This window comes from Panulirus ornatus, chromosome 8, assembly GCF_036320965.1.
Source record: "Panulirus ornatus isolate Po-2019 chromosome 8, ASM3632096v1, whole genome shotgun sequence".
In the NCBI taxonomy this organism is placed as follows: Eukaryota; Metazoa; Arthropoda; class Malacostraca; order Decapoda; family Palinuridae; genus Panulirus; species Panulirus ornatus.
The window spans coordinates 44530598-44596969 of NC_092231.1; the positions used below are offsets into that span (position 1 = coordinate 44530598).

Consider the following 66372-nt stretch of genomic DNA (forward strand, 5'->3'; position numbering starts at 1 on the left):
ACCTCCTAAGCAATGCATCAGCCCTATCAGTGGAGATCCAAGAGCAGGATAATAAAGATATACCAGACTCTCCCTGAAAGTGGTTACATCAAATGCAAGAACTCGTCTCCAGTGAGGCTGTATCATCACAGGATGGAAAGGTATATAATCTTGTCAAGAACCTTCTTGTTCCCAAGGAGTCCATCACTTCCCTGCTCATGTGTGGAGACCAACCATGAAGCTGCAGGATCCCCACAAGAGGAGTCCTTGGATGTAACATTATAATAATGGGAAGAGATTATGGGATAAATAAAAATAAATTCATTTTTACATATTTACTTGTATCCTATAAAAAATACTGAAGTTTACCTTACACACAACCATTACAATATTTTTTCATTTGTATAGAGCAATATCTGGTATGAAAAAATCATGCTACATTCTATACAGTGATACAAAAGCCTAATAGGCAAGCACTGCAAGCTACTTCTGAGATGAGTAATACCTATTATATCATGGACTATCCCCAGGCAAATACTCATTGCACCCCTAAAAAATCATATATATACTGAGAAAAAAAGATCTTGGTAATCAATTGTATGATCAATTGTAAGTCCTGCCTTTACTATCAACTCATAGCATCTACAGAAACAACCTTTTTGTACATTTCATAAGGAAGCCTTATTTGAACATTAATGTTTTAGCTATCTTCAAAGTAAGTGTTCACTGTAACTTTCAATGCAACATTTTTCTTTGAAAACAATACCTCAGCCATAGTACAGAATAAAGGTGATTAATACAAATATCATTATCAGTATTATACTTAATTGTTGTTTCCTGCATCAGCGAGGTAACGCCAAGAAACAGACAAAGAATGGCCCATCCACTCATATACACATATATCAACATATACATATATATACATACACATGCACAGGGACATACATATATACACATGTACATATTCATACTTGCCTTCATCCATTCCTGTCACTACTCAGCCCCACAAGAAACAGCATCACTACCCCCTGCTTCAACGAGGTAGTGCCAGGAAAACAGACAAAAAGGACCACTTTCACTCACACTCAGTTTCCAGCTGTCATTTGTAATGTATATATATATATATATCAACAGACTGTTATATTTCTCTCATGTCTCCCCTGATGGGAACTTATCATGTTTCATTTTCCCCATGGACTCATAGGAATATACTTGATCACATGCAAAATTGTGATCCTTTCCAATATGCATATGTGCGTGTATGGGTGTTTATGTATACATATGTGTATATGAGTGGATGGGTCATTCTTCATCCATTTCCTAGCACTACCTCTCTGAAACAGGAAACAGTGATTGAATATAATAAATAAATAAATAAATATATATATATATATATATATATATATATATATATATATATATATATATATATATATATATATATATATATGGTCAGGACCATAGGTCATAAAGTGCAATAAAGTTGTGTGTCTATATGCAAAGGGTGCAGGGTAACTGAACAGTAAATGCTCGGTGATTTCTTTGTGCTAGTTGCATCATGGTCATGAGGGGTCTTGGGATATGCTGAAATGGTGTTAGTAACATTGCAGGATTGGGTGATGTTTGGATTGGTGATGGAAAAGTATGACTCATGTTTGTCTGGGGAGTGTTACTTTTGATGGGTATGTCTGGAGAGGTGGAGTTTTAGACTGAGTAAAGAGGGCGGTCGTTTAGAGCTTGGCGGGTTATATCTGCGAGTTTTGTCAGCATAATATTTGTTTGGGATGATCTCTGAGTGGAGGTTGCTGAAATGTGAGGCAGGGATAAGCTTTTCACTTTACTTACGGACTGGTGATTAGTTTTGGAGAGATTTGGGGGGCAGGGTCTAATGCTATTGTGTGGCATTGAACGCTGAGCAAAATGAGGTGGGATTGTATTGGGAGGATCTTTGTTTCATTGTGTGTTGTGTATTTACAGATGCTAGGTGGCCAAGGATTGTTCTGAGTGCACTATTTTGTATTACCTAGGACATCTTTTCAGGATCTAGGCTGAGCTGCTTCCAGTAAAAGAGAAATGTGTACTCCTTTGTACTGAGAAGTTCTTTGACAGGACTGTACTCCCAGTGACTTTATTCATGGTAACCTCATGCAAGCAGAATCTGGTAACATTGTGTGTGTGTGTGTGTATTTTTGATACATGCTCGCCATTTCCCGTATGAGCAGAGGTAGCATAAAGAGGAGATGACAGAGCTTTAGAGGGAAAATTCCTCGCTTGACTCTTGCTCTGTTCCTTCTTTTGGAAAGTAATACAAGAAGGGGGATTTCCAGCCATCTGCTCCCACCCCTTTTAGTTGCCTTATATGACAAGCAAGGATTACATGGGCAGTATTCTTTCTCCACTGGGAGCAATGAAGAATGTGTGGAGGGAGAGAACATTATCTCGGACAGCAAACATGGGTATGTTTGAAGGAATAGTAGTTCCAACAATATTATACGGTTGCGAGGCAAGGGCTATAAATAGGGTTGTACAGAGGAGGGTGGATGTGTTGGTAATGAAATGTTTGAGGACAATATGTGGTGTGACATGGTTTGACTAGGTAATGAAAGGTTAAGAGATGAGTGGAAATAAAAAGTGTGTGGTTGAAAGAGCAGAAGAGAGTGTGTTGAAATGGTTTGGACATATGGAGAAAAAGAGTGACAAAAGGTGGAGGGAACAAGAAGCAGGGGACCAAATTGGAGATGGAAGGATGGAGAGAAAAAGATTTTGAACGATTGGGGCCTGAACATACAGAAGGGTGAGAGGCATGCAAGGAATAGAGTGAATTGGAACGATGTAGTATATCAGGGTCAACATGCTGTCAGTGGACTGAACAAGGGCATATGAAATGTCTGGGGTAAACCATGGAATGGTCTGTGGGGCCTGGATGTGGATAGGGAGCTGTGGTTTCAGTACATTATGCATGACAGCTAGAAAATGAGTGTGAACAAATGTGGCCTTTACTGTCTGTTTTCTTGACACTACCTCCCTGAAGCTAGGGGTAGCGATGCTGTTTCCTGTAGAGCAGGAGAAAAGTCACCTCTAGAAAACCTGCATTACTGGGAGTACAGTCTCATCAGAAAACTTAACAATCCAAAGGAGTCCATTATTTCCCTACTACTGGAAGTATTGCAGCTCCTGAAAAGGATTCCTTGAGTAACTCCAGGACCCTTCCCAAAAAGAGGTTCAGGGTAATAAATCCATAAATATATACGTTCTACAAGTTGGTGACTGGAGCCTTGCAATGGCAGGGATGTTACAGATCTAATTCTTATAGGGCCATAATTGGCTCATAGTCAGTTAAAGATCCAATTCTTATGCGGCCATAACTGGTTCACTGCAGTCAATTAACTGTAAAGTCTGAAAGTTGCAACTTTATCTAAGAAACTGAAGTTAACCTATGGCTTTAAGTATAAGTGACAGTTTATGGTACATTAACAGTAGAGTTACTCCCTGAGGCCCTGGATGTTCAAATTTGGCTTTTTGTCACCTGAGTTAGTATGAGCATTTTATGACTCTAGTTCAAAATTAAAGAATGCTACAATACATGAGATTCACTAGGGCTCCATAGCATAATAAATTTGAGCCATGTGGTGTTATTTTCATCAGTCTACAGGACCATCTTCAAAGATCAGGTTCCAAAACGTTTTATCAAATAAGTCATCAAAAAATTCTTTTCAAGAATGCATATCTATGCATAAAACTATGCTGAGCATTGATATGCAGAATGCTGATAACACTGAATTTCTAATTACATACACTTAAGATTAATCTCAAAAGGCATTCCTAAAAAAATATGGATGAGTAAGAGAGAGTAAACAGTAATTTATGAGGAAAAGATCATCAAAAGAAGATTTATGAGAATCTGGAACACAAGGTACAAACTGATTTTACTCTAATCTTTTCAAGCAACTGGGTAGCAAGATACAATTCTGTATGAAAAGCACAACTTCATATCCAACATCCTGCACTCAAAAAATATATTTACCCAAGTATCTTTTTAATTTTGAAAACTTGCCCAAAGCACATTCACATACCTTAAGGCCTCAATACTACATACATCAATCATGAGGAAACCCTAAGAATATTATATAAAACCCCAAACTAGGCCATTCTGACTCTGCTTCAAACATGCCAACAACCTAACTTCAACTGTAACAAAACATGAGTCTGTTGGACATATGCTAAGTAGTGTTGTCCAATCACAGCAACTGAGACACAAAAAGTACGATCAAGTATTGTAATACGGTCTATTATCCCTACCATTGTACAACCAATTACTGCCACTGAAAAAGTTAAAATCATAATCAGGTTTTCTTCCTTAATTGAAGACACACAGCACAAAATTAGCATACAGGCAGACAGCAAGACAAGAACTGACAACAGAGGAAATAAAACTACTAGCACATGCACCAGAAGTGAGTGGAGGGATAATTGTTTCCTTTTTCATTAGTCCCTCTGCAATAATCAATATTTCTCTACATTATGGAACTGATTTCTTATACCTGATAGAGTTTGCAGGATATAATTAAAATCAGATAAGGGTAATACTTTCATAAACAGGATGGCATATGTTATTAATGCCTGAGCATATCAACTAATGTGAGAATAAGTAAATAATCTACAGGTCAGAAGAATCAAATATATTGATCTTTCTCTTGACACTAGTTTGTCAACTTGATACAAAAAATTTCCTATCATCAACACACTAAACCCAGAGTCAATTAAAATGCAGTTGTCCAATGACAAACCAGGACATTCTGTCAATATATCTGAAGGCCTGACACCACTATCTAGAAGATCTGCCGAGTGAGGTAGTCCTGCTTACAACGAATATGATGTTGCCAGTTTATAAAATTGGTTACAAGACAGCCAGTTGCTTGTCCTGAACAAACAAATGAAACCAAGTAAAAGGCACATCTATACATACACATGAATAGAATTGAAATGTATATCTAAGCAGAAGGAATATAAGGAAATTTCAAGAAGGATTTTGTTTCATTTATAGGGATAATTTCCAGTACAAATGTACAAACACTGATCTCTGGTTCCACTTCAAAAAACAATAAAAACTTCACAAACTCTTCTGAAAGACCATAAAAGAAGTAAACTTTAGATATTTTGTTCTAAATTTGCATATATCAAAGGATGAAACATTGACTCATAAATCTAACCAAACTTTTTCTAATGACCTAGTAGATAAAAAGGAAGGTAAAATACTCCTAAAAAATACTTCCAGGGAAACAGACCATCAATGAATCTCAAAAATAATTTCTCTCATGTCAAGGCTGCTTTGCACCTCACTAAAAGTATGGCATTTTCTCATGAAAGCACCATCATGAAAAATTGCAAAATACAATTAGTTGCAATGTACATTCCTTGTTCAATGTTCTGACTTAATGTGCATGTTATCAGTGTTTTTGAAGTTCTTTCAGTTAAGCAACAAGAAGTGTCCAAGTTATGTGCAAAAGTTTCTGTACCAAGGCAAAAACTATGATACATGTAAAAAGTGTAAAGTGATAAAAACTGAATCCTCCTTGAATAAATTTGCATGAAATGAAATACCTCTTCAAGCAGTTTTAATAAGTATGGCTTCATCATGGTAGAAAAAATGGAAGCTGCTACAGTTATGTGATACTGCTGTGATGTTACATGATATTCAACCAAATTACAAGCAGGCATACTTCACTACTGCATGGTCTTTCTTTCATTCTTTTCCTTACCAGCTCCTGTTGCTAGAGGGACTGGACCATAGGGAGAAAGCATTCTTACTGTTCTATCCTCACTTCATTCACTTGGATTTAAAACACAAATACACAGAAGTTATCAATATACAGCCTCATCATGGAGCAATGGGCCTTCTGCTGTCTGTCTTTCCTATGTAGTACCATGTACTATGCTATCTTTTCAACCTTAAATCCTTATAGAATTCAAACATAAAGCACGAGTCTCCTTTTACCTATCATGCACATCTAAATGGTGAGAGCACACTGCACCCTCAAATGTCAATTGACCTTGAACAGATGGGAAGGTTCAGGACAAACCATGAGACTGACTAAGCCATCGACATACCTCCTGTTGCTTTATGTGCCCGTCCATGGTAACCAATTAACAAACTGGACTATCAAATTAAGCTTGTAAATCAACTCCTCTAATATGAGCCTAAACCAGAGAAAAAATGCTCAGTACTTAATAATCCCTGAACTGCTGACTGAACAACTGCAGAGATAGAGTCTGTAACTCATTTTGTTTATGGGTGGTTAACCCCCTTCAGAAAAGAACCAGCTTTCAAATGCCTCATTCAATGCATAACTATCTAATTCAGAAATACTTTCTCAAGTTGAAGAAGAGAAATGACATTAAAGGACCAGACGGTATCTATGAGTTCCTCAACAGCCATTCCTCAGTCAAGAATGACAGTAGCTCTGCAGCCCACAGCTCTCTCTCTCTCTGCCTTGAAACTACCCCTTTATCCTCATATCTAATCTCCTCTGGGAAGCTATCTTTGTTAATCAAAGAAAGGACCTACTACTTTTGACAACATCCAAGTCTCATTATCAAACATGAACATATGAAGCATTAACCTGCTTAGAAAATTCAATCCATGGACTATGAGTACATGATAATTCTACATATTAAGAATCAGAATTTATGTTACTATCTGACTTCTGCTGCTAATCATCAAGCTGCAATTATCAAAACTAATACCCTACATCTTAATCAGTAAAAATTTGGGGATTAACATGCATGGCTTCATAAATTCTCCTTTAAAATATTAACATTCCAAACAATTACATGGACCAACATCCATGTACATATAACAAAAACAAGGTGTAACACCATTAGGAATAAATGAAGATACTACAGAAGCCCACTTCATTTTGATAAAAAGGGAATCCTTCATCACTTAATGTGATTCAACTGTGAAGTTGGCTCATCTTGGTGTTAGCTGGTGTGAACATTGTGTAGTAATGATTTACTGACAATGCCTAATTCATCAGGGGTTATGACTGACTAGCCATAGGTAAATAGCTGCTTGTGACTTTGCTGAGGAAGTCTGACTTTAGTTAATGATCTAGATGCTCTGACTGGGCAGAACTGCCTTGCATGTGTCCCTCAGGCTCCACTCATGCAGAAATCATTGTTTACATGTACTATCCTTAAACATCTAAATCATTTGATAATATCTGAAACCTAGTAACTGTAATCTTAAAAGTAAGATGGAAAACACCAATGTTATCAATATACAATACAAAAATACTCCATGTGGTAGATACTTCATCAAGTTTTTTCTTATCAGAAATGAATCACTGTTTAAATTTGTTTACGCCACTTTATGAAGAAGAATGGTATTCTAATGAATGTTTACACGGTACAGAAGTATACTACCAAAATTAAGTTTTTATGCGATAGTCTAGGTCAAATCTGTAAGAGGTCAAGACCAGAATGCTTATCAAAAACTTTAATGGAAATATCAGAGATTTCATTAACCATGATATAATAAAATGGCTATCTCCTTGTATCACAACACCAGAAGGCCACAGTTTATAAGAAGTATTATGGTTTGCTTAGAATTCAAAGTACATAAACAATACTTATCTATGTAAACTCTATCTATCTGCTAGCACAACAGCAATTATGATTACAATACTGGACTATTACATACAACCACATAGAATGTGTGTATTGTCATACCAAAATTTTGCCTTTCATTAAACAAGTTACAAGGGCTATAAGTTGCCATAAAAATGGTTCAGTTAATCATATCCTTCCCTACAAACAGTGGGAACATTCTAAAAGATCACTGTGGTTGTGGCCTACTTGGAGCAAACCATGTACATAATGTTTTTAATCAGCATCAGACTCCTATTTAATGACAGGTGTCCTGAGCTTATTAAGATGGCTGACTTTTACAGTCTTAAAGACACATACTCTACACCAAAGCACAAGTAGAATAGAAATAAAGTACATTCTGAACTATCATGCAGAGGAAAGCTGAAGTTTTATTAGTGTGCCAGGTAGTGTTATAGTCATATTTCAAATGTTCAAATGTTCAAGAATACATTAACATACTTAACTCATACAACTAATTTTTTTCAATGGACACCATCAAGCAAGAATTAGAATTTTATAGGTTTCTTAAGAAAATCTTGCGCATTTTCTGAAACAGAATAATATCCATATTCATACAAGTGCATATAACTATTACACATCTAAAGGGAAAGAGGGGAAAAAACATCATCCACAAAGATAAAAGCAAAGTTCTCAATATCAACTTGCTACAGCATTCAAATCTTATTTGTGGTCACCAATACTGCAGATCATAAATAATCAAGATAATAACACATAATTTCATGCAATATTTTTCATAAAACATCACAGCCACTTGCCTTTTGGCTGATATACGTTTATACAAATACAGTGTAATGAATAACTAACCTTATATCTAGGGATATTTAGATTTATCTTATTCACTTTCATATCATACATAAGGTATAAAGACAACTAACATCACACATAAGAAATTGCAGAATGAGTGCACTAAAAATCTATTCCAAACACTTATACACTTCGCTGCAAAACCTGTTTGAGGCACTTAACACCTTCAGAAGACATGAAAATACAGGAACTAGTATGGCTCTTGTTAATCAAAAGAATGAGACAGAAAACAATTGATGACAAGAATGTGTGTTATTGACCGACATTCTTAAACACAGGTTTTGTAAGATGAGGTCATATACCAAGTAAATATAGTAAAAAGTGTTAATGAGGTCTGGAGGACCAAACATCATATGGAAGAACATTATATAATTTTGATGTAAATTTGTCAATGACATTAATTAATATTACACTGCACATTTCTACAAACCACCCAGCATAGGTTGAATGTAAAAAGGTGAAAAATAAAACGAAACCAAATACTGGATAAAACAAGCTAGTTTACAGGATTGTGATAAGAAATAACATGAGCTGTGTAATTCAACTGTATCTAAAGAACAATATGTGACCTTTGCTTTCATGTAAGAAGCAGCTGATTGGATGCAAATAAAGTGAGGAGACTTAAGTGTAAATACAAATAAACAAACAGAATTCTTTTGAATTACAGGTGAATGACACAAAACAAAAAATAGAATGCCAAAAGATAAGAAATTTTCAAAAATAAACATAAAAATATGTTAAGTTTCGAATAAAGGCTTACAAAATGACCAACTCACATTTTCTACTCCCAGTCAACCATATTTTGAACAATGGATATTTTCAACACAAAAGATAATATAAGCCATTGAACTGACTAAGCTTTATCTGGTAAACCTCAACCTTACTGGAGGTGCAATAAACCTTTAAGTCACATTTACCCTCATAAACAATTCTTAATAGGATTCCCAGCTAGCTGTAAACATTTTCATTAAAATGTCAAAAAAAGGCAACTTTTCAGCCAATACAGTAACGACCAATATCTCCCATTCCCTAAGATCTTGAAAACGAGATGGGTTAAGAAATTTTTTACTTTCAAGTAAGTGAGTGAAGGGTTCTTCCTATATCATGCTGAGTATCATCTACTAACCCTACCTGGCATTCAGAACTATGAAGAGGTCTTTGGTTGATTACAGTGGTGTCCCTGAATGCAAGACAGAACACCTTTAATCAGATACATTGGATATTAGACATACAATGCACACTTATTTCCCTATATCTGGTGTGACCATCTGACCATGTCTTATTAGCAATAATAAGGCTTTGTAATGCACTGTTCTCATGGACTAAAGTCAATTTTAAAAAGTAAAAAGTAAATGGAATATAACTTTTCAGATGAGTGTAATGGCAGAAACCTACATATTTCTTGTAAAGTTTTTACATGCTAAGTTTATCAATAATGGTGATTCACAAAGAAGCAGGTATCGTAATTGAATTATTGCTATTAACATTATTATTATTTATTTTTCATATTTGATCGCCATTTCCAACATTAGCAAAGGAGCTCTAGGAACAGATGAAGAAAGGCCAAATCTTCTCACATCCATTCTCTAGCAGTCATGTGCACTAAAAACACAGCTCCCTATCCACATCCAGGCCCCACAGACCTTTCCAGTTTACTTCAGATACCTCACATGCCCTGGCTCAGTACACTGACAGTGTACCACATAATTCCAATTCACTCCATCCTTTACATGCCTTTCACCCCAGCATGTTCAGACCCCAATTGCTCAAAATCTTGTTCATGCCATTCTTTCACTTCCAGTTTGGTTTACCTGTTCTCCTTGTTCAAGTTATAATTCTAGTTGGAATGTGAGTTTGAATGGAGAAAAATTGGAAGAAGTGTTGTTTTAAATATCTGGGAGTGAACTTAGCAGCAAATGGAACCATGGAAGTGGAAGTGAGTCATAGGATGGGGGAGGGGGGCGAAGGTTCTGGGAGCGATGAATAATGTAGGAAAAAAGAGAACATTATCTCAGAGAGCAAAAATGGGAATGTTTGAGGGAATAGCAGTTCCAAAAATATCAAATGGTTGTGAGGCATGGGCTATAGATAATGGTGTACAGAGGTGGGTGAATGTGTTGGAAATGAAATGTTTGAAGACAATATGTAGTGTGAGGTGGTTTGATCAGGTAAGTAATGAAAGGGTAAGAGAGATGTGTAGTAATAAAAAGAATGTGGATGAGAGAGCAGAAAGGGTGTTGAAATGGTTTGGACATATGGAGACAATGAGTGAGGAAAGGTTGACAAAGAGGGTATATGTGTCAGAGGTGGAGGGATTAAGAAGTGGGTGACTCAATTGGAAGTATATGGATGGAGTGAAAAAGATTTTGAGCAATCAGGACCTGAACATGCAGAAAGGTGAGAGCCATGCAAGGAACAGAGTGAATTGGAATGGTGTGGTATATCAGGGGTCAACATGCTGTCAATGGACTGAACCAGGGCATGTAAAACATCTGGGGTAATCATGGAAAGGTCTGTGGGGCCTGAATGTGGATTGGGAGTTCTGGTTTTGGTGCATTACACATAACAGCTAGAGACTGAGTGTGAACGAATATGGCCTTTTTTTTTTGTCTGTTTTCCTGGCGCCACCTCAGTGACTCAAGGGGTGGCAATGCTGCTCCCTGTGGGGTGGGGTGACACCAGGAATGGATGAAGGCAAGTGAGTATGAATATGTACATGTGTATAAATGTATATGGCTGTGAATGTGTACCTATATATGTGTGTATATGAGTGGATGGTTCTTTCTTCATTGTTTCCTGGCACTACCTCGCTGACACAGGAAACGGCGATCAAGTATAATCATAATAAAAAACAATTATCATTATTACCTTTATCATTACTATCATCATTATCATCATCATCATCATTATGCAATCCCAGGCCTCCTTTACGCAGTTCCAGCAGCTTCAAGGATGCACTCCATGTGGGAACAGGTTAAGACTGGTTCCTTAGGGGCAGGAAAGTCCTTGATGATCCTGCACTTTTTTCATCCAATGACAATGATACAGCCTTCTCATTTGCTGTCAACATTTGCAGGTGAAGTCCAGGAACTTCCATCATACAGAAGTTAAAAAAATATAAAAAGAGTGCAATTTGCTTCATCTATTCTCAGTCAAAGAATAAAAAACTTCACCTTTCCTAGCTAATCTTACATGAAAAAAAAAAAGGTCATCAATTCCACCATCAGATATAACTGAGTCTCAAACACAAAATATTTCCTTTTGTAAATCTGATTAACGTCACATTATAAGATAATGCATGGGAAGGCAAAAATTAGCAAAGTCTGAAACAGTGTAGTAAATTAATTGGAGGGTGGTGTATCTAAGGTGAACTCAAACCAAACCTACTGTGACATCAAAATCATCCTCTCCAAAAAGTCTGGTGAACACAACTACAAATGGAACAGTCAACACATAACTTTGAGTGACTCTCCTTAAGCCACTCTCTCAGGAACTTGTACAAGTCTTCAAGATTACCAATGAGTTTTTTCAAATACAACCCCATCTATCAAGAGAAGCAAAATATTATTCTGAATGCCATTTAGATGAAAACTCTTCATCTGAGTGATTTAATGTTTTACATCACAAATTTCTGTTGCATATCTAACCAGGATGCCTTACATTTCTTTCCAGAAGATGCATTCTTAATTGTACTGTACAAGGAGTTTTACAATTGTGAAGCATAATGTAATTTGGGATGAAGCCAAACATTGAGAAGCCATTGTAAAAGTCACTAAATTGCTTGTTATTGTGGATTCATAAGAGGTACATAAGAGTTCACAAGGAAAATTTTGTTTATACAGGTTGATACCAAAAAGGAAGGGTATGAAATGTGAGGGTAGGTGATGGTTCTTTCATCAAATATCCAGAAACACTGTCATTGATTGGCTTTTGTGCCAAAACAATCTTTCTTTATAAATCATCATGAAATGCTTAACAGTGATGCAGAAATTTGAAATTATCTAATACATACAGAAATAGATAAAAAAAAAGTACAGAGAGAGTTACATTTACAGATAAAACCAATCACATCTATATGAGTGACCTAGGGCATTTCTAATCAAAGCATTTTACTGTGGTTACCAGATAACTACCTTCACTTAATGTTATGACATTTAATGGCAAACAAGAGCATAGAAGGTATGCAAATGGGAAAGTAGTAGTAATTATATCAAGCTAAATTCATGTGTTGCAAGAATGACATACAACTGAAAATTTTACCATCTGTAGTAATATGAAAATGAATTCCACTATTTTTTTCAAGAAAGACGTTTACTAGTAAATCATGCAGAGCTTTGTGAAAATCAGTATATACACAGTAACGCAAAGGTAAATCATCATACACTTTTGGTTTGGCTTACAAAAGACTGAAGTGTAACAAGAATAAAAATGAAAACTGGTAATCTGAAATTCCAACCAGAATATTCATTTGTCCTTCACATGTGGAGCTGCTACATTGTAACTTTCAATGAAATAAAATTTAACAAAAATATATGTAATAAACATCGGAAACAAAGGCTTGATAAATACTGAACAAATCAGGATCAAAGACATGTATCAGCAAAACCCATAATCTGGGGAAGAGCATCAATGCCAAATATCAAACCAAAATTATACCTTACAGGAAAGCTGTGAAAAATTATAGAGAAAAAAAAATGTAATACAGTATCATATATCAAATGATAAACAAAATAAAGGCTGTCACTTAAGTAAAGCCATTATTTTTCAGAGTATTCAACTTGGGGTAATTTATCTACACAGTAGGTCAATATCTTTCAAGTTGTACATAGTAAACAAATATACTACACAACATTTGGCTTCTGTAATAACATCTAATTAAATCTTTAATTAGATTTACATTTCTGAAATGAATACCAATAAGTATTAATCAAAAAACTACAAATCATTACAATTTCAAACCATGATTAAAATGTGAGTATCAATTCTTATAATTATAACTAATTCTACTGAAAAGTATGAACATTTCATGTAGAGAGCTGCAAGAAGACTTCATGGGAAGAAACAATTCAGGTTCATGCACATTCCCCCTAAGTGTAGCCCAGTTACCTGTTGACTGGAGATCATGTTCCTGCTAACGAACAAAATATGTCCCATTTCTTAATCCACTAGCATCTCCATAAGTGAGAAATTAGTTTACTCATTGCCAGAGCTGAAAGATACCATCCATTCACATCTTCTGTCCTGGATCACAAATCATCAGAGCATGACAAACTAATAATCACACTGTCAGTATTTGGGAAAGTAAATGTGACAATAGCATAAAGATAACAAGGTGAACATAATGAACATTTACATAAAAACAATGCATTAATGTGACTTTGAATATGCTATCACACAGAGTCTTTGCTTCTATGAAGTGACCTGCAAATACAGTACTTAATGAGTTTAGACTGTAAAAAATATGCATAAAAAACATGTAGCTTTCCATGGTTAGTAAGACAAATTTACACATGCAGTTATGTCAAACGAAACTCTGTAAGTACCTGTTACAACTTCCTTGAAGGGGGTTAAAAGACCATCATACTCTCCAAAATGTGAAATCAATCCCTTTGCCCATCATAATACATTAGGCTGGCACATACTTGCACTCACAAAAACAATCTACCCTGTCCTACCGGTGTGGAGGTGAGGTAATATCAAGTGATCATCCACTTCCATTCGTACACTGGCCGCTGGTGTTTATGCCTTAGATCTGTTGATGTGAAGAGTTAAGAAATGGTTTTTCCAAAAAGAAAGAAAGGAGGGAAGAGAACAGAAAATAACTGCTTGCTTATAGCATTCTGCCAACATTAATTAAATGATTTTTTTGTGGGGAGGGAAGATAGAAAATAACTGTTGGCTTATAGCATTCTGCCAACATTAAATGATTTTTCATCCTTCAACACTGTTTCTCACATACAAGCAGACCCTTATCAACAAATGCAAGAAAGCCCAAATGAGGGGAAGAAGCCTTAAAGAAAACTAAAACCAAAGACCCTAACATTTATGACAAAGACCAATCCTGGACCATCATCTTCTGATGGCAACATTCCCTGAGCCACATAAGGACAGTCAACCATAGACATACAGAGAAGTTTGTTGGTTGCCATAGATCCCTCTTGCTAATCTTAACCAATAAGTAATTCCTTATGAAAGCCATGGAAGAGGCCACTGTCTTTACATTATGGAATCTTGCAAAAAGCTTTACATGCATTTTGCCTATAAAGACTTAAAAAAGCCTGGAAGAACAAACAAATGTTCTAAGTAATATATTCTGTAAGACCAAGGATATCTTAAAAGCTTGACTGGACAAAAAGGATGATGTTCCAAAGAAATTTTCTAGGTGTGTACTGAATAACTTTATTCCTAAATATAAGCATCTCAATTTTAGTGAGAACTTTGAGTCTACATTAATCTTCACCCAAAAGAGATTATTTTCAAACTTCAGGAGATTCTAATGTTTCAAACAATTCACAAAATTCACTAACTCTTCCTGATAATAACAGGAAGAATTTTATAATGTTAAAAGACAGCAAAAGATCTAGAACATCCAAAGGCTCCCACTTAGGCTGAAATGTGGAATCTAAAGATTCTATAAGAAAAAAAAATCATCTCAGTATTCTACCTCACTATAATGTGGATGTTGTTCCTTTTCTCTTGAGCATAAACTTTTGAAACCTGAAAGTCTACTCCACACTGGTATTAGAGGCATTAATGTAAAATCACTGCCAAAGACTAGTAGGTAGACAGAAAATGACCAGGAAGGTATATTACAAGTACTACCCACCTGGGTATCAGAGGGGTTAGCGACATCTGCTTAGGGAGCCAACACTTTAGTGGTTGTCAAGTTGCACTCCTATGATCCAGGTAGGCGTCTTTTCTTTCTGCCTCAATAACATGAGCACTACTGGCACTCTGTCTACAAACACAGTCTCTCCTTGTCATTGTAACACCTGACAACACTTAACTTACAAATCATAGTTTCTCATTGTCATTGTAACACCTGACAACACTTAACTTACAAATCGTAACTCTACATTTTCCTATGGTGAGCACTATCTGCTAGCCCTGCCTTTTGGCAAAAAGGTAGGAACAGTAGATAAAGTAGTAGGTAGGAACATCTAGACAGGATCATTAGGTAAAAGTAGTAAGGAAGAGCATTAGACAGTAGTAGTCATCAGGAACAATAGGAGCCTCTGCAAACACTGAGCTAGACTTATCTACCAGTGGCCTGTTAAGGGTGAGGCACTAAAGGATAAGAAGCAGCACTAGAGTTCTTTAGTTATGGAAACTCTGTTGCCATGGCAACCCCTTTGAGGAAGTCCCAATTGGAACAGGCATCAGAGATATAGATAGAATAGTAAGCAGAGTCTCAACAGTATTTGTGAATTTCCCATTTAATTACAGTCACGATTACCTCAAGATGGCAGCACTCTGGATGAGGGTGGGCATTTCAAAGGCCACAAGTAAATGACTGTGCAGTAAAAGAAAATTTTTTGGATGTCATGGAAAAATTGGGATTTTCATCATAAACTTCTCTCAATACTCCTCTTATTACCATACCTCTGTCTTTCTTTTTCATTTCTTACTCAATCAACCACCTCACACCATATACTGTCTTCAAACATTTAATTTCCAACATATTCACCCTCTTCCATACATTCTCATCTTGAACCCACACCTCATATCCATACAATACTGTCAGTACTACAATACCTTCAAACATGCTCATCTCTGCCCTCCCTGGAAGTGATTTCTCTTTCCACACATTCCTCAATGCACCAAGGACCTTCACTCCCTCCCTCACCCTATGACTCACTTCAGCTACTATGGATCCAATCCCTATAAAGTCCAGTCCTAGTTATCTAAAATGCTTCACTTTTTCCAAGTTTTCTCCCTTCATACTCACACCTAAACTAACTAGTCCTTGCAATGTTAAGCCTTATAAAATTACTTAGATTTACATTTACTCTCAACTTTCTCCTTTCACACATTCTCCAAAACTCTAAAATCAACCTCTGCATTTTTCATTTGAATCAGCCACCAGCAACGTGTCATCACCAACAGTGACTGACTCACCTTCCATGCACCCCCCCCTACTCCTGACAAATGGCAGACTTACCCCTTTCCTCAAGGCCCTTGCATTCACCTTCCTCATTACCCCCATTCATAAACATATCAAATTGTCATCATGACTTCAAATACCCCTGCTGCAGATCCACATTCACTTGGAACCACTCACTTTTCTTTCTACCTACTCGCACAAAGCCTTGCTGCTTTTAGTAGCTTTTTTCCCCACATATATTCATGTGTAGCGGGGTGGCGACGGGAATGAATAAGGGCTGACAGTATGAATTATGTACATGTGTAGATATGTATATGTCTGTGTGTGTATATATATGTATACATAGAGATGTATAGGTATGTATATGTGTGTGTGTGGACGTGTATGTATATACATATGTATGTGTGTGGGTTGGGCCATTCTTTCATCTGTTTCCTTGCGCTACCTCGCTAACGCAGGAGACAGCGACAAAGCATAATAAAATATAAATATTCATAAATCCTTCCACAAGGCATCTCTATCTACCCTATCATATGCTTTTTCCAGATACATACATGCTACATACAAATTCTTCTGTTCTTTTAAGTATATGTAACACAAACTAATAAAAGCAGACACCTGACCCACACATCCTCTACCAATCCTGAAACCAAATTGTTCCTTTCTAATGTCAGTACAAGAAAAAAATAAAAAACAGAATACAGTTTTCACAGTACTGTAACAACTAACCTCAGTGTTGTCTCAATGTACATTAGTTCTCAAGATACAACATAATGGAATATGACAACTATCCAACACCTATGAAGGCAAAACATATAAGTGAAAACACCACAAACCAAAATCAAGTAACAGTTAGCAGGTCCACACATCACTAGCATGTACAGAAAAACTGAATGGAAGTAAACTAGGGATTTGGTGCTACCCCACCTACACACCAAGCTGTCGTACATTTGAGTGGGTTGCTGTATGATTCATCTTGCGTACCAGTAGCTACCACATTCATGTTTCTTAATAGCTAAAGGGGTGAATTCCCATGAATACAATGCATTCCTGGGGATAAAGTCTATTTCACCCACCAAGCAAGTGCTTTCTCGGGTACTCAGAGAGCTTTATAAAAAGACAAAAGGTTCTTGCTCTATACCTCAACAGCATCAAGGGAAGCATCTATTTCCTCTTTAGGAAAAAATCCTTGATTTTTCTTTTCATTTTCTAGAGGAAATCTACTTTGATCCTGATAAGATAGTTTTCACTTGCCAGGGTAACTCATTCCAAACATGGCCAAGCAAGTCTACTCTAAGGCTGTTTAAACTTCTTTTAAGTTGTAAGAATAAATGAAAATGGTCTCCTGAAACAAAAGGTAATGATTGGAAGACTGAAAGCTAAGCTTAACCTATGGTGCAGCTATGGAGATATCTTTTCCTTCAGGCATCCACTGCCATAAATAATGTTAATTTCATGAAGGCCATAAGAGTAGACAATATGTACTCTGGGGTAATCCCTTCACTTGAGTTTCCTAGTCAAGAAAAAAAAAAACACTCTGAATAATAGACTTTTTTCACACTATGTAACAAACTGAAAGGTTTATGTAAGTTGTACAGCAAGATGAGGAAGAAAGGAAGATTTATGTACATAAGGGTACATTCAATTTTCTTTTACATAAAATATAACTGAACAATATTAGTTGAAATTCAAAGTAGCACTCTGAGGAACCAACAAGGGAAAGAATTTCTCTTTTGATCTGCAGTTGAAGCTCAGATTTATCTCTTTAGTATATGGATTTGATACATGCCAGCAAGCATGGACTATACATGGAGCATTAGATAGTAGTAGTTGGTAGAAGCATTAGATACAAAGTACTCAGCAAGAACATTAGGTAGAAGCTTCAGTAAACATTGCACAAGAGTTGCCCTCTGCCAGTGGCTTGTTAAGGGTGAGGCAATAAAGGCTAAGAAGTGGCACTGGAGTTCAATTGTTATGGTGACCCTACTGCCATGGCCACCCCTTTGATAGAATTCCAACTAGTACAGGCATCAGAGATATAGACAGACAGATAGATAGAGAGTGATAGTAAAGCTGTCAGATCCTACAAATTCTGGAGTAAATATACATGCAAAACTATTGAACAGTGTTGGTAAAGGAATTACAAACCTGTCACTTTACCATCTTAACTACTATTTCCTATTCAGCTTCCTGAGAGGGCCTTTAGTACACAAGTTGGCCATTAAGAGGAACATATTTCATAAGTACTTTAGTATCTCTAACATTATGTGTATGCTTTGAGTGACATTTCTGTCTTCTAACTGACTTTAAATGGTCCAAGCAAACTCAGGGTGGCCTTACTGAATATATGTTAAGTGGTAATTTAATTTCTTAAGTTTGATGCCAAAGGACAAGTGACTGGAAAACCATCTGCTTTCGCTCTTCCTCTTCCAAACATTTTCCTAAACAACAAAATTGTCATTAATTACGAGTTACTTTCATTAGACAAGGCAATCAAGAAAGACATGAGAAGTTTTTCATTTACAAATCTCATACAATGATCACGGTCTACTATATCTCAAAATCACGTTTTACTCATCACACTGACTTAACCAACTGCCCCATGATGCGAACGACCCTCAAATGACTGGAGTAAATTGATCAGGCAATAACTTACCTCCTTAAAGTATGAATAACCACAAAATATGTTCAATTTAATTAAATTCATTGCACACGTAATTGTCTATGCAGGAGAGATAATGGATGAATGGTGAACACTACCTTTCGATAAGCTGCATTGTTTGTCAACAGAGCAAACAAAATAGCTGAAGTTCAATGTTTCTGGCTTGGTACGCATCATTTCTGGAAAATTTGACTACACCATAAAATAATTTCCAAGATGTTCTATTTATCACACTACACTTCCATTTGGGAATCTATAATAATGATAGGTTTTATAACCACAGCAATACCATTCAACATAGTTAAAAAATTTATTGTAGTTCTAGATCAATACCTCCAATATTACACCATCCACACAGATACCATTTGAACATAAACATAGGTTAAAAATTACATCTGAAAAACCAGGTTTACTGTATATCATTCGACCTAAATGTACACAGTAGAATAAATAAGTGACTACAAATTTTACATACATTTTTCTTAAAATTTAGATCATCACAACCAAATATACCAAAAGCTTTTCATTCAAATTAACAAACATAATTAGGATTTCTTTACTAGTCCCTGTGGCTTGGACGACTGAAGGTCAGTATAATAATTTCTCAAGGGGATAGAAATCCCTTCAGTCCTGGAAAAGTACTACTATAGTATTAGTAGCAGGATATCATTAACACTGAAAACCACCCAAGACTAGCAGCCTTATTTGTCATCTGCTAAATATGACTCCAAGAAGACTGAACATGGAGATGGAAGGAATATCTACCTCTGAGTATCTACCATGAGATTTTGTTTGTGGCACGTTTAATGCACACTGCTGAAAGCATATCTGGCATATTTTGCAAAACTTTTTTTTTCTACTGTCACAAACACTGTATTGTTGTTTATAATGGGTTCATCTGGAATAGCTTGAAGACATATCATGATCTATCTCTTACAAGCTTTCCTTGCTCCTTCTTTTTACAGTTTTCATCTCAGCGGGTTAAACGTTAGGGTCTTGTGAGTTTTCCTGTTCAACTCCTAAATAAGTTCTGGCAGGTGCCTTTAGACACATTTCAAGGAATTCTTCCAAATTCAACTATTTTGCTTCTTTCAGTTTTGTAAAATGTTTAACCTCAGAATGTTCTTAATTCCTTCTGTCTGTTGCCACATATGAACTATCATTCTTCATTCTAGGTTACATTAGGATGTTTTCCTTAATTCCTTATGTCTGATGCCACACATAATTTACCATATATCTTTTTCTTCATTCTAAACAACACTGTTCAAAGTCTTTTGATCTTTCATTATAGTTCATATGTTCCATTCCCAAAGTTTTACTACAGTGCTTGTGAAATCTCTCCAGCTTCATACTATAAGCTTGCTTAGCAGGTGACCATAAAATTAAACAGCGTTCAATTTAACTACTTATTAATACAGAAAGCATTTTTGTTAACACCTTCCAATCCACTGAAGTAAAATTCTCATTGTCACACTAATAATTACCTGATTTAATAACACAATTTCATCAATGTGGTTTTCAAATTACAGCCTCTCTCTTATGATAACCCAGTATCACTGACATTTTTCAGTTTCCTTTCCTGCATAAGCCCTCATAAAATGTCACCATTATACTGTTGACCAATCTATGAATTAGCCCCTCCCCTTCACATTTTATATTGGTGACTAATCCATGTTTTAGTTGCTCACATTTTTCACTGTTGATCATTTCATGACTTAACTGCTCATATTTTTCAATGGTGACCAATCCATGACTTAGCTGCTCACATTTTTCTTTAATGAATTCTATCAAGTCTATTCTGACTATTAGTGCATCATATTGAAACCTTTTTATATTTTCTTTTCTTCTGATTATCATTTTACTTATTCTGATGTCATCTTCAAAGCATCTACATATACTGTCTGTTACCTCCTTGTCTGCATCTGCTATTATAAACAGGAATGAAGCTAATACTGTTCCTTGTGGCACCTGACAATACATCATCATCATCCACAGACTTTTGCCACTGCAATGAATTTTCTGTTTGTTAGAAACATCTAAAACCATATTGCGCATGCACTTATGTTTTCTTTTGCTAATTTTCTAACAATATCTTAAATGTTTCAGTAAAATCATGAAAACAGTATCCATACTCATTCCTTATACAAGCATTTCAAGATGTGCTTTTACAGTAAGTTAAATGAGTCTGTGTATTCCTATGTCTTGAAGCTCCATGCAGGTTTTTGTTGGTATAGTTATTGTTATTCATGTGTTCCAACATGCATTTCTTAATAATTGTTTCAAAGATTTTCACTGCATGTCAATTTGAATTTAATGGTCTACGCTGGTTTAGATGAAGCATACATCACTCTGTGTACTGAAGATACACTGGCCATTCTCAGAGGCAGAACACTTATTTGAGAGTGCTTATACTGAGATTCTGCCAAAAGACAAGCTAGTGCACAGCACTCATCACATGAAATTATAGTTATGCAACACATTATGTCAGCAACATATTTTCAAGCTATGTATGAGATGGAAAGATTGTATGTTTGTGGAATGAAATCTTATAACCTACATGTGGGCAGACAAAGAGAAAAGTCAGCAACCTAGGTTAAAGGATCTATATTTGATAGCCATTACTAACCCATCCAATACCCAATTTGGGAAAAAAGAGAGATTTATGCAGCAATCCAATGAAATAGTGTCATCTCCAGCATGACAAGGTCTGCTTGACTCGGCTACCCAGGTCAGTAAGCACAGCTCATTATCCATCTCCCCATGACATTAAACAACTGTACAAAGCATTTTACATGAACAAACCATACTGCGGTCACTACTGTCTATAACAATTACATAGTACCTATGCCTCTTACATAAAACTATTAATGCTTTAAAAGTAAAAGCATAATAAATGTGAAAATTTCGCACTGCACCTCTTACCTCATGTAAATATGTAAAACCAATTCGTATTCAAAAATGAATGCCAAAATAACAGCATCCTAGATAGTTCATGGAGAAACAATAACTGAAAATCTAAACACTAATTCAAAAGGTTGAAGTTCATCTTCCACAAAAATAAATCCATCCTTAACCTCAGTTGTGATAATGATCAAATAATAAATAATGTTGACAATAATAATCTAAAAAGGAAAAGAAAAGTATACAAATTCACAAAACATATCATACTGCATGCTTTTGTTATGGGAAACAAACAACAAGAACATTTATTCAGGAGTTGCAAACATCCATAACCAAACACACCATCACAGCCAGGTTTTCTATGACTCAAGTGAGACCCAAATTTCTCCAGAGAAATACATCAGGTCTTCATATCTTAAAAAGTTGCCATCTTTACAGCGGCTGCCTTCAAATAAAATAAGCAAGCATATAGCCAGTAAAACATACCCATGGTCAATGTCTTTGACACTCTATTTATGAGATCATGTGCTGAACCAAAACATACTTGCTCGTGAGCTTCCTGATGGACTTCCCTTACTCTAAATAAGGCAGTAATAAGTGAAAAGTTATGTTCACAACTTTATCATCCATACTATATGCTAGCAAAACTCATCTCATAAGTAAATATAAGAACCCAAGAAATCTTACAAATAACTTTCAGCCTAAATCACAGTTTCAAGACCCCTTATATACAATATCAAAAGGTTTTGATGTAGAAATCCTCATCACTAGTATTTTCACAGATAAAACTCTGTAAGTCACTGATACCGTTGCTAATAAATATTAGTTTGCAGAGGCATGTGTTTCATCACTGTTTCAACTAGCAGGCTGTGGAGACAACCACCGTGCATGCCCCAGACGTACCAGCTTTTCATTCAGGTGTACATACTGAAAAGTAAAATTTGATTTACAGATTTATGAGACTACAGCAGTCTTATCAACTGAACATTAACTATGCTATACTACAGCTTATTCCTTTGGCGATTTGATGAAAAACCATCTGCATTCCCAAAGTATCAATTTTCCACTTAAAATATACATAATAATAATTTTCTTATGAAGGCAAATTCATATAGTTTCCATATCAATCATTTATATTTCTTAAAAACATCTGATGATGGTGGTGAAAGGGGTGGAAGGAGAAAAATTAAAATAAAGCACTCATGGATTATGCCTGCAGGAAGGGATAAACTTCCTCATGTGTAACAGATTTCTTACTCCTTACTATCATATTAACGAACAAAATAGTAAGTGGCATGAAAAAATTAAATAGCCAAATTTCACAAGATGCTAAGCAGCATAGCACTACAAATTCATGATCATTAAATAAAAACTGCATGATATCATACATATCTACACATTATAATACATAACACATGCTGATGATGATGAATGAACAGTAAAGTATGCAAGAAAAAAATATAAAAACATTAAATTTAATAGGATGTTCAGCAACCTAATGTTGCCAATACATAATCATCCATAAAAAAATCATATGGTATCATTAATCATACACTTTGATATATAGCACACATTTATGTATGGCATCCTCATACCATAACCTTCATAAAGTAACTAAATAATGTGAGAACAGAGTAAAAAGAAACAAAAGATATATGAATCAGTCAGTGGCTGGCAGCCATCAGCTGACCGAATCTTTGTTTATGTTTGAAGTTTCAGATAGCACCTACTGGACCCTGGTGCCATCTCCTGATTATATGAAGGTCAGTAAACTACGTAAAACCTTCTCCTCCAAATGTTTTCTGAAAATCCTTGCGAAACCCCTATTAATGGTGATACTGCAAGTTGCCATCTCAGGATTTTCCCTGTTATTGTGATTAAGAAATAGGAAATAGACCCCAAAGGAGAGATCCCCAAAGGAATATATCCCTGTAATAGAGGGATTAAAATTTTTGCCTAACACAGCTTAGCTAACCCTAACCTGAAAGCAAAAAGGTATTTGTAATTATAATAGGCTTTAGTTGCTCACTTTCACAACAATACTGGAATCTTCTCCAATGGGACTTTGCCTAACACTGCAAAACAGTGCAGAAACCTATAGCAATGACTGCAGTAGTTAATCCATATCCAACCAGTATCACTGTAAGCTTCTCTTCAAAAAAAAACTAGCTGGATGAAAAACATGATTTAAAAATGACAATACAAGAAAATAAAATAGGCATGGTTGTGCCTGAAGACTGTTCCTTCATTCAAAGGGAATGATGCTAAGGATGTATATGGCAACTGTGGAGAAATAAGTCTATTAAGAATACCAAGAAAAATCTATGCAAGAGCGATGATTGACAGTGATGGAAAAGACTGAATGTAGGATAAATGAGGAGCAATGGGGTTTTAGGAAAGGTAGGGGAAGCATGGATCAGATTCTTACAGCAAGAATAACTGTAGAAATGTGTCCAGCATTCTAGCATAAGTTTAGAAGCTATATGCAGCTTTTATGGAACTGGAGAAAGCATACGACAGAGTTGAGTTGAATGCTTTACGGGATGTGTTAAGGATATATGGGGTGTAGCCTTATATACAGTAGAAAATGCATGTATGGATGGAGAGTTAAGCAAAAATTTCGGTATACATGTGGGTGTGAGGCAGAGCTGTATGATATCACCATGGCTTTTTAACATATATGGATGGAGTGATAAGAGAATGAAAGCAAAACTTGGGAAAGGGGTGCAAAGATGGAGTGTGGTGTGAGGTATGAAGGCAAGTGACAAGCCTGTTTGTGGATGATACTATGTGATTTACAGAGACTGATGAGAAGTTACAGAAGATTGTAAGTGTATTGAATGAGGTGTAAGCATAGGCAACTGAAAGTAAGTGCAAGTAAAATTAAAGTAGTGCTATTTGATAGGAAACAGTTAAAGGAGAGATTTTGCAAATCCCTATAAACTGAGAGGAGAAAGTGTACTAAACTGTGTTGTAGATATGGGGGAGAAAGACTGGAAGAGGTTACAGAATTTACGTATCTGGGAGCTATCTTTGCTAAGTATGGTGATATGGAAGGAGAGGTAAGGGAAACAGCAGTATTGGGTAGAATAGCCATTGGGTCCCTAACAGAATAATGAAGGGTAGAGGCATAAGTATGGAAGAAAAGAAAAGTTAAGGGACAAAATAGTCTTCCTAACCCTGACCTATGCAGCTGAAACATGGACATGAAGTAAGAGGTCAAAAATCCAGGCTGTGGAAATGAGATATGTGAGAGGAGCATGTGGCATGACTAAATGGAACACAGAAAGAAATGAGGGGTGCATGAGAGGTTTGGTAAGGCAGGGAATACAAAGGGAATGAATTGTGGAATGGTATAGCAGGTGATATGTAATACTTAGCAGTGGTTTGAGCATGTGGAAAAAATGCAAGACAAGAAGTTTACAAGGATAGTGTATGATGGTATGATTAAAGGGTTTGATGTCAGAGGAAGACCAACTGTGAAATGGGTAAATAGAATGGAAGAGTACTAGAGTGAGCGATGTGGTGCAAGAATGTGTGGAGTGGTGTATGCAAGGGTGGAATTTAAGGACTGGGATAAGTGGAAACTCTTTTGCTGTGGCCACCTCCTTGATGAGAGTTCTTGGAGGGAACAGATGACAGATATAGATAGACAGATAGAAAATCAAAGTAATAATGATGGGAATTAGTAAAAAAAATAATGCATACATTCCCTTACTACTTTGGATGCCTTACAAACCATTTTCCTAACTATATCTATATTGTTTAGATTTATAATGTCATCCAAGTTAATTAAGTCTAGAGCAATGCAAAGAATGGTATGTACAAGTGATTTGAGAGGCTATCAGTACCTCATCCATCTCAAAGAACTGGGTATGGAATTGATGACAGATATAAGAATTCCGACAAAAATGGTGGTAGTTTGATATGTGAATTCTTATTACAATTTACAATCAGCAGAAAATCAACTAAAGTCTAAAAGATTATATTTCTTAAAATCAGAAAAAGTTTATAACACTCACTTCATCTTGATCACGTCGGTAAATATTGACTAGTGGGACACCATCTTCAGTGTAAGAAACCACAGTAGCAAAGAGAATGGTGTCACTAACAAACTCCTCCATCACTGCTGTAGATGCATCATCCCAAACATCACCTACATCATGGAAAAAATTTGTGTCAATACTAGTGCACATACTGACCTTAAGATACTCAAAACAGCATGCCAAATATAATGTTACAACTTATCTGAGACAAATATAGGTACAAATCAATACTGGCTTACATGAAACTGTTCTCTTTTCAGATAATATGAATAAAAGCACCACAGGTTTTGTTGAAGTTACAGCTTCACAATTTCCTTGAGAGACATGCCATATCGTCATATCAAATGCAAAAATGAGAACTTACATAAATACCAATCATTTTACATTCTACATTTACAGTTAATCATGAAGGAAACATATATAATGAAATCTTGTGATGTCTTACATAACTGCCTACTCTATCTTACCCAAAATAAAACATTAAAAAAGTGATGAAAATTTTATTAGATTAGAATAATGGAGCATTTACTGAAGTATTAGTGCTTACAATGTCAACTTTTCACTTATTCTTTTCCACAGACCCTTATATACTTCCCTTTTATTCAAATTTATCATTTCTTAAGTGCTCTATTCAGGACTTTGGTTCTACACTCTTTGTTCTCCATTTGTAGCTCTTTACTGGCATATTCAACCTCTAATAAGCTCACTTTCTCTCCTCACCAATTTTTTGTAGGTCTTTATTCCACAACACTGTACCTCTCTTTCCAAAATCTATAAATTCAATGCTACATACTTTCATGGCAGCCTCAAATAAAGCTGTCTTAAATTGCCTTCACATCACCTCAAACTCACCTTATACTGCCTCGGATCATCTTTTACATTCTATCTATTTTCACTCCAAAATCAAACTTCACACTTTCATATTTCAACTCTTCGGCTCTTACCTTCTTTTTCACTTATGTTTCTAGTTCCATAGCATGCAAAATATAAGGCTAACTTACAGATAACTAAGATACATCATTTGACAAAACATTCTTCTAGACTGCAAATCCGGCACACTACCAATCACATTCCTTCTAACCAGAAACTAATCAGTCATGCTTGTGTCAACCCTTTATTCCCTGTGCCTGTCCCAGTGTATTTATGAATCCTTTTCGTTTGAAGTACCTCTGCACAGCAATCATGCCTACTGATGCACACAATCCAAGTGCTCTTTTGCTAATGTCATTTGTATGCTGGACACAAAACCCACTTATTACTCCTTCCTCCAATCTGTTCCTCATCCATCCAACTGAATTACCTATCACATGCTTTTTCACATGGATCTACATCCTCAATTACTCTTTCATCCTTGAATTTCCATTTCCTTCAAATGGTACTGATCATTTGGCCAGCATGTACCCAGTTTAAGCTTAATCAGGGAAACAAATATCAAAATATTAGGACATAAACATCCCTAACAATAACGAAGTGTTAATCTAACCAGGCCCAAATTGAAACGCTTACCAGAGGTCAAAAACATATTACTATGATAGCTGAAAGAGCAAAATGTTATTCTTTGCTAACCCATATGAGTAGCCAAAGGCTTTCAATCAGCTCTTGGAAAGTCAGATAGCTACTCAGGATAGATTTACCAAATCAATTTCAACAAACCCTTTCAATCCTCTAAAATACAATACATTCCATCTACCTCACTAAATTTTAAATGTCTTTCCAACTTACAAAGTCTTCACCAAACATCTCAAGGCTGATTACCACATACCTTTAGCTGGTTGTACCCCATGCAGAAAACACTGAGTTGCTTGAAAAGGCAGCGTCATGTAATCATAACGAATCTGTCTGAGCAAAGATGTGGCAACAGAGACTGTTCCTCCTACATCAAGCAATACAACTGAGGAGACATCATCCTCTGTACTTTGTAATTGACATCTCAGCCAATGTTTTTTTATTTGTGCCACACATACAATCCCATCTGTCAAGGAAACAATCCATAATTCAGCGATAGAATGTTAAAATTTAGGGAACATAATCAGTTGAAAATTCAAACCAAGCCCATCCCTCACTTTCTATGGGATCACTATATGTGATTTCACTATTCTGTAGGGAACATACTTCTAACATTGCCCCCTTTTGTGGTCAAAACTTACTACTGTGTAGGTGTGTGCAGATGAAAAAGTATTCATTACTTTATTAATTATACATAATCATTGTTCCTGCGTCAGCAAGGAAGCACCAGAAAACAGACAAAGAATGACTCATCCATTCACTTATTTTATTCATCTATTATACTTTGTCGCTGTCTCCCGCATTAGCGGGGTAGCAAAAGGAAACAGATGAAAGAATGGCCCAACCCACCCACATACACATGCATATACATACACGTCCACACACGCACATATACATACCTATACATTTCAACAGTTTTTTTTATTATACTTTGTCGCTGTCTCCTGCGTTAGCGAGGTAGCACAAGGAAACAGATGAAAGAATGGCCAAACCCACCCACATACACATGTATATGCATACACGTCCACACATGCACGTATACATACCTATACATTTCAACGTTTTTTTTTTTAAAATACTTTGTCGCTGTCTCCCGCGTTAGCGAGGTAGCACAAGAAAACAGACGAAAGAATGGCCCAACCCACCCACATACACATGTATATACATACATGTCCACACATGCACATATACATACATATACATCTCAATATATACATATATATACACACAGACATATACATATATACACATGTACATAATTCATACTGTCTGCCCTTATTCATTCCCGTCGCCACCCTGCGACACATGAAATGACAACCCCCTCCCCCCGCATGTGCGTGAGGTAGCACTAGGAAAAGACAACAAAGGCCACATTTGTTCACATTCAGTCTCTAGCTGTCATGTATAATGCACCGAGACCACAGCTCCCTTTCCACATCCAGGCCCCACAAAACTTCCCATGGTTTACCCCAGACACTTCACATGCCCTGGTTCAATCCATTAACCACACGTCAACCCTGGTATACCACATTATTCCAGTTCACTCTATTCCTTGCATGCCTTTCACCCTCCTGCATGTTAAGGCCCCGATCACTCAAAATCTTTTTCACTCCATCTTTCCACCTCCAATTTGGTCTCCCACTTCTCCTCGTTCCCTCCACCTCTGACACATATATCCTCTTGGTCAATCTTTTCTCACTCATTCTCTCCATGTGACCAAACCATTTCAAAACACCCTCTTCTGCTCTCTCAACCACACTCTTTTTATTACCACACATCTCTCTTACCCTATTATTATTTACTAGATCAAACCAACTCACACCACATATTGTCCTCAAACATCTTATTTCCAGCACATCCACCCTCCTCCGCACAACTCTATCTATAGCCCACGCCTCGCAACCATATAACAATGGTGGAACCACTATTTCTTCAAACATACCCATTTTTGCTTTCCAAGATAACGTTCTCGGCTCCCATACATTTTTCAATGCTACCAAACCTTTCACCCCCTCCCCCACCCTATGATTCACTTCCGCTTCCATGGTTCCATCCACTGCCAAATCCACTCCCAGAAATCTAAAACACTTCACCTCCTCCAGTTCTTCTCCATTCAAACTTACTGGGAGCTCCCAATTGACTTGTCCCTCAACCCTACGGTACCTAATAACCTTGCTCTTATTCACATTTACTCTCAGGTTTCTTCTTTCATACACTTTACCAAACTCAGTCACCAGCTTCTGCAGTTTCTCATCCAAATCAACCACTAGCGCTGTATCATCAGCGAACAACAACTGACTCACTTCCCAAGCTCTCTCATCCACAATAGACTGCATACTTGCCCCTCTTTCCAAAACTCTTGCACTCACCTCCCTAACAACCCCATCCATAAGCAAATTAAACAACCATGGAGACATCATGCACCCCTGCCGCAAACCAACGTTCACTGAGAACCAATCACTTTCCTCTCTTCCTACTCGTACACATGCCTTACATCCTCGATAAAAACTTTTCACTGCTTCTAACAACTTGCCTCTCACACCATACATTATTAATACCTTCCAAAGAGCACCTCTATCAACTCTATCATATGCCTTCTCCAGATCCATACATGCTACATACAAATCTATCTGCTTTTCTAAGTATTTCTCACATATATTCTTCAAAAGCAAACACCTGATCCACACATCCTCTACCACTTCTGAAACCACACTGCTCTTCCCCAATCTGATGCTCTGTACTTGCCTTCACCCTCTCAATCAATACCCTCCCATATAATTTCCCAGGAATACTCAACAAACTTATACCTCTGTAATTTAAGCACTCACTTTTATCCCCTTTGCCTTTGTACAATGGCACTATGCAAGCATTCTGCCAATCCTAAGGCACCTCACCATGAGTCATACATACATTAAATAACCTTACCAACCAGTCAACAGTACAGTCACTCCCTTTTTTAATAAATTCCACTGCAATACCATCCAAACCCGCTGCCTTGCCAGCTTTCATCTTCCGCAAAGCTTTTACTACCTCTTCTCTGTTTACCAAATCAATCTCCCTAGCCCTCTCACTTTGCACACCACCTCGACCAAAACACCTTATATCATCCACCCTATCATCAAACACATTCAACAAACCTTCAAAATTCTCACTCCATCTTCTCACACCACCACTACTTGTTATTACCTCCCCATTAGCCCCCTTCACTTAAATTCTCCCTAAAATTTAATGATACTCTCTCACCCCAACTCTCATTTGCCCTCTTTCTCACCTCTTGCACCCTTCTCTTGACCTCCTGCCTCTTTCTTTTATACATCTGCCCTTAAGATTTAGGGCACATAATCAGTTGAAAATTCAAACCAAACCCATACCTCACTTTCTATGGGATCACTATATATGTGATTTCACTATTCTGTAAGGAACATACCTCTAACAATGCCCCTTTTTATGGTCAAAATTCACTACTGTGTAGGTGTGTGCAGATGAAAAAGTATTTATCACTTTATTAATTATACATAATCGCAGTTTCTTGTGTCAGCAAGGAAGCGCCAGAAAACAGACAAAGAATGACTCATCCATTCATTCATCTTATTTATCTAGTATACTTTGTCGCTGCCTCCTGCATTAGCGGAGTAGCGCAAGGAAACAGACAAAAGAATGGCCCAACCCACCCACATACACATGTATATACATACACGTCCACACATGCACATATACCTATACATTTCAACGTATACATATATATACATACACAGACATATACATATATACACATGTACATAATTCATACTTGCTGCCTTTATTCATTCCCGTCGCCATCCCACCACACATGAAATGACACCCCCCTCTCCACGCATACCCGCGAGGTAGCGCTAGGAAAAGACAACAAAGGCCACATTCACTTACACTCAGTCTCTAGCTGTCATGTATAATGCACCAAAACCATAGCTCCCTTTCCACATCCAGGCCCCACAGAACTTACCATGGTTTATCCCAGGTGCTTCACATGCCCTGGTTCAATCCATTGACAGCACGTCGACCCCAATATACCACATCGTTCCAATTCACTCTATTCCTTGCATGCCTTTCACCCTCCTGCATGTTCAGGCCCCAACGCTCAAAATCTTTTTCACTCCATCCTTCCACCTCCAACTTGGTCTCCCACTTTTCTTCGTTCCCTCCACCTCTGACACATATATCCTCTTTGTCAATCTTTCCTCATTCATTCTCTCCATGTGACCAAACCATTTCAATACACCCTCTTCTGCTCTCTCAACCACACTCTTTTTATTACCACACATCTCTCTTACCCTTTCATTACCTACTCGATCAAATCACCTCACACCACATATTGTCCTCAAACATCTCATTTCCAACACATCCACCCTCCTCCGCACAACCCTCTCTATAGCCCATCCATTCATATACACACACACACACACACACACACACACACACACACACACACACATATATATATATATATATATATATATTGGATTGGAGGTGGAAAGATGGAGTGAAAAAGATTTTGTGTGATCGGGGCCTGAACATGCAGGAGGGTGAAAGGAGGGCAAGAAATAGAGTGAATTGGAGTCATGTGGTATACAGGGGTTGACGTGCTGTCAGTGGATTGAAGCAAGGCATGTGAAGCGTCTGGGGTAAACCATGGAAAGCTGTGTAGGTATGTATATTTGCGTGTGTGGACGTGTGTATGTACATGTGTATGGGGGGGGGGGTTGGGCCATTTCTTTCGTCTGTTTCCTTGCGCTACCTCGCAAACGCGGGAGACAGCGACAAAGTATAAAAAAAAAAAAAAAAATATATATATATATATATATATATATATATATATATATATATATATATATATTCTTTTCTTTCATACTATTCGCCATTTCCCGCGTTAGCGAGGTAGCGTTAAGAACAGAGGACTGGGCCTTTGAGGGAATATCCTCACCTGGCCCCCGTCTCTGTTCCTTCTTTTGGAAAATTGAAAAAAAGTGCCCATATATGCACATATCTGGGCACAGACATATACATATATACACAAGTCCATATTCATACTTACTATCCTTCATCCATTCCTGTCGCTAGCCCGTCCCACTGGAAGCAGCATCGCTGCCCACTGCTTTAGCAAGGTAGCACCAGGAAAACAGACAAAAAAGGCCACATTTGTTTACATTCAGTCTTTAGCTGTCATGTGTAATGCACCAAAACTACAGCTCCCTATCTACATCCAGGCCCCACAGACCTTTCCATGTTTTACCCTAACGCTTCCCATGCCCTGGTTCAGTCCACTGACAGAACGTTGACCCCAGTACACCACATCATTCCAATTCACTCTATTCCTTGCATGCCTCTCACCCTCCTGTATGTTCAGGCCCTGATCACTCAAAATCTTTTTCACTCCATTCTTCCACCTCCAAGGAATAGAGTGAATTGGAACGATGTGGTATAAGTGGGTCGACATTTTGTCAATGGACTGAACCAGGACATGTGAAACGTCTGAGGTAAATCATGAAATGGTCTGTGGGGCCTGGATGTGGATAGGGAGCTGTGGTTTTGGCGCATTACACATGGCAGATAGAGACCGAGTGTGACCAAATGTGGCCATTTTTTTCTGTTTTTCCTGACACTGCCTTGCTGAAGCATGGGGTAGCGATGCTGTTTCCTGTGGGACAGGGCAGTGCCAGGAATGGATGAAGGCAAGCATGAATATGTACATGTGCATATATGTATATGTCTATGCACATGTATGTATATGTATATATGGTGATATGTATATGTATGTATATGTGCATGTATGGGCATTTATGTATATATGTGTGTATGTGGGTGGGAGTGCCGTTTTTCACTTGTTTCCTGGACCTACCTCACTAACGCAGGAAACGGCAGTCAATTATAATAAATAAATAAAATTTATATCACTCACCTTGAATAGGACTCGGAAGAGGTGGAGTGTTGGATCCATCACCATAGTTAAGGTTCATGCATGATTGGAGGCGGTGGAGGGCAGAATAAGAGGGATGAAGAGGCTGCTGAACCCACAATTCCCCTGCAGTAACTACTGCACTCACACGAACTTCCACTACAACACCAGCAGTTAGCTCTATCTGCAAGCAGAAATAAACCAGTTTCATTATGAAGTCATTAACACAAACTCATACCTATATTACATATATAGTTGACAAAAATGATACAGGTATCAAATGTGGAGGGGGTAAAGAGAAGTGGGAGACCAAACTGGAGATGGAAAGATGGAAAGAAAAAGGTTTTGAGTGACCGTGGTCTGGACATGCAGGAGGGTGAAAGGTGTGCACAGGAAAAGAGTGAACTGGAACAATGTGGTATACAAAGGGTAATGTGCTGTCAATGAACTGAAACAGGGAATATGAGGCAGCCAAGGGAAACCATAGAAAGGTCTGTGGAGCCTGGCTGTGCATAGGGAGTGTGGTTTCAGTGCACTGCATGACAGCTAAAAAATGGAAGAGAATGAATGCAGCCTTTCTTCGTCTGTTTCTGGAGCTAACTCATTAATGCAGGAAGGGGTGAACAACAAGTCTGTAAATACAGTGTAGGCTAATAAACCTGGTCACCGAGTCCATTTTGTCAACCTTACATAAAAAAAGATGCTGTTTAAACAGTGATGCTGTTTGAACCATCTAATCCTAAATGTGAAAATAAAACAGAGATGCAAACAATAATCAAAATCACACAATCCACTGGCATTATTAGCCTACTGGATTCTTCAGTCATTCTCCTAAAACACTTTCATTATCAATGAATAAAAATGCATTAAAATATTATACCTGCATGGCCTGGGTGTTCAGAGTAGGCCGAGTCTGAGTCAGCAATGACTGCTGTGTAAACACCTGAGCAAGTGTCAAATCTGCATATCGGCTTTGTGGGAAATGTTCACGGATCATGTTCAGAGCTGCAATGACTTGCTGTTTCGTACCTAGGGAAATGAAAGTCACACAAGATGATATTTCATTGAAAAATAGCATAAAAGACATGAGCACACTAATGGATTTCTCTCCTTTTTCCTTATATAAATCCTTCAACAGGCAGCTTACACACTACCACTCAATAAGAAGTAACTCTGGTTTCAGTCACTATCCTAATCTTTAAACATTTTTTGTCCAACTCCATATAGTTTCTTTCTGGTCTCATTAGAAAGCCAACCCTGAAGCATATGGAAAAAATACTGCATAATAGAGACTAAAAAGAAAAAGAAAAAGATTGTTGACATGGATGCATAGAGAGAAATAAATAAATAAACAGATGGTCAAGATGACTGGCACAGCCTTAACATTTTACAAGAAGTTTGGACAATATTAATGATGACTGATCAGTTTCATAAAATGTGTTCTTCTTACGCTACTATGATCGTAAAGCATCACAGATGGCAATGAAGAACAGTTACACTATCGGGAAAAAAAAATCAGTAGATATACAAAGGAGCAAACAGATAAACCCAAAACACTTTATATCCTACGGCTGATCATGGTCAAACATGTTAACCTGAAATTAATCTAATCTCAATTTCTTTTTCTCGTGACATAATGACATTAACTTTTAACCTAAACCTCAACACTAATGGAATTCTTCCTTGCCCTAGGGGAGTCATATGTGGCCTGAAAAATTCATTGTGAATGTACTACAGACTCTTATTATTTAAGAAAAATACAGATGGATGAATGATGGATATGACATGTAGTCAAGACTGGTGAATCAAATAATTTTTAATTACGCGACTTTCCATGTTGTAGTCACGATAGTCTTGAATTCTGATCTTTTAACTGCAAGCCACAAAGGTTTTTGTTGCCACAAGCAAGAGTGAAGCAAGAAGTCTAACCATTTCACTATTTGGAGTTTGTTGCCACAAGAAAGAGCGAAGCAAACAGTCTAACCAACGTACCATCAGGAGTTTGTTGCCACAAGCAAGAGCGAAGCAAGCAGCCCAAGCAACTCACTATCAGAAGTTTGTTGCCACAAGCAAGAGTGAAGCAAGTAGTCTAACCTCACTATCATGAGTTTCTTACAACAAGCAAGAGTGCTGCAAGCAGTTTAATCCACTCACTAAAGAAGTTTACATGAACCACTGTGGAGATTAGTCTTAGTCTCTGCCTTATCAGTAGATCATTACCTCAAAGTTGAATGTTCACATGCCTTGAAAGGAGTTACGTTATTGAAAATCAACTACTTTTTTCATTAAAATTCATGTGCCTCTGTTTCTCTCAATACATGTTGCAAACTTTCCTCACAAAAGTAAGTCGTCAATTTATTTGTTCGTTTTCAGCAAGTAACAATGGGTAAGAATGTGTGCAACAATCCATGAGGAATTACACAAATTACTAAATCTATATCTTATCACTGATAATCACCTTAAAAAGAATTCTCATGACCCAAGAAAATTTTCTCTCTGTTAACATACTTTTTAAAAACTGGACAAGAATCATATTCCCATCCAGAGGAAGTTATACATATTACACAATCTTTATATGATACTTAGTCGCTGTCTCTGTGTTAGCGAGGTAGTGCAAGGAAACATGAAAGAATGGCCCAACCCACCCACATACACATGTATATGTGTATATACACACACAGACATATACATATATACACATGTACATAATTCATACTGTCTGCCCTTATTCATACCCGTCGCCACCTCGCCACACATGAAATGACAACCCCCTCCCCCCGCATGTGCGCGAGGTAGCGCTAGGAAAAGACAAAAAAGGCCATATTCGTTCATACTCAGTCTCTAGCTGTCATGTATAATGCACCGAAACCACAGCTCCCTTTCCACATCCAGGCCCCACAAACCTTACCATGGTTTACCCCAGACGCTCCACATGCCCTGGTTCAATCCATTGACAGCATGTCGAACCTGGTATACCACATCGTTCCAATTCACTCTATTCCTTGCACACCTTTCACCCTCCTGCATGTTCAGGCCCCTATCACTCAAAAATCTTTTTCACCCCATCTTTCCACCTCCAATTTGGTATTACTAAACCTATTATTTTTTTAATTTTATTATCATTATTTTGCTTTGTTGCTGTCTCCCACATTAGCGTGGTAGCTCAAGGAAACAGACGAAAGAATGGCCCAACCCACCCACATACACATGTATATACATACACGTCCACACACGCAAATATACATACCTATACATCTCAACGTATACATATATATACACACACAGACATATACAAATATACACATGTACATAATTCATACTCTCTGCCTTCATTCATTCCCATCGCCACCCCGCCACACATGAAATAGCAACCCCCTCCCTCCGCATGTGCGTGAGGTAGCGCTAGGAAAAGACAATAAAGGCCACATTTGTTCACATTCAGTCTCTAGCTGTCAGGTATAATCACTGAAACCACAGCTCCCTTTCCACATCCAGGCCCCACAGAACTTTCCATGGTTTACCCCAGATGCTTCACATGCCCTGGTTCAATCCATTGACAGCACGTCAACCTCGGTATACCACATCATTTCAATTCACTCTATTCCTTGCACGCCTTTCACCCTCCTGCATGTTCAGGCCCCGATCACTCAAAATCTTTTTCACTCCATCTTTCCACCTCCAATTTGGTCTCCCACTTCTCATTCCCTCCACCTCTGACACATATATCCTCTTGGTCAATCTTTCCTCACTCATTCTCTCCATGTGGCCAAACCATTTCAAAACACCCTCTTCTGCTCTCTCAACCACACTCTTTTTATTATCACACAACTCAGTGAATGTAGGTTTGCGGCAGGGGTGTGTGATGTCTCCATGGTTGTTTAATTTGTTTATGGATGGGGTTGTTAGGGAGGTAAATGCAAGAGTCCTGGAAAGAGGGGCAAGTATGAAGTCTGTTGGGGATGAGAGAGCTTGGGAAGTGAGTCAGTTGTTGTTCGCTGATGATACAGCGCTGGTGGCTGATTCATGTGAGAAACTGCAGAAGCTGGTGACTGAGTTTGGTAAAGTGTGTGGAAGAAGAAAGTTAAGAGTAAATGTGAATAAGAGCAAGGTTATTAGGTACAGTAGGGTTGAGGGTCAAGTCAATTGGGAGGTGAGTTTGAATGGAGAAAAACTGGAGGAAGTGAAGTGTTTTAGATATCTGGGAGTGGATCTGTCAGCGGATGGAACCATGGAAGCGGAAGTGGATCATAGGGTGGGGGAGGGGGCGAAAATTTTGGGAGCCTTGAAAAATGTGTGGAAGTCGAGAACATTATCTCGGAAAGCAAAAATGGGTATGTTTGAAGGAATAGTGGTTCCAACAATGTTGTATGGTTGCGAGGCGTGGGCTATGGATAGAGTTGTGCGCAGGAGGATGGATGTGCTGGAAATGAGATGTTTGAGGACAATGTGTGGTGTGAGGTGGTTTGATCGAGTAAGTAACGTAAGGGTAAGAGAGATGTGTGGAAATAAAAAGAGCGTGGTTGAGAGAGCAGAAGAGGGTGTTTTGAAATGGTTTGGGCACATGGAGAGAATGAGTGAGGAAAGATTGACCAAGAGGATATATGTGTCGGAGGTGGAGGGAACGAGGAGAAGAGGGAGACCAAATTGGAGGTGGAAAGATGGAGTGAAAAAGATTTTGTGTGATCGGGGCCTGAACATGCAGGAGGGTGAAAGGAGGGCAAGGAATAGAGTGAATTGGAGCGATGTGGTATACAGGGGTTGACGTGCTGTCAGTGGATTGAATCAAGGCATGTGAAGCGTCTGGGGTAAACCATGGAAAGCTATGTAGGTATGTATATTTGCGTGTGTGGACGTGTGTATGTACATGTGTATGGGGGGGGGGGCCATATCTTTCGTCTGTTTCCTTGCGCTACCTCGCAAACGCGGGAGACAGCGACAAAGTATAAAAAAAAAAAAAAAAAAAAAAAAAAAAAAAAAAAAAAACTCTCTTACCCTATTATTACTTACTAGATCAAACCACCTCACACCACATATTGTCCTCAAACATCTCATTTTCAACACATCCACCCTCCTCCGCACAACTCTATCTATAGCCCAAACCTCGCAACCATATAATATTGTTGGAACCACTATTCCGTCAAACATACCCATTTTTGCTTTCCGAGATAATATTCTCAACTTCCACACATTCTTCAACGCTACCAGAACTTTTCGCCCCCTCCCCCACCCTATGATTCACTTCTGCTTCAATGGTTCCATCCGCTGCCAAATCCACTCCCAGATATCTAAAACATTTTACTTCCTCCAGTTTTTCTCCATTAAAACTTACCTCCCAACTGACTTATCCCTCAACCACACTGTCCCTAATAACCTTGCTCTTATTCACATTTACTCTCAGCTTTCTAATTTCACACACTTTACCAAACTCAGTCACCAGCTTTAGCATTTTCTCACACGAATCAGCCAACAGTGCTGTATCATCAGCGAACAACAACTGACTCACTTCCCAAGCTCTCTCATCCACAACAGACTGCATACTTGCCCCTCTTTCCAAAACTCTTGCTTTCACCTCCCTAACAACCCCATCCTCTCATTTTTCACTATCCATAAAAGGCCTCTACTACATAAATATCTTTTCATTCTCATATCATATAATCTTGAGACATTCTACAGTTTTGATAATTTTCAAAGCTACCAGGAACCTTTTCTACATCAATAAAAGTATTCAATCTTCTTTAATGGCACTGTGAAAAACATGGTTTCTGAAAAATGTAAAGCTATTTCTTTATCAGAGGGAGAGCTCTATGATCGTCTAAGAAGAGTGTATCCACAGGGATTCATCGTCTTCAAACACCAGAAAAAAAACCAGACCCACTGATCATTTAGCAGTCCACTCAGTTCTACGGAATCACAGTGTGGTGATAACATGGAGAGCAGAAACTAGCCAACTGCACTCACTTGCTCACCATTTGTATATATACCTCAGGCATTTTAATGCCAAGACTCAAGAAATGCTTTTTCCAAAAAAATGGACAAGGCAGGAAGGATTCAGAAATTAAAATGGGTTCTCACAGAGCTTCCCCAGTGATCAGTGACACTAAAATAATAACCAGAAATCAAAATCTTACTGCAAACTTACCTTCAACAGAACAAAGCTTTAGTCTTACATTTTCGTGTGGATAAACAATAACAGTGGCTTCTGTTGTAGCCTTAATTCTGTTAACAAAAGCACCTTTCCGCCCAATCAAACGTCCAACCAATGTCTGAAAGTAAAAAATATTAATAACCTTTCTGATTAGACTACTGAAAAATAGAACTTGAAATCTGAAAAAAAATCTCTCTCCAAGGCAGTGTCCAATGGACACGAGACAATCCTTGGGGGTTATTGAGATTAACATCACTATGAACCTCTATGAATTGGTATAATAGCTTCTTCTGAATGCTGCTTTTGGTCAATTCACCATCAATTGAATCATATTTGTTCAAACTGGGATGCCCTTAGCTAATGAGAGACCACCAATGAGCCAAAGTCAGTAATCCACCCTACCCTTGGCCAAATAGAGCTCATTTATCTGCAGGTCATAAAGCCAAGCAAAAGTTGCTACCCAAAGCACAGAGAAAAGGTTTTTTGAAGAAAAGGTACAGAAAACTGGGTAAAGGAATAGTATGAATATCTAGATGCAAATTTAGTGTATCAATTTTACATATGTTCATGTTATTCACCACCAAAACTGTGTCTGTGTAAAAGTCAAGAGTAGAGTGCAAAACCATGCTCAGAAAATACAAACAAACAGTACCTCTATGTCATCCCCTCTTATCTTAAGGAAGGACCATCTTAAACATACCAGCTATAAATTCTCCAACTAATTTTCAGCGTGTATATTGTATTATTTCTAAACATATTTAAGTTATTCACCACTAACACTGTCACTGTGCACAACACCAAGTTCATTAAAAAAAAAGGGAGGCAAGTCTTCCATGTTCTCCCCTCTTATATCTAGGTGGGGAAGAATTGCTCTTGACATGTAACCACATCTTTGCATTCCACCTGGCCAAAATTAAGGTTGTTATATTGCATTATCATGTATTTCCCATTTTGTGCGTTAATTTATCAATTCATTAAGGATTTTTTTCTCTGCATTCTTACTTGACAGAGTCAAAAGTGATCTGACTTATAAACCGTCACGGGCTAACTTCCAAACTTGACCCCCCTTGCCCTACACAGCAATGTCGGTTCACTTTCACTCTTCTATTGTCTGGTTAAAAATTTACTTCTGAGAGCTACCTCCTTGTGTGCCCATACCAACAGCTTGACCATGCAATACTCAGCAAGCTGCTGCTTCACCTGATTATTGTGTCACCAATGGAAACTCAAAGGTGAGCCGTTTCGATATCTGCTTCTTTCCCTATCTATCTATTATATTTGATTGCCATTTCCTGCGCCATCGAAGTAGCACAAGGAAACAAACGAGGAAAGACCCATCCACTCATATATACACATATATACAGACACACTCATATACATATATACACAGGTGCATATTCATATTTGCTTGTTTCATCCATTCCCGGCACTACCTGCCCCACAGGAAACAGCATTGCCACTATCAGTGTCAGTGAGGTAGCGCCAAAAAAACAGACAAAAAAGGCCACATTCATTCACACTCAGTCTCTAGCTGTCATGTGTAATGCACCGAAACCACAACTTACTGTCCACATCCAGGCCCCAGAGACCTTTCCATGCTTTATTCTAGACATTTCACTTGCCCTGGTTCAGTCCATTGACAGCACATCCACCCTGGTATACCACATCATTTTAATTCACTCTTTTCTTTGCATGTCTCTTCTTTTCACCCCATCCTCCATCTACAATTTGGTCTCCGATTCTCCTTGTTCCCTCCACCTCTGACATACTCTTTGTCAACCTTTCTTCACTCATTCTCTCCATATGTTCAAACCATTCCAACACACCCTCTTCTGCTCTCTCAATCACACTCTTTTTATTACCACACATCTCTCTTGCCATTATTTTTTTTTTTTCAATTTTCCGAAAGAAGGAACAGAGAAGGGGGCCAGGTGAGGATATTCCCTCAAAGGCCCAGTTCTCTGTTCTTAACGCTACCTCACTAATGCGGGAAATGGCGAATAGTTTGAAAGAAAAAGAAAGATCTCTCTTGCCCTTTCATTACTTACTTGATCAAACCACCTCACATCACATATTGTCCTCAAACATTTCATTTCCAACACATCCATCCTCCTCAGGCCCTGACTGCTCAAAATCTTTTTCAATCCATCCTTCCACCTCCAACTTGGTCCCCCGCTTCTCCTTGTTCTCTCCTCAGACACATATACCCTCTTTGTCAATCTTTCTTCACTCATTCTCTCCATATGTCTACACCATTTCAACACACCCTCTTCTGCTCTCTCAACCACGCTCTTTTTATTTCCACATATCTGTTTTACCCTTTCATTACTTACTCGATTAAACCATCTCACACCACACATCGTCCTTAAACATTTCATTTCCAACACATCCACCCTCCTCCATACAACACTATCTATAGCCCATGCTATAGGGTAAAGGGAAAGAGTGGTTTGGGAAAGTCTTGGTTGTAAAGTCAGGGGTTGGTGAGAGGACAAGAGATAAGGAAGGAATAGCAATACTCCTGAAGCAGGAGTTGTGGGAGTATGTGATAGAGTGTAAGAAAGTAAATTCTAGATTGATGTGAATGAAACTGAAAGTGGATGGAGAGAGATGGGGGATTAATGGTGCCTATGCACCTGGTCATGAGAAGAAAGATCATGAGTGGCAAGTGTTTTGGGAGCAGCTGAGTGAGTTGTGTCAGCAGCTTTGATGCACGAGACCGGGTTACAGTGATGGGTGATTTAAATGCGATGAGCAGTGGGGCAGTTGAGGGTATAATTTGTGTGCACAGGGTGTTCAGTGTCGTAAATGGAAACGGTGAAGAACTTGTAGATTTGTGTCCTGAATAAAGACTGGTGACCGGGAATACCTGGTCTAAAAAGAGATATACATAAGTATACGTATGTGAGTAGAAGAGATGGCGAAGGCCATTATTGGTTTACGTGTTAACTGATAGGCATATAAAAGAGAAACTTTTGGATGTTAATAAGTTGAGAGGGGCAGCTGGAGGGATGTCTGATCACTATCTTGTGGAGGTGAAGATCTGTAAAGGTTTTCAAAAAAGAAGAGAGTGGTGAGAGTAAGCAAGCTTGGAAAGAAAACTTTTGTGAGAAAGTACCAGGACAGATTGAGCATAGAATGGCTAAAGGTGAGAGCAAATGACATGAGGGGAGTGGGTAAGGAATGGGATGTATTTAGGGAAGTAGTGATGGCTTGTGCAAAAGATGCATGTGACATGAGAAAGGTAGGAGGTGGGCAGATTAGAAATGGCAATGAGTGGTGGGATGAAGAAGTAAAGTTGTTAGTGAAAGAGAAAAGAGAGGCATTTGGACGATACTTGCAGGGAAGTAATGTAAATGACTGGAAGATGTATAAAAGAAAGCAGCAGGAAGACAAAAGATAGGTGCAGGTGTTGGAAACGAGGGCAAATGAGAGTTGGGGTGAAAGAGTATCATTACACTTAAGGGAGAATAAAAAAGATAGGGAGAATAAAAAGATAGGGAGAATAAAAAGATGTTTTGGAAGGAGATAAATAACGTGCGTAAGAAGAGAAAAAGTGGGAACATCGGTGAATGGGGCAAGTGGGGAGGTAATAACAGGTAGTGACGAAGTAAGGAGATGGAGTGAAAATTTTGAGGGCTTGTTGAATGTGTTTGATGATAGAGTGGCAGATATAGGGTGTTTTGATCAGGGTGGTGTGAGAAGTCAGAGGGTCAGGAAGGACAATTTGATAAAGAGAGAAGAGATAGGGAAAGCTCTGCGGAAGATGAAATCTGGCAAGCTGTGGGTGTGGATGGTACCGCATTGGAATTTATTAAAAAAGGGGGTGACTGTGTTGTTGATTGGCTGGTAAGGATATTCAATGTATGTATGGACCACGGTGAAGTGCCCACAGATTGGTAGAATGCATGCATAGTGCCACTGTACAAAAGCGAGGAGATAAAGGTGAGTGTTCAAACCATAGGCATAAGTTTGTTGAGTATTCCTGGGAAATCATATGGGAGGGTATTGATTGAGAGGGTAAAGGCATGTACAGAGCATCAGATTGGGGAAAAGCAGTGTAATTTCAGAAGTGATAGAGAATGTGTGGATCAGGTGTTTGCTTTAAAGAATGTATGTGAGAAATACTTAGAAAAACAGGATTTCTATGTAGCACTTATGGACCTGGAGAAGGCATATGAAAGGGTTGATAGAGATGCTTTGTGGATGGTCTTAAGAGTATATGGTGTGGAAGGTAAGTTGATAAAAGCAGTGAAAAGTTTGTAGCAAGGATGTACGGCATGTGTACAATTAGGAAGAGAGGAGAGTGACTGGTTGCCGGTGAATGTCGGTTTGCAGCAGGGGTGTGTGATGTCCCCAGGGTTGTTTAATATGTTTATGGAAGGAGTGATTAGGGAGGTAAATGCGAGAGTTTTGGAGAGAGGGGTGAGTATGCAGTTTGTTGGGGATGTGAGGGCCTGGGAAGTGAGTCTGTAGTTGTTCATCGATGATACAGCTCTTGTGGCTGATTCCTGTGAGAAACTGCAGAGGTTGGTGACTGAGTTTGGAAAAGTGTGTGAAAGGAGAAAGTTGAAAGTAAATGTGAATAAAAGCAAGGTTATTAGGTTAAGTAGGAATAAGGGACAAGTTAATTGGGATGCAAGTTTGAATGGAGAAAAACTGTAGGAAGTGGAGTTTTATATATCTGAGAGTGGACTTAGCAGCAGATAGAACCATGGAAGCAGAAGTGAGTCAGCTTTGCCTCCAAAAGATAGTGACCAGACATCCCTCCAGTTGCCCCTGTCACCACATCAACATCCACAAGTATCTCTTTTACACGCCTATAAATTAACACGTAATCCTATAATGCCCTTTGACCTAGTTACATACATGTACTTATGTATATCTCTCTTTTTAAACCAGGTATTCCCAATCACGTCTTTTCATCAGCACACAAATCCACAAGCTCTTCATCATTTCCATTTACAATACATAACACCCCATGTACACCATTTATACCCACAACTGCCACATTACTCATCTTTGTATTTAACTCACCAATCACTATAACCCGGTTTCATGCATCAAAGCTGCTAATACACTCACTCAGCTTCTCCCAAAACATTTGCCTATCATGATCTTTCTTCTCATGACCAGGTGCACACATCCACTTTCAGTTTTACCCACAACAATCTAGAACTTACTTTCTTACACTCTATCACATACTCCCACAACTCCTGCTTCAGGAGTATTGCTACTCCTTCCTTAGCTCTTGTCCTCTCATCAACCCCTAACTTTACTTCCCAAGATGTCTATGGACATCCCCCACTGTTTAGAAATCAATTCAGCCCAAATTTGTAAATAATAGAAGTGATGACTCTACCAAATTCGATACAAAAGGAGGAAAGAAAAAATCCTGACATTACCATAAGGTCTCAAAAAGAAATTTGCAAAAGCAAGAGACTGGTAAGAGAGTTCAGGTCTTCTGCATTAGCATGCACATGTTGTGAGCAATTCAGAACCCACTTAAAACCTGAGTTAAGAATTAATTAAATGATTTACGTAATGACGTTCAGTCTGAACTATGACAAAGGCTGTGACACAAACTAAAGCTCATGAAGTACAACCAAATTTACATGCAGTTACTTAACATGGCTTTGGATGAGACTGAAGATGTGTAATCTCACCAGGTTTCATCAAAATCCAAAATGATTTAGCAATGTTAATAAGAGAAAAACTTTGTCCAGGATTGAGAGTAAATACAAAATAAAGGAATAACAAACAGAACAATATCTTTCTTTCATATGTCTGCTATATTCCCATGAGTAAGGTAGCAAAAAGAACAGATGAAGGGAACTTAGTTGAAAAAATTGTTGCTTGGCTCCTTCCTCTATTCCCTCTTTTGGAGAGTAATACTGTTGCCTGTTGCTCTTTACAACACATAGGAGATACATGAGCAGCATTCTCTCTCCCCTATCCCCAGTGATAAAGGAAAAATATATATTCCCCCATGTGCAAGGGTATAAAAGTATTGTATTTTTCCCCTCATTATCCTTGGTGTCTCATTTCTACATCAGATGGCTTCTGACTAGCTGTGAGGATCCATTAATTTGGTTAACACTGGGGTTTACCTCAAACAGTTGACTGAACAGTTATAGAGAAAGCATGTCAATGGCAACTTGTGAAGCCATGCAATAACTAATAGTGATACCATTACAACACACCTGATATAATGTGGTGAGTACATTTCATAATCCAAATATCTGAAGGGTAGTACATTCAAAAAACACCTAAGGAAGTGCAAACATACCTGGGGAATCTCAAACTCATAGAAAATATATTGCTCTTGACTAGAGACTGGGAATGTTGATGGGTTGAACAGTGTCTCTGGCTCTACCTCAGTGCTGTCCTTACCACTATCCAAGGATTTCTGCAACAGAATGTATCTATAATCCACATACTGTTATCAATATCCTCAAGAAAATACTGTAAAGGGTGTTTTAGAAGTCTGATATGAAAGGGAGAATTAGCTAATCACCTTTATCTCAACAAATGTTCATATTACATGCCATGATGAACTTTCGTCAACAGTGAATCATATCTGATTCAGTACTTCTAATACACTATATTATACTTTATGATCATTATCTAATCTAATACAATAATTCAGTAAACTACAGAAATACACATTAGTATGAGCTTAACATTCAAATCATAGCAGGCACAGAGATTTTCAGTGAATCACCCATTTCAAGAGTTTCCTTTTCCATTTATGGTATATGGCTTGAAAGTAGATGAACACAACTGCTGCCAAAATGTCCTTACACTTTCAAATACAACATCACAATAAGTTTGAAAAATCGGCCAGAAATCATGTATCCAGACTCTTTTTCATAAGCCTTACATATTTTCAAGTACACACATATTTCTGGGGGCCATGAACTTTAAAAACAGACTGATATCACTTAAGACTATTTTCTTTCATAAGAAAAAATCATCCTCCACATCCATGCATTGCAAATCTTGACCAGTTATTTCATAAGTCTAAATATCTGACAGATACTTTAAGTACTACCTAATGATAACATGGAGACTATCACTATAAATGTATTCATCTATATATCTATCAACAGTTTAATAAAGAATGAAGTTTGTGAGATGCATTTATGTACTTTAAAGAGCTAACTAAAGATATCTTAAATACACCATATAATGGTTCTAGAGGTCTCCTGCCCCTATAACTCAGTCTGATCCTTATAATGATTATGGAGGTCTCCTGCTCTCACAGCTCAGTCTGAGATAAAGTGGTTGCATACTCCTTCACTGAGTCAGGTAAATGTTTAAGGCCATGGCCTAAAGGCCTTACATAACCACCACATCCAAGATAGCCCTATACACTTTGTGGATGCTCATCCAGACCTTTGGTACATTTGTCTACCGAACAGCTCACAATGTTCCTTATGACTTTAGGTAAGTACCAGATAATTCTGGGCCTTGGATGTTTGCAGTGTTTTTTCTAGTCTTCCACACTTGGGCCCAAATTCTGAAAGTTGGGATCCAAGATGATCATGATTTTTCAAGTGTAAACAAAAAATATATCTCACATCTGCATTCTTATGAGTACAGCCTCAATATGTAATCATTCCCAGTAGTTCAGGTTTTTATCAATCAAAATGGGCTATAAACAGGCTTTTCACACTCTATCTCTGCAATTCTGCCTGCCCTAAAAGGTGGTACTAGAAAATCATTATTGTATTTGAGGAGTGTAATCTTTAAAAGCATCATCACTGACTTTAGCACTTATTTTAAAGGTCTGAATAATATAGAATGCCACTGTTTTTAAAGAGCAACTGTTGCTTTGTTACACTCACTAAAGGTTTCGTTAATGAACAGTTTTCATGTGAGGTATTTCAGTGCTGTTATGAAACATGGCAATTTTCATTTCTGTCCAGTAATTTTTTTCTTACCACAAAGGGGAAGTTGAAACTTTTCATAATCAAGAGCATATCATCAACAGAGGCCTAACTGAAGACTTGATTTATGTTTATCTATAGTCTTTCAGATTCGTCAACTGATGAGATTTTAATAACTGTTCTAGTTTCATTTGCAAAGGATGATATGAAACTGAGGTTTCTGTTTACATCAATATCAGATATCAGGGTGAGAAATAGGAGAGGTGCAAGTACAGTTCCTATGAGAACCAAACTTATTACCTTGGAGGCAATAAAGACTATATGATTCATAACAATGAGTTCAGTTAGTTAAGATGTAGTATGCTTATTCTCCTACTTGATCAATCATTCCCATTTTATGACATTTGTGTCCTAAGACACCATGGTTACATCTGTCAAAGAATTTAGCAAAGTCCGTGTATATTGAATTGGCATTCTGTTTGTTCTCTAGCTTTTGGGACACTACCCCAGAAAAAAAGTTTTTCTTTCTTCAAAACAACACAGAGGTGGAGGAAAAGAGAAATTTTTTTTTAACTAAACGAAAAGATGACTACAGTCATGCCCAAAGGTTAAACTGTAGTATGTTAAATCAAGGCACATAACATGTTGAAACTGCAACTTTGTATTAATCTGAATGGAATAACCAAATCTAAATCTATAAGTGATTTTTCTTGCAGATAATCCTGCAAATATGGTCATTCTTTATACTGTACAGGATGATGTATTTATATTTATTTATTTCATATTTATTTTGCTTTGTCGCTGTCTCCCACGTTAGCGAGGTAGCGCAAGGAAACAGACAAAAGAATGGCCCAACCCGCCCACATACACATGTATATACATACACGTCCACACACGCAAATATACATACCTATACATCTCAATGTACACATATATATACACACACAGACATATACATATATACACATGTACATAATTCATACTGTCTGCCTTTATTTGTTCCCATCGCCACCTCACCACACATGGAATAACAACCCCCTCCCCCCTCACGTGTGCCAGGTAGCGTTAGGAAAAGACAACAAAGGCCCCATTCATTCACACTCAGTCTCTAGCTGTCATGTAATAATGCACCGAAACCACAGCTCCCTTTCCACATCCAGGCCCCACAGAACTTTCCATGGTTTACCCCAGACACTTCACATGCCCTGGTTCAATCCACTGACAGCATGTCGACCCCGGTATACCACATCGTTCCAATTCACTCTATTCCTTGCACGCCTTTCAACCTCCTGCATGTTCAGGCCCCGATCACTCAAAATCTTTTTCACTCCATCCTGTACCATCATAAAACATTCTACCAGGGTTACGGTTTAACACGTTTCAAATTCAGCATGCAAGAGAGGTATGTAAAGCTACCCCTTGATGAAAACGAGTACCAGAGAAACATTAGATGGATAGAACAGCATGTAAGGACAGGGATAAGTGGAAACTCTTTTGATATTGGTTACCCCCTTGATGGGAATTCCTGAAGCAAACAGATGTCAGAGATAGTGGTGATTAGACAAACATAGAAATTCAATTTACTAGAATGGTATAACTGATCAAACAACCACTGTACAGTTACAAAATACATCAGCACAAAAACTACTTTCATCTTAATAAGATTTACATCCTGCGACTTGAGAATAGCAATAATAGAAATGCAAGCTCACCAAGCTCAAGGAGTCAGAATTGACATTATCCTGCTCAGCAGCAGGATCATCATCAAGATCTGCTGCTGCAGAATCCCCTTGGTTATCTTGAAACTGTTCCCTTCTGAAAGTACCTTTGTCACTTACTCCAGCTTTCTTGACTCTGTTGCTATCTTCTCTCACATTACTAATTCCAGCATCACTGTTTTCTTTCTGCTTGTGGATAGAAGTGATGTTACTTTCTTTTGGGTTAACAATATCTGTGCTGCTAATTTCCTTCAAACTACCAACTCCTGCACTGTTCTCTTTTGTCAAACTAATGCCTATGCTATCTCTTTCTCTCAGCTTACTGCCTTCTTTGCTACAAGTTCCTTTCAATTTTGAAGTTTCTGTGCTACTTCCCATCATCATTTTTGTGCTAGCACTACATTCTTCTCCCAACCCACTAGTTTCTATACTGCTGCCTTCTCTCGATATACTAATTTCCAAATCTACATTTGGAGTTTTATTTGCCGTTTCAATTTCTTCATCTTCTTTAGATGTTTTCTGCTGCTGTTCTGTAAAACCGTTATTGCTGCTAGAGGTTACTCCCTCCTTGACCAAGCAGTCTGATGCACTTCCATCTTCTTTCTTCTGTGGTGCTGAATTCTTTTGACAGTCTTCCATTTTAGTTTTCATTGCTTTTATACATTTATCTTTAGATGTTGCCAGAGACTGGGTGCATAATTTTTCTGATTCCTGGTCCTCATTTAAACTGGTCGAGAGAGCAGGCTGTTCTTCAGAGGCCAAGCTGGGCAGAACAACAGACTGTTCTCTCTGGGCCAAAACAGAAGAAACAGTAATCTGTTTTTCTTTGTCAGAACTGGATAAAACATCTAACTGCTCTTCCTGGTCAAAGGTACATGAGATAGAAGATTTATTTTCTTGGTCCATCTTGAGTGATACAGCAGTCTGTTTTTTTCCAGACAAGCTTGTTAAAGGAACATTCCTTTCTTTCTTATTCAAGTAAGTAGATCCACCTTCTTTGGCTAACCTGAGAGATTCCTCCTGGGCTTCCTGGTCTTCGCTAACAGCTTCTTCAGCATGAGCTGAAGTGAATGAAAGTACTAGCTCTTCTTGGTCCACGCTGGATGAGAGATGAGGATGCTCTTCAAGGCCATTGCTGGATGAGCACGAATCAAGTTCTTCTAAGACAATGTTGGACAACAAAGAAGATTGCTCTTCTTGGCTGACATTAGATGAAATGGTAAGTTGTTCCACCTGGTCTATGTTGGATGAGTGAGTTAATCGATCTTCTTGGTCCAATATAGGCGTAGATTTTTCTTTAGGAATTAAGTTAAGCGAAAGTGGTGACTGTTCTTGATCTGAAGAGAATGACAGTGTTGACTGGTTCTCACTGCCCAACGTACTTAACACAGCATTTCTTTCTGTTGTAGCCATGGAGGATGAAAGATTACAGCATTCTTTCTCATCAAAACTGGATGGAGACAATTGTTGTTCAAGGAGCACTGTGGATGAAATAGTTGAAGGTTCTTCCAGGCTAAATAAAATAGTAGATTGTTCTCCTATGTCCCTGCTGGATGAAAGTGCAGATCCTTCTTCCTGGGATATAATGGGTAAAGACTTTTTATCAATACATGAAGAATGAGGAGAATGTTCATCATGGTCCAAATTCCATGCAGGAGCAATATCTTTTTCTACTTCTATGTTATGTGAGAGAGTAACACACTCTTCCTGACCCATATCACATGAAAGAGCAATTTCTTCTTTTGCAAGAAAATTAGTCAGTTGTTCTTCCTGCTCTAAATTAGGTGACATAATAGACTGTTTTGCATCATCCATGCTGAATGACAGTGTAGATTGCTTTTCATGTTCTAAGCAGGAAGAAAGAAAAGACTCTTCTTCCTTGCATACCACAAGTGATTCATCTGATTTTTCATCTTCAACTAAGATGGATGAACGTAATGAATTTATCTGGGCTACATCAGATGAATCTGAATATTCTCTGTTCAGATCTAAACTGGTATGTGTAACAGGGTCTTGGTTCCTGTCTTTGGAGGATGAAATAGGAGACTCTTCTTCCAAGACAAAGCCACATGACTCAGTCAGTACTCCATCCTTTCCCAAGCTGGGTAAAACTGAAGGTTCTTTTCCTTGTGGCTTCAAAGAGGTACCTAATTCATGTTCCTGTTCTGTGTCAAACATGCCATTAGATTCATTCATACATAAGGTGGATAAAACAGACTTTTCTAATGAAACACTGCTAACATTTGAGCTTCTCATAGGCTCTTTTTCTTCCTCAATTACCACAGCCATGGTGTGATAGTCATTTTCAAGACATGAATACTGAGAAGCTTCTTTCTCCTGTTGTATGATTAATGAGGAAGATTCTGCATCCTCAGTTGTTTCAAAAGTTGTGCAAGTCACTTCCATTCCTAATGGAACTGGCTTGGCACTCAACATGTCAGAAACTGTACTACTGCAAATGACATTTTCTTCACCATTCATGCTTACTAAACTGTTTTCAATTTCTTTCAAATTCTCAGCAACAGAGACTGATTCTGCTGATACAACAGAAATGCACTCCATCCCATTTTCTTTATTTTCCAAGAAGTGACCATCTCTGCCTTTTTTTATGTTTACCAAGTCTTCATTTTTGCCATCTGTATAGTTTCTCTCAAAATCATCTAGCAAACCTGCTACAGAAACAAATTTGTCAGACGAATATATACTGGATTCAGCAGTCTTTAGATGCTGTCCAGAAGTGTCGGAAGTGGACTGTTCAACTTCCACGGTGGTAACAGGTTCTTCACATATTTCAGTATTTTGCTTGACCTGATAATTTCCCTCCCTTTCATTACTATGGTCACTCACATGACCCTCCAAAATTTCTTCAGAGCTTTTCCCATCAACTGGTACATGTCCATTAAAGTTTACATATGGACAGCTTTTGACACTTGTATCATCATTGCATATGGTACTACTTTTATCTGAAAGACTAGCATTCACATCAGTTTTGTTTGGGTTGATAATTTCTGAACTGGTACCGGCATTATCTTCTTTCCCTGGGTCTGGATGCCGTTTTCTCGACCGCAAGAGTATATATATGAGAGCACTTGCGCCAGTTACAGCCACAGCAGCTCCAAATGCGACCTTCATCCCTGAGAAAAAGAAGAGCATAATTAGATATCACATGCTTTCAATATCCCCTTCATTATATCTCTATTCAAATTATGCATTTTCTTCTTATAGCAACTAAAACTTGCCCATATCATGACATCTAAGTTGATTAGTCATCTCCAAAATATACAAAATACCAAAAACTACATAACATCCAGCCCAGACCACATCTCCACCCTCCACCTTTAACATCTATGACCCACAGCTGTATATTCCCTCAGATATATCTTCAGCTACTCATGGACCCACAGCAAAATATCTCTAATCTATAAAATAGCTATCAACAACCCCATCCTAAAACTCAACAAAACTCCATAGCCCAACATCATGCAAAGTCCTTGAAAAACTCATCCTACATGAAGTCACCCTACACATCCCAGTAACATCCTCCCAGCACACCTCCTGTCTCCCTAACTAATAACCAATGATTTCAGATAAAAAAAATAAATCCCTTTTGCATAATAATCACTAGTCCACATGGGACAAGGGCAAAGTTTTCACTACTGATCCCCACCGTGTGCCTTTAAGAGCTAAGATCCTTGACATCATAAATGTACAACAACAAAAGTAAAGATACTAAATATGGATGGCTCATTTCCTACCTGCCTGCTGAGCCCAAGTCAAAGACAACATTTCATCTATCATCAAGAGATTCTCAAATGGAGTCCCCTTGGATCTCTTCTTAACCCCAGCTTATCTTTTTAACCTCAACCATTTACACCTGTTCCACTATATCAATCCACCTTCATCCCCAAACTCTAACCTTTTGCTATATACACTTGACTTATCTACAGCCTCAGAGTAACTCCAAACTCAGAAATGCAAAAAAAAAATCAGAAATACACCTAAACCAAGAAACAATAACTGATTTACCTGTAACTGAATGAGATCATCACCATCTGTACCATCCACACTTCTCATAAAATATCACATGACAGGACGATCAACTGTATCATCCACAATTCTTCTCAAATCAAATATGAAATCAATGCTCTCCCACACATTGCACTATTCATGTAGCCATTACTTATCAGTAAATACCTACACCAAGTCATTTACACACATGAGTACGAACAACATTGACATCAAACTTTACAGAACTGGAAACATGGTTGAATGGTTGATGACACAAATACTAAAGACGTACTTGTGTGGTTTGCCTTTCCCTACTCTCATTTAAACTGGAAAGCGTGTGTTTTATGTGTATGTAGAGATATGTTATGTCTCAGTTAGCTAAGATTAGTACCAGCAAGAAACCTTAGAGTACCTCTTTCAATACTGTAAACATACGTTTGGCTGACACAGTTGATTTAGTACTAAACCCGTAATATTTTGCCTTTTCCACCCTCATCTATATCAAAAGGTAAGTCTTTGCATATGATGTCTTATGCATCAAATAACAATGACAAGTACATGGGAAAAATCCAAAGGCGTCAGAGGATACAGATACGGAAGTGTGTCAACAAACGAGCAATCAGCCAATCAAGATCTTAGCCTCGCTGATGCACCAACTTTATCTCTGTAAAGCAATTCATAGTTATTACACCTGAATTTTTTTTCAACTTCTCTGGACATTTCCTAGTAAAAAAAAAAGAGAAAAGTTTTGCATTTTTTGATAACCCCCAGTCTTGGGAACCCACCTAGATTTCTAGAAAGTCCTTTTAGAGACAATATCGTATATCAAGAATACTGACCTCCTCCACTATTCATTAGAGATGCAGTCCTAGAATAAGTGTCTTTCGGCAAATTCATTCAAAACCAAGAAAAGTTGCCATGGTAAAATGGGGATTCATTTCAGACACCTTCTGTGAACCCAGTATTTCTAACTATGGACATTAAAAAAAAATAAGATATCAAAAATTCATGCATCAAAGGCATATAAAATATTAAGTACATAGAAAATTTTTAGCAAGAAGAATACATGATGTAACATATACCACAGGTTAGCATGAGCACCTTTAATATTTTCCTAACCCAAGAAAAAGATATATATCATCTGACCTGACCTTACATATGAGGTCAGGTCAAAGGTCATGTGTTTAGGCACATGTGTAGAACCTTGCTCCTTAAGGAGTGGTAGATCAACCAAGGAGGCATGGTCTTCTTTTACTTTTGTTTAAAGGAGGTGCCATGTTCTTCATTTACTTTCATTTACAGTATGTAACTCTTTGTAGTGTCATTCTCCTTGTAAAGGTCTTGAAAAAATCATATTTTGAAAACTGGCAAACTTTACTCCCTGAGACAGTATCCCGAGAGCATGAGAACTATTCCCTTTGAGTACATGTATGGGTTAAATTTCTCCCAATCCTTATGATTCCAGTATGGAAGCACCACCATTCACTCCACCTTTCTAAACAAACCTTAGGAATTCCCTCTTGTACACATAGTAAAACACAAAAGACGGAAGCATATACAAGAAGGAATTGTGGTGTACTGAATACCATACGGAGTATGTTACAGGAAATGCATGGGAAAGACAAGAGGCATTAAAACAGGTATGAAAACAGGTTCAAGAGAACATAGGAATGACATTAGAAACCATGAAATGACCAACGCAATATTGGTACATGTAGAACAAGCAGGACATCTCCTCAGATGTGAAGAGGCACAAATTACCTGCAATGACTTGGAATGTGGAGGAAGGCAAAGAAAGCAGTCTACATTCTACAAAAGGATAACATCAACAAAGTAGTATGGAGTTACAGGAGGGTTACAATGTCCTCAAACAGTGGGTGGAGCATGGTCAAAAATGAGTGAGTATGCAGGAGGATCTGACCGATCAGGAATCAAGTCACACAGACCAGGGACCTCATTCAACGGCACTGAACATAACCATGTGAGAGTCAATACTGCATTATGTTCTCCTAAGGAAGACAGCTGTTAAAATGTTGATAATTAAATCCTAATTAGCAACTTTTGTCTCAGTGCCACATTAATACATGGGGTAATTATGCTGCTCTCTCTTTATTCAGGCCCTACCTCAATCAAACAGCAACACCCACCAAGATGATGTCATCAAGCCATTCACCCAAACCCACTTAGAGCTCACAATTCACATACTGCAGAAACCACCCCAAGGCGGTCGTCACAAAAAGGACAGAGAAAAGGTTTCCTCAAAAAAGGGAGAAGCCAGGAAATGACATGACCATCAGAGAAAAACTGCTTGCAAGACATCACCTCAGAGGGATAATGTTTTTCAATTTCTAAATCTACACTTTTCTCAACTGCAATGTGTTGCACATGCATGAGCACATACCTACAGGATAGAAGGTTTAGCATCATGGAGCTAGCTTTGATATATGCTTAATTATTTCTAATAATCATGAATATATTGCAAGTGGTGAAGCGTGCACTGGAAAATTCTTACAAGAATAAAACATGCGACTTTGATGTATCGGGGTAATCATAGAGTAAAATTATGTAAAAGAGAGAAAATACTTGTAAATATCAACAGAACTACTGAAAACTGCACATAACTTCCCATAGCAGCAAGAAACTTTTCCTTACTTCCACTGCCACCAGAAATTTACCACATTTTCAAGGTCATATGAAAAAATATAATTGTTACAGTCTACTGCATGCATTCAGCTGAAGGCCATTCTGGGCACTGTGTGCATCACAGCAAACACAAAAATTGCCAGTGACTGATGATATCATAAAGAGCCCTTACAGCAAGAGCCTGGAGGAAAAAAAATGCCCCTGTTATATTTTGATCAAAAAATTTAAAAAGTAAAGTAAATGTCAGCTGCTAAAGGAAGTATTTCTCCTATTTCTACATTATGTGAACTCAAGTTTTCCATGAACTTCACAGTCCTCCCCACTATCACCTCATCTAGAACCTAAGAATTAAAAATATTGACATATTGACACCACCATTCTTAACATATTCTTTACAAAGTATGTTATCACTGCAGAACAAAACATGAGATGCTCCAAAGATAGTTCTACAATGTAGCTTAAATGAAATTTTCAGCACAAATCAGCATAAATAGATCCCTAAAATACATATGAAGTTTAAAATAAGCCAAAATTTTGTATTTCAAGTTTCAGAAAGTCGTTACGTAAGGAAAAGCTCACAACTGAACGACAACAAGCATGGGTATTCCCGATTTTCAAGAGAAGGAAAAAGGCAATTACAGACTAGTAACATTATCAAGTGTGGTATGCAATGTCACACAATATAATTGAGTCAGTAAACGTTTTTCATATAAGTACTATTTCCCACACTAGTGAGAAACAGAAATAGCCTCATTTGCTCACATTCACTGTTGTGCATAATGCATTCAAACCAGTCTCCATCCACAAACAGGCTCCTCAGACCTTTTTATTGTTTCCCCAACAGCATCATATGCTCTAGTGCAGTCCACTGACAACACATCATCCCCTGTAAACCACTCCAATTAACGCTATCCCTTGCAACCCTCACATTCTTCTGCATTCCAGGCACTGAGCCTTCAAAGCATCTTTTACTCCATTTTTCCACCTTCTTGTTTCACCCTTTTCTTTGTTCCTTGCATTTTCAGCTGAACAAATACTGCAACTGCAACTGAACAATACTGCAACTGCAAACAGCAAATAAAAATTCAAAAGGCTGCAAGACACTAATTGTTCAAAAGATGAGGCACCAAGAGTGCAAAACTCCCTGACAGTACAGTACAAAGAGGTAAGTACATTATAACTTACTAACCTAGGTTATGGAGTTCTGATAACTGGACTGGAGTGCCAAATAAAGGATATAAAAGCAATGCTTAATTTTAGTCTATCAAATAAGTGAAATTTCACTTAGGGGTCACCTGAGAAATAACTTACTAATGTGGGAGAAATAAACATCAATGGATTCCTTACACTTTATGTAAGTTATTTACACTAACATTTCAGGATTTGGAGAATTTGTTTTTAATCCTTTGAGAGCAAATATATGGCACTGGGGAGGGATATGATGATCATGAAAAATGTGAAGGTATTAATTTACAAGAAAACACGAAGAAAATGAAATCTATGGGAACTTCATCTAATTTCTCCTAGCAGACAATATCTATTTCCTATTCAATGCTATAACTAAAATATATGAAACACATCCATGAATTCAGTATGCACTACATCAGTATACTTCTTACTAATCTACAAAACAAATGTGGAGTGGAAAGACGAATGATGTTGAAGTTAAAAATTTCATGAGGACGACATGATGCAATTCAAGAAAAAATCTTAAGGTAAATATTTATGTAAATGTTTTCTTCCAGCCAGCAAAATCATAATCTTTAAATGGAACTTAATGAAAAGACACCAAGAGAGGATTGTGCTTGCATGGAGCAGTCCCCCATAACACAACACTGATGTCAAATCAGTGAACGAATTTATAGCTAGTCTCAAAAAAAAGTTACAAGTAAATAAACCCATTTACCCTTACTGGATAGGTGAAATACAGTGGTTTAGTGACACCCATTTCTTACAAAATTATCCAATAAATTTCATGGTAGTAGCATAAAAGAATTCAGAGGGATATAGCATAACTACAAGTTATATGGATTTTCACCAGTCTTAACTCATCTTAATAAAATCAATCTCATAACAGTACGCCAAACGATAAGTAAAATATGCACAGGCAAAATTAGCCAATATGGTCAGTTGATTTTATTAACCATAAGACATCACAGAGCTCTTCCACGTGCCCCAGAGACTTCCAAAGTGTCAACTACCTAGCAACATGCCTTAACTTAGTAACATGTGATAATGTCAAGAACTAATGCAGTAGCTTGTTATATCACTTCCTGCGTCACTGCCCACTGCTGGCAACATTCCTTACACCACCCAATATTCACTAGAGTTACAGGTAAATTCAGGAAGGTACTCAATTAAAGAGATCCAGTTAAAGTGAGACCTAGAAACCCGATACACTTAACATGTCCGTAGTCTAAGGGTACATAAACAATGCTCGTCAGCTGATCTAATTCTAGGACAAGTCCTCATAAGATGATACTCTAATTACAGTGAAAGTTAGGCATATCAACTCAAGTTAAGACAACTTACCAGAGAAGAATTAGATCAATTCAATAATAATGCACCAAAGGTGACTTCACCACACACAGTTACTGTAAAGTGCGCAAATAAATCCCAGAAAGTGTTGACACGTGCGACCCCATCTATGTACACAATTCCTCTGATGTTGCTGATCGCACTGTTTGCTAACTTCTCAAGCTTCTACATACTTAGCCGATATCCTTTAAATATTATTATCTTATATATTTCAGGTTGACATTTCTTTATTCTTACACAAATAAAATCTCTATATGTAAATTGATTATATTAAATACTGAAAAACGGTAGAAACACGAATTTTACTGTAATTTATGTTTAAACAAGAGAGGTTGAGGTACAATGCTCCAGTTCTTCTGTATCGACAATAGGCACACGAAATAACCAGGAATCATCATAATTATCAAATTTTACGAAAAAAGATGAAAAGAGCAAAAGCCGAATGCAGTTCTAATAAATGAAATGAAAAGCGGATATCAGGAAAAATTCTATGAGAAGTGTAGCATCAACCAGAAACGTGAAACATGGACCCAAGACTCGCCACCAACCAATTAATCTACAGAACTTCTTGTTTTGTGTAAGTAAAATGGAGGAAACACATATTTGAACCTTTCCTCCAACTCAGGCGGGAAGTTTAATTTCTGCCAGACGGAGCTGGGGCCTCAAGAGGACGAATTTTTTGGGAGACAAGATTATATCTGAACGTTGACCATCTACCATATACCATTGAGCAACACATAGTGTCTAATTATGTTTTTTCATGTTTATATATTTACCTCATAAGCAGAATTAATAGCACTTTTTGGGCACATTTGTCGAAATTGTGTGAGAGTGACTGACTGGATGATAATTGTCGATTGCTATTTGGTCCATGTTGATGTGAGAGGTGTAATAATAGGAGCTCCATGGTTGACGACGAGTGGGTGAGACAAAAATAGCGAAGTGATCATTTCTGTTTCATTCTTAGCTCCCTTTTGAGTCAGTGGGGTTTAGTGTGAATAACCGGGAGACAGCTGACTAAATCCGGTCAGTATGCATATTAGGGAACATTTACAGCATCTGATATTAACATTATGCACCATTGCTAAACAGAGAACTTTGGAAGCAGACAGGATATTGAGTTTAATAGTAATATATTACACAATATTGTTGTTTGGGCCAGCTTACAAGGAGGGAGACATGTCGTCTGGTGTTGATTTGAGGAATCAAGTGTATTATTACTAATCTGGAATTTATTCATCCAAAAATCAATGATGTTTGACATTCTGATCTTGAACAGTGTAAAACTGTATGGCCGCTATTAGTTCTGTGTCTTTTGAGTTGATACTAAATAATGGTGATGCAAGCTACTGTTCTTATATATTCAGTGTAATAAATTTCCGATGTAAATGAGGTAAAACGTCAGCTGAATATTAGTATAGTGCTCTGTATATGTCATTTAGTCATATACATATATATATATATATATATATATATATATATATATATATATATATATATATACGATCACATAAACTTGTAGACCACAAGGGAAATTTTGCTTAATCGCTTTCGTGTATTTCAACACATCTTCAGAAGCATGTAGCAACAAATCATGGATGGAGGAAGATATATATATAGAGACACCGGTACATGTCACCGGGATGACATCTTACACGGTACTGAAGCAGGCAGTGAGGAGAGCAAGGCAACCCCTATGGAGTCAGAGGACACTCAGGTAACAAACCTGACTCTACCACTCAGGTCACTATGGCTGTGTCAGGTCATCAACCTTCTTGCACAGGTCACTGTGACATAAATGTAAGATGACGTTATCTAAACTAAATTATTATCTAACATTCATATTCCTATCATGAGTCAGCTGTATACGAGCAGACTCTAATAAATTTCTAATTATAAAACTTACACTTTATGACTGAAGTATCTCTGGTCCAGTCAGTGTGTTTTCACTGTTGCAAGCCAACAAAGCACTAGATTGTTGACCAGTGCGTACAGGGTATTTTATGTTGACTTACACGAGATTCTAAGTTTTGACCTGTCTCTTCCATGTCAAACGAACTGCATGTTTGGAAAGAATTCTGTAGATCATACTGTTTTTATTACTTGGGCTTTTCTTATGAAAAAATATATAGAGATAGAGATAGATAGATAGATAAATAGATAGATAGATGAATAATATTGACATCAGTTAAGACATGAACAGTGGCTACTTAACAATAATATCAATTATAACATTTTTTCCCCCTATTTCGTAAAGTGACGGTAAAGTCAACATACAGGGTCAACTAAACACTCCATCTACAGGAGTCTGGCTGGAAGCTTCACAAAAGCCTTAGATGACGCTAGACATTATTATTGAACCACTCTCTGAGGATAATAGTTTATCTTTTTTAATGTTCAACTGCAAATAGCTAAATCTACGTGAGGAGTTATACAGAAAAATCATAAAGTGTATATTCTAGCATAATCGTACAAGGGAAAAGGAAGATGGTTACATTCATCGTTATCGTACATGTGAAGGGTAAAGTTCTTTCATTAGTGTCTGCTCGTGAAAGTGGCTTTGATTTCCATATACTGATGCAACGGTTAGTTTGACTATCACGTGAAGGTATGTATTTCAGTATGTCAGGATATATTACTGGAGGGAAAGCAAACTTCAGCATGTAACACACATTCCGCAAGCGTTCTCCATAGCATCATAGCCCGTAAATAGGATTTCATCATTAAAAAAAAAAATAGCAGTAGTGTTTCCTTATGTTTCATAATCTTTCGTTATGCTGTACGCTTTTGAAAATGGTTAGTCGTTGGCGGAATATATCAGAAACGCATCGTCCAATGAGATACATGACAGGTAAAATAAAGTTCCTATTTATAGAGGGGAGTTAAAGTTATTTGTGTCGTTTTTCCCTACAAACATATGGCTATGAAATTCTCGATGACGACATGATGTTTATCAACCAGGTTTCCATTATTAAGTTGATTGCTTGGTTTCCCAAGTTATTGTCGTTAATATTCCGTAAATCGCCATTGGGATTTTCATCCATTTAACGTTTAACTTTAGACCGGGTTAGCTCAAGTTTTCGTAGCTTACACACGAATATCGGAATAGCTGATCACGCTAATTGTGCTTTTTACCGATGACGCCGATTACAATACACATTGGTATCTTTTGCTTGTTTAGTTCCTTTTATTCCAATATTGTGGTAATTTATACATTTTCTTTAAAGAGATGAATTCACAAGATTAGGTAACTAGAAGATTAACTCCAGCAGCGCTCAGCCAGACTGATCCTGATTAGGTTTTTAGGATAACGCTAATGTCATTAGTCATTTAACTGTTCAGTTTGCGATCTTATTTTTCTTTATCTTAAATATTAAGATATTTATACTTTAATGATTCGTATTAATCTGGCAGTGTCCATGACGATTTATGTAATATATTCTTCCTTGTAAAATAAGACTAGTTTGTCTGTGGATGGATTGGCTTAAATGAGAATAGGTTAGCTTAGATTACCTGAAGTTGAATTTGCATTGATCAGGTTGCATTAATTGAGGTAATTTCGGTTCGTGTAGAAAAACCCACCCACATACACATGTATATACATACATGTCCATACACGCACATATACAAACCTATACATCTCAACGTATACATATATATACACACAGACATATCCATATATACACATGTACATAATTCATACTGTCTACCCTTATTCATTTCGATCGCCACCCCGCCACACATGAAATGACAACCCCCTCCCCATGCATGTGCGCGAGGTAGCGCTAGGAAAAGGCAAAAAAGGCCACATTCGTTCACACTCAGTCTCTAACTGTCATGTATAATGCACTGAAACCACAGCTCCCTTTCCACATCCAGGCCCTACAGAACTTTCCATGGTTTACCCCAGACGCTTCACACGCACTGGTTCAATCCATTGACAGCACGTCGACCCCAGTATACCACATCGTTCCAATTCAATCTATTCCTTGCACGCCGTTCATCCTCCTGCACGTTCAGGCCCCGATCACTCAGAATCTTTTTCACTCCATCTTTCCGCTTCCAATTTGGTCTCCCACTTCTCCTCGTTCCCTCCACCTCTGACACATATATCCTCTTTGTCAATCTTTTCTCACTCATTCTCTCCATGTGACCAACCATTTCAAAACACCTTCTTCTGCTTTCTCAACCACACTCTTTTTATTACCACACATCTCTCTTACCCTTACATTACTTACTCGATCAAACCACCTCACACCACATATTGTCCTCAAACATCTCATTTCCAGCACATCCACCCTCCTCCGCTCAACTCTATCTATAGCCCACGCCTCGCAACCATTTAACATAGTTGGAACCACTGTTCCTTCAAACATACCCATTTTTGCTTTCCAAGATAACGTTCTCGACCTCCATACATTTTTCAACGCTCCCAGAACTTTCGCCCCCTCCGCCACCCTATGATTAACTTCCGCTTCCATGGTTCTGTCTGCTGTCAAATCCACTCCCAGATATCTAAAACATTTCACTTCCTCCAGTTTTTCTCCATTCAAATTTACCTCCCAGTTGACTTGTCCCTCAACCCTGCTGTACCAAATAACCTTGCTCATATTCACATTTACTCTCAGCTTTCTTCTCTCACACACTTTACCAAACTCAGTCACCAGCTTCTGCAGTTTCTCACCCAAATCAGCCACCAGCGCTGTATCATCAGCGAACAACAACTGACTCACTTCCCAAGCTCTCTCATCCCCAACAGACTGCATACTTGCCCCTCTTTCCAAAACTCTTGCATTCACCTCCCTAACAACCCCATCCATAAACAAATTAAACAACCATGGAGACATCACGCACCCCTGCCGCAAATCACTGAAAACCAACCACTTTTCTCTGTTCCTACTCGTACACATGCCTTACATCTTCGATATAAACTTTTCACTGCTTCTAACAACTTGCCTCTCACACCATGTATTCTTAATACGTTCCACAGAGCATCTCTATCAACTCTATCGTATGCCTTCTCCAGATTCATAAATGCTACATACAAATCTATTTGCTTTTCTAAGTATTTCTCACATACATTGTTCAAAGCAAACACCTGATCCACACATCCTCTACCACTTCTGAAACCACACTGCTCTTCCCCAATCTGATGCTCTGCACATGGATTCACCCTCTCAATCAGTACCCTCCCATATAATTTCCCAGGAATCCTCAACAAACTTATACCTCTGTAATTTGAGCACTCACTTTTATCCCCGTTGCCTTTGTACAATGGCACTATGCAAGCATTCCGCCAATCCTCAGGCACCTCACCACGAGTCATACATACATTAAATAACCTTAGCAACCAGTCAACCATACAGACACCCCCTTTTTTGATAAATTCCACTGCAATACCATCCAAACCCGCTGCCTTGCCAGCTTCCATCTTCCGCAAAGCTTTTACTACCTCTTCTCTGTTTACCAAATCATTCTCCCTAACCCTCTCACTTTGCACGCCACCTCGACCAAAACACCCTATATCTGCCACTCTGTCATCAAACACATATACTTTCTCGCTGTCTCCCGTGTTAGCGAGGTAGCGCAAAGAAACAGACGAAAGAATGGCCCAACCCACCCACATACACATGTATAAACATACACGTCCACATACGCACATATACATACCTATACATTTCAACGTATACATACATGTAAATACAGACATATACATGTATACACATGTACATAATCCATACTTGCTGCCTTTTATTCATTCCCGTCGCCACCCCGTCACATATAAAATGACACCCCCCTCCCTCCGCACGCGCGCGAGGTAACGCTAGGAAAAGACAACAAAGGCCACATTCGTTCACACTCAGTCTCTAGCTGTCATGTATAATGCACCGAAACCACAGCTCCCTTTCCACATCCAGGCCCATAAAACTTTCCATGGTTTACCCCAGACGCTTCACATGCCCAGGTTCAATCCATTGACAGCATGTCGACCCCGGTATACTACATTGTTCCATTTCACTCAATTCCTTGCACGCCTTTCACCCTCCTGCATATTCAGGCCCCGATCACTCAGAATCTTTTTCACTCCATCTTTCCACTTCCAATTTGGTCTCCCACTTCTCGTTCCCTGTACCTCTAATACATATATCCTCTTTGTCAATCTTTCCTCACTCATTCTCTCCATGTGACCAGACCATTTCAACGCATCCTCTTCTGCTCTCTCCACCACACTCTTTTGATTACCACACTTATCTTGCCCTTTCATTACTTACTCGATCAAACCACCTCATACAACATATTGTCCTCAAATATTTCATCCCCAACACATCCACCCTCCTCCGCACAACGCTATCCATAGCCCATGCCCTACTACCATATAACATGTATATACATGTGCATGTGGGTGGGTTGGGCCATTCTTTCGTCTGTTTCCTTGCGCTACCTCGCTGACGCGGAAGACGGCGACAAAGTATAATATATGAATTAATGTGTGTATATATATATATATATATATATATATATATATATATATATATATATATATATATATATATATATATATATATATTTTTTTTTTTTTTTTTTTATACTTTGTCGCTGTCTCCCGCGTTTGCGAGGTAGCGCAAGGAAACAGACGAAAGAAATGGCCCAACCCACCCCCTACACATGTATATACACACGTCCACACACGCAAATATACATACCTACACAGCTTTCCATGGTTTACCCCGGACGCTTCACATGCCTTGATTCAATCCACTGACAGCACGTCAACCCCTGTATACCACATCGCTCCAATTCACTCTATTCCTTGCCCTCCTTTCACCCTCCTGCATGTTCAGGCCCCGATCACACAAAATCCTTTTCACTCCATCTTTTCACCTCCAATTTGGTCTCCCTCTTCTCCTCGTTCCCTCCACCTCCGACACATATATCCTCTTGGTCAATCTTTCCTCACTCATTCTCTCCATGTGCCCAAACCATTTCAAAACACCCTCTTCTGCTCTCTCAACCACGCTCTTTTTATTTCCACACATCTCTCTTACCCTTACGTTACTTACTCGATCAAACCACCTCACACCACACATTGTCCTCAAACATCTCATTTCCAGCACATCCATCCTCCTGCGCACAACTCTATCCATAGCCCACGCCTCGCAACCATACAACATTGTTGGAACTACTATTCCTTCAAACATACCCATTTTTGCTTTCCGGGATAATGTTCTCGACTTCCACACATTTTTCAAGGCTCCCAAAATTTTCGCCCCCTCCCCCACCCTATGATCCACTTCCGCTTCCATGGTTCCATCCGCTGACAGATCCACTCCCAGATATCTAAAACACTTCACTTCCTCCAGTTTTTCTCCATTCAAACTCACCTCCCAGTTGACTTGACCCTCAACCCTACTGTACCTAATAACCTTGCTCTTATTCACATTTACTCTTAACTTTCTTCTTCCACACACTTTACCAAACTCCGTCACCAGCTTCTGCAGTTTCTCACATGAATCCGCCACCAGCGCTGTATCATCAGCGAACAACAACTGACTCACTTCCCAAGCTCTCTCATCCCCAACAGACTTCATACTTGCCCCTCTTTCCAAGACTCTTGCATTTACCTCCCTAACAACCCCATCCATAAACAAATTAAACAACCATGGAGACATCACACACCCCTGCCGCAAACCTACATTCACTGAGAACCAATCACTTTCCTCTCTTCCTACACGTACACATGCCTTACATCCTCGATAAAAACTTTTCACTGCTTCTAACAACTTGCCTCCCACACCATATATTCTTAATACCTTCCACAGAGC

General features: G+C 38.1%; 1 protein-coding gene across 2 annotated transcripts; it reads right to left on the reverse strand.

The window, feature by feature from the left end:
• Positions 1 to 19516: 19516 nt before the first annotated feature.
• On the reverse strand, positions 19517 to 60595 carry LOC139749923 (uncharacterized). 2 transcript variants are annotated; one of them, XM_071664340.1, is made up of 9 exons: positions 60456 to 60595; positions 49355 to 52494; positions 46040 to 46159; positions 39745 to 39868; positions 34486 to 34634; positions 33609 to 33789; positions 27930 to 28139; positions 26144 to 26277; positions 19517 to 23048 (listed from the first exon to the last, which is right to left on the reverse strand). In XM_071664340.1, exons 2-9 carry the CDS (start codon positions 52490 to 52492, stop codon positions 22977 to 22979), a joined length of 4128 nt encoding a protein of 1375 aa, XP_071520441.1. In that variant the 5' UTR covers positions 52493 to 52494; positions 60456 to 60595; the 3' UTR covers positions 19517 to 22976. The 2 variants fall into 2 exon arrangements, with proteins under 2 accessions (XP_071520441.1, XP_071520440.1); XM_071664339.1 differs by lacking the exon at positions 60456 to 60595 and adding an exon at positions 58544 to 58690.
• Positions 60596 to 66372: the final 5777 nt, after the last annotated feature.

Bases quoted from the DNA above. Each gene is read 5' to 3' on its own strand.
- LOC139749923 (XM_071664340.1), bottom strand. From the start codon at position 52,492: ATGAAGGTCGCATTTGGAGCTGCTGTGGCTGTAACTGGCGCAAGTGCT. The intron at 46,160-49,354 runs GTGAGCTTGCAT...ATTCTGTTGCAG, and splicing joins ATTCTGACTCCTTGAGCTTG to AAATCCTTGGATAGTGGTAA. The intron at 33,790-34,485 runs GTATAATATTTT...TTCTGCTTGCAG, and splicing joins TGAACACCCAGGCCATGCAG to ATAGAGCTAACTGCTGGTGT.